Source organism: Pogona vitticeps, chromosome 1 (assembly GCF_051106095.1).
Source record: "Pogona vitticeps strain Pit_001003342236 chromosome 1, PviZW2.1, whole genome shotgun sequence".
Lineage (NCBI taxonomy): Eukaryota > Metazoa > Chordata > Lepidosauria > Squamata > Agamidae > Pogona > Pogona vitticeps.
This window is the reverse complement of record NC_135783.1, coordinates 93,849,636-93,918,946: the sequence shown is the minus strand read 5'-3', so window position 1 is coordinate 93,918,946 and position 69,311 is coordinate 93,849,636. Positions and strand designations below refer to the sequence as shown.

Here is a 69,311-nt window from a genome sequence, read left to right as displayed (position 1 = left end):
TAAGTAAGTAAGTAAGTAAGTAAGTAAGTAAGTAAGTAAGTAAGTAAATAAATAAATAAATAAATAAATAAATAAATAAATAAATAAATAAATAAATAAATAAATAAATAAATAAATAAAAGAATGACAATCCAAAATGGCCTTTTGCTATATTTTCTGATGTTTCATTGAATGAGGGCATACATGGCTCATGACCAAGGGAGGTCACTTGTAATCTGGCCCAATTAGCACCAAAAATTCAGGGTGGGTAGCCTGCTTTTCTAGTCCACATGCTGCCTCCAGCTGTGGATGAGAAGGGATGCAGACTGGCTCCACAGAGTGAGTTTGGCTCTCATTCCGCTCTAGCATTTTCTCTTCACCCTTTAAAGAGGCTGTGCTCTTAGTCCAACTACACCACACTGATGTTGTAGTCATAGACAATCCTAGGGCCACCATATCAGCAATTAATGGCCTCAGATAGGAGAATGTCAATATGTCAAGTTATAAGAAAGATGAATCTGTATTTGTGTACCTGGATGAGTTGTAGTCAAAATTGACTGGAAAATCTCTGCAAATGGCAGTACCTGTTTCAATACATCACAATTCTATCAAATGGACACCAGCTTCTTCCTTCCATCCCCAGAACACTCACTTTCCTCCAAAATTTCTTAAGCAGGCAACACTTTTAACAGTCAAACTCGCACATGCATGTTAAATTAGGGCACAATGCTTAAAACAATACCTGCCATCCCCAGCATACTTTTTTCTTCTTCCCCATGGTACCTGGGCACACTTCAAATGGAAGCGCTGCATCCCCATTGCCCCCTTTTATTTATTTATTTATTTATTTATTTATTTATTTATTTATTTATTTATTTATTTATTTATTTATTTATTTATTTATTTATTTATTTATTTATTTTGCATTAGGCCTGTGTGATACATAAAGATATTCAGGGAAATAAGGATGGCACTAGGGCTAACATGTTAATTCCATTCTTCCAGTGGATTCTTCCACTGGCTATGAAATCTCCCAGTGACAGAGGGACCCTCCCCTCCAAAAACAGATACTGGATCCAACCCACTACATTTGAACTTGAGTAGAGAATGCATTTGAACAAGCTTTTTTCCCTGACAAATGCAGTGAACCCTTATACCACACTGGGTCAACCATTTTACGGGTATGATTTGTTATCATATCAATTATGATGATTTATAGTGGTATGAGCAGAGGTAATACATCCGACTTCTAACTTTGCTTAAGTAATAATGAGAGCAAGCCAGGGTTTATCCAAGGTTGAGGCTACTGGTGCAGTGATGTTAACTGCAATTCACATTAAAGACATTATTTCTTCTAGGATCTCAAATCAACTTCATACCGTGGTTAAGGTGAGGTCTCTCATTCATCATCATCATCATCTTAGAATTGTAGAGCTAGAAGTGATCCTATGGATCATCAAATCCAGACCCTGTCAAAGAACGGTGAGGAATGAAATTCCTGGTCTCTAATGTTAACCATGATTGAGGCTAGTGCAAATGTAATCATTAAACATGGTCAACTCTGCTAGGAAGAAGAAATTGGTGTTTAAAAATATTAACAGTTAGTTAGCTTGTCTCTGCTGCTGGTTACACATGCATCTCGTTATGAAGTGATTACATACATATGTGTATGTGTGTGCATGTGCGTAATATCTATATCTATATCATCTAGATAACTATATATCTAGATATCTATAGCTATAGATATCTAGATGTATATAGATTAGATATATACATCTAGATATCTATATCTATAGATATCTAGATATACATATAGTTATCTAGATGATATAGATATAGATATTACGCACATGCACACATTATATATATCTTCTGAAGATTTATATGAAGAATTTAAAATGTATTTTGCTTCATAAAATTGGCAATTGGAAGTGCCTTCTAGAAGTCATAGCGCTGGGTAACTAACTTACTGTTACAGCAGCCAATACGCTGAGAAGTGCTGCACCCACATATTAAGCTGGTCTTCAAAAGAAGTCAGGGCTTAAAGACAAACTTGAATGGCTTGAGCTCTGGGAATCTGAAAAATTCTGAAAACCTCAAAAACCTTCTGTTGCTTTAGCTTGTTACACATTTCCCAGCCCCTAATTTAATTCAGGCTATGTCCCCGGCTATGCATACATGATAGCAGTGAGTTGTGACCAGGGCTAGAAGCATCTCCACCCCCCAAATATAGAGGGGGAGAGGTACCTCTCTCTCCCTCCTGGTCCACAGGATGTCCACACTTTGTAGTGTGATGCGCTGAAAACTCCCAACCTCTCTCAGATTTTTTCCCATTATCTGGGAGTAAGAGCAAAATATTCAGTACAAAATGTTGTAATAATCTTGTTGCTGGGTGATAACAGAAATGCTTCCCATGATGAAAAAGGTGTAGTTCTCTTTGGGGGGGGGGGTGTTGGTTGGTTTATTTGCTAATGTTGCCAAAAATATTGGGGTGGTGGTAATGGTGGTTTCTCTGAAAGATTTGTAATGTGTACACGGTTATTTGAACACTGTTACTACACATGTCCTGAACCTGTCAATTTGGATTTTAAAACTAGGTTAATACTTCTATATTGCACTTGCAAATTTTGTTCTTATTGGTTTTATTTACCGTGGCCTGTGGTAATATACACAGCAAAATAAACAGGCCAATATAAACGAAAACACACAGATATCTAATGTGAATTGTATATCTGCTTGTCCCCTTCTGGCAAGCTGTCCTGCATGCAATTGGTTGTGTAACTACCACATACCCAATTTAATAACCATTGGATGACAGAAAGCCTGCCAGAGAGAATGCCTTTCAGCAATCATACAGAGGAACAGGACTCTGGTCATATTATTTACTTCCATCTGAATGCAACACATTGGATTGTCCTTATATCAATTATTTGTTGGTGTCTGGGTAAAAACGTTTCTAGTAATTGGGTTATTCTTTTTTTTGTTAGTAATGTATAGGGCAGAAAAGCCACAGAAATGTGGAGAGATCAGGCCAGTCTCAACAAACTCTCCTTGGGTGGACAAAAACCAGCTATTTCTGAAGTAGAAGCATTTTGAAGTAGAAAAAGTATCATTATGCACAGTTACCATCATGTAGCTATAATCAGAAAGGAGGAGGGTAAATCGGAGTGTCCAGATCTGGAGAAAAACCCCACGCCTTCTTTTCAGAGGATTGTCAAAAGGGAAGGGCAATCCACAAGACAGTAGCATTACGTGTAAAACAGCAGGATGACGCTTGTCCCCAAATGGCAGCAGTGAGAATACCTTTTATCCATCAAATTACTAGCAAAGAATAATTGTTGTTGTTTAGTCGTTAAGTCATGTTTGACTCTTTGTGACCCCATGGACCAGAGCACCCCAGGCCCTCCTGTCTTCCACTGCATCCCAGAGCTGGGTCAAATTCATGTTGGTAGCTTCGATGACACTGTCCAACCATCTCATCCTCTGTCGTCCTCTTCTCCTCTTGCCTTCACACTTCCCAACATCAGGGGGTTTTCCAGGGAGTCTTCTCTTCTCATCAGATGACCAAAATATTGGAGCCTCAGCTTCAGGATCTGTCCTTCCAGTGAGCACTCAGGGTTGATTTCCTTCAGAATGCGTAGGTTTATTCTCCTTGCGGTCCAGGGGACTCTCAAGTGTCTCCTCCAGCACCACAGTTCAAAAGCATCAATTCTTTGGTGGTCAGTTTTCTTTATGGTCCAGCTCTCACTTCCATACATTGCTATTAGAAAAACCATAGCTTTGACCATGCGGACCTTTGTCGATAAGGTGATATCTCTGCTTTCTAAGATGCTGTCTAGGTTTGTCATCGCTTTCCTCCCAAGAAGCAGGTGTCTTTTAATTTCATGGCTGCTGTCACCATCTGCAGTGATAATGAAGCCCAAGAAAGTAAAATCTGTCACTGCCTCCATATCTGCCCCTTCTATTTGGCAGGAGGTGATGGGACAAGTGGCCATGATCTTAGTGTTTTTGATGTTGAGCTTCAGACCATTTTTGCACTCTCTTTCACCTTCATTACGAGGTTTTTAAATTCCTCCTCCTTTCTGCCATCAGAGTGGTATCATCTGCATATCTGAGGCTGTTGATATTTCTTCCGCCAATCTTAATTTTGGCTTGGGATTCCTCCAGTCAAGCCTTTTGCATGATGTATTCTGCATATAAGTTAAATAAGCCGGGGGACAATATACAGCCTTGTCGTACTCCTTTCCCAATTTTGAACCCATCAGTTGTTCCATATCCAGTTCTAACTGTTGCTTCCTGTCCCACATATACGGTAGATTTCTCAGGAGCTAGATAAGAACAATTACATTAGGCTATAAAACCCCTCCCACTGATATCCAGCATTACTGCATGCAAGTCTGTTATTTTTGGCTTCTTTACTCAGCAACAACTACAGTAACAAAACAACGCAATAGCTTGGCCTTGGTATATAGACCATTATTAACACCATGCAAGTGCATTCTGTGTGATACAATGGGTGCTGCTTTAGACCACTGGTTCTTAAACTTGGGTTACTCAGGAGTTTTGGACTGCAACTCCCAGAAGCCTTCACCACCAGCTGTTCTGACTGGGGTTTCTGGGAGTTGCAGTTCAAAAGCATCTGAGTAACAAAGGTTAAGAACCACTGCTTTAGACCACTGGTTCTTAACCTTGGGTTACTCAGGAATTTTGGACTGCAACTCCCAGAAGCCTTCACCACCAGCTGTCCTGACTGAGGTTTCTGGGAGTTGCAGTTCAAAAGCATCCGAGTAACAAAGGTTAAGAACCACTGCTTTAGACTACAACTTTGGAGATCCAAATTCTAGTCTTAACTGAGCCATGAAACTCACTTTAGGCCACTTCCTGTCTCTCATATGGGGAAGAGGAGGAGAACTGTCTATGCCACTTTCAGGTCTTTAGAGAAGAGGGAGCCTAGAAGTGTAAAGAACAACAACACTAAAAATATCCCCAGAATACTTGTGCGATATATTACCTTAATATTCCCAATCTGGAACAAATTTGAGTGAATAGGTGCAAGGAAGATGAGTTTTGATATCGTAGTTTATAAAACAGATGAGCTAAAATAATAGAAAATACTATCAGAGGTAAAAATCTGGTTTATCCACTAGATGATTACTTGACCTTTACAAAGGTAAAATGGAGGAACTAGTGAGAATGAATAGTAACATTTCAAAACTGTGGTTCATATTCAACAATAAAAGCAGAATTCTCTGCTGGAAATGTTTGGTTGGAATTCATACCCCCATCCTCTCTTTGATTGGGTTCAGCATTCCTACGGATAAGGAGCAAGATGGGATAGACAGATTCGAGTACCCCATGTTGGAATGGCTTATAAATTATCCTTAAATTAACTTCCTTCCTGCTTCTTCCTTTCCCACTAGCTCTTTCCTCTCCCACCTTTCTTCCCCATTTCCTTTCCAGATTTACCAAGTAGTGGCAGGGAGAATAGACAAAGGATTTCTCTCTTTGTTCTCTTTTGACATAGATTGGGAAGATGTGACCAGGAATGTGAACAGAAGAATTCTTCTCAAATTTGGATTCTAAATCAAGAGAATTACAAAGGCTCATCTCATCTTAGCCTGACAAACTCTGTTGTTCACTTCTTTGCAGTCAAACCAATTTGCAAATTGGCCCGTAGTTTGACCCTTCCCAAATGCACTTTTCAATCACAAAAGATTGATTCTGCAATCACAGTTGCTTTGGGTTGTTTCTTTGCTATTGTCAACTTGAGTTCAATTGCCTGACCTATGGCCAAGAAGCAGCAGAAATCAGAGCAGCTTTCTTTACTCAACAACAACAACAGTAAAGACACCATGCAACAGCTTGCCTTGCTGTGTAGGCCAACTAACGACTTCCATCTAAATTATGGATAAAGTCACATCTACTCAAGGCAATCACAGCCTAGACTGATCTCTTAAGGTCAAACTCTGCTTTTTACTGATAGCACATCTTTATAATCCGAAATCATGTTGGTGTTTCTGGCAGACCTGATATCTAAACAATTATATTTGCCAATAAAGCCTGTGTTTCCCTGCCAAGGACTGATCACATAACAAATTCAGCTAACTGACAAACTACATAAAGTGTGAAAAAGCTCCTGATGTGATAAGCAGATGTCTTCCAGAACTTTTGAGAAATTTTCAGTTCCAGTGATTCACTATCTGTAAGGATGGGACCCAGACTGAACTGGGCCCTGTCTCCTTCAGCCTGGCTCGGCATCCTCTGGCATGGTAGCTCCCGTGTGGGTGCACAGCAGGGAGCCTGGGAACAGGCTGCTTCACCAGGAAGGCACTGGCAAATCCTGATTGGCCAGCACAATTGGGGGGCAGTGAAGACTGCTGGCTGCCAGACTTGAGGGGTGGAGTTTTCACTCAGGTCTGCCCGTACAGCATAAAAGCAGGAGGGATGTCAGCTGGGGTGTCAGTCTGTGCTTGGGAAGTGTTTCTTTCCTTCCAACTATGTATGTGGTATGTTATTATGGGACCGGGCCTGCTTAGCAGTAGGCCAATAATGTATAATTTGACCCTGAACTACATTGATCATACGTACTATTGTTTCTGGGCCAGCAGGATTTAGGGTGGTCAGACGAAAAGATGGCAACTTTCCCACAGCATTTATGGTTGTGCAGAATTCCCATTGCTCAGTTGTGTGAGGTGTGGCACAATGGTTACTTGAACACAATCAGCAGCAAAAAAAGAAAAAAAAAGACTAAAGAAAATAGTGAATTGATTTAGATCTGAACTGCCAGTGCAGAAGAAACCCTAGGTGATAGCCAGCCAGGAACAACAACTAAAGGAATGAAGGCAGAGTCCATCTACCTATGGTAATAGCTCAAACAACATCAGGGAGAGAAAAAGCAAAAGGTTGGGGGGTGGGGAGAAAAGAAACACAAACAGATTCAACTCTGCTAAAACTTAACTAAGCACTCAAAAAGGCTGCACAAGAACACACACATTCAATATGTGTAATTATACACAAATGTGCACACACACCACACACACATTCCCCTGTGCGCACACATGCATGTGCACACACATGCACACAAGAATGCAGACACATATGAATTCAGTGAATTCTAAAAGTTATTAGAAAAAAGATAGTATCATCTGCAGCATCTACCCCATTTTAGCCAAGCAGCTATACTGAATGCAGGAAAACGCAGTGGCACAGAACCTCTGCAAACTCTTAACACACAGAGGCCAGAAACCCTTTTACCTTCCGTGCTACTCCCAAATGTGCAATTTAATAAATAATAAGCTACCTTTTTGCCTGATTTCAAAGAATGCCATAATATGACGATGCAAAATCATCATTCCTGTTTTATAGCCACCGGCTCAGCACTGGGCCACTGCTCTTGGCCAATATAAATACCAAATAATTCTAGGATACCTTGCAGAACTGTTTCCCCCCCCCCCCCCAGTGTTTTCATATGGTCTGAGATAACCTTTTAAGTATGGCTGTGATGAAGATGACCTCAGAGGAAGGCTGAAGAGGACAGTCAGTGAATAGAGATTAGGAAGGTGGAGATCAGTGCAGTTTAAGGATAGATGTAACATGAACAGCTATATGCAACTATTCAGATGTAAATCCATTGAATTTGGTGAGGCTTACTCTTGGATAAGTGGGTATACTATGGCATCCTTGATCTCTTTTTGTCCTCTTTACATCACTTTGTAATCCTCATTGTTTTAGGCTTGTGCCTTCTTAAGATAAAAACTTCCTTGTCCTTTGAATTTCATTCAGATTATTGTCCATCATGAGTGACTAACTCAAAACCAAATAATACACAATGATAAGTCTTGGGGAGCTCTTTATCCTCTAGTTGAGAAGCCTAATCTTCTTTTTAAGCATTTCTTACATTATAGACTCTAAGATCAGGGGAAGTAAATGATGCTTCATTCACGTACCAATAATTCTTTTTTTCAAAAATAAATTTGGATTATGAACCTATAATTAGATGAAATCACTATTTCTAGCAAATAAATAATTCTCTTAGGCTCATTTGTATTTCAAGAATCCTGAGGGATATCATATTTAAACTGCCTTAGAGTCCTGCCTCAGGACTCTGTCCAAGCCCATGCAATATTTGCTAAAATAAAAAGAGTTTAAGCTATTTTCCCCCTTCGTCTTCGCTGACAATTAACAGGATTAAGAGCATTGCAACCTGCTAGGCAATGAATTATAATTAACAGTTCAATTCTGGTTATATAAGCAGTCCAAGCTGTGCGTTTCACAATGAGACACTTTTCTCTCCTAAACTGTGTCAGTTAACCATCTATAAAAGAGGCAAGGAAACTTATTGCCCTTCGCTGTCACCATCCCCACCACAGGGTGCAGTTATGGAAGAATGAGAGTTAATGTACGAGATGTAAAGTTCTTCTTCTTCTTTTTTTTTTTTGGACTATAGCATCCAGAAGCCCACAGCCCCTATCTACCCGTACAGGTTTACCTCACATCAGAGGTCTACTTATGCAAGCAGTTAGAGGAGGGACTTACACAGGAAGCAACCATTTTGTTCTGTAGGTAAACATTTATGAATAATTCTCCCCTCCCTTTCCAACATGGAAGCTGAGTTCTCTCCTCCAAAGGGCCATCACTCATTGAACTACACAGGCAGTTACATTTGCAAGCACACTAACCAAAATAAGTTATAAAATAAGTCCTAGTCGAGGGATGGGAAACCTGTGAAAATGATGGTGTTTTGAGGATAGATATGACTGGTGGGTGGTTTTGCTTGGCATGGATGAATCCCAAGCTGATAAGAGACAATGGAAAGGCAGCTTGTGGCATTTTGTGAGTGTGCCATTGCTACCTCTGTGACCAGAATCCTTTTGAGCTTCTGCTAAGAGGAAAGTCCATCAGTACAGTAACATGGGGTGACTGCACAAGTATGTATTGCTTGTGCAGAAGTTACCACTGTGGAAGTAGAAGGCGGGTATTCTTTATGGAAATGTCCATTTGTTCAACCTAACAGGGTGAGGCCATAGGACTACACTGGCAGGACTTTCTGTTCAGCACAGCTCAATAAGCTGCTGGGATTGTGTGCGTTTCTCCCTCTCCCACCATCAGGCTTAGGCATTCCCCATCCAAATAAGAGCAGTGAAAACTAGTGATGGCCAAGCTAATTGTATTTTTTTTCCCAAAAATTGTGTAAGTATGTGTAACCTTCCCTTCTGTCTTGTTTCAGCAAGGCAGTCTTGAGGAGTTCCATTTTCTCCACTGGCTGGGAGAGGCATACAGTTTCATAGGAGAGCCCCTGGCCATTTCCAGGGGAAGAACTAGGCTACATATGTTGAGTTTGGGTGGGTGGAGGGGGGAAGATCCAAGAATAAAAAAGGGGTTCCATAATAGGTTAGAGTCCCTGGTCTCAGTTTCAGAGGTCTGCAAAGATTTGTGACAAGAGCAGAGATTAGTGTGACTTGCTGTGCTGAGCTAATAGCTATGTCTGGCTCTGAGTTAGCAGAAAATTTCTATAGAACGATTAATATCTAGTGTTAAGCCTACTTACTGTACTAGGAAACATTTGATGTAACGTTTCAATTACGATTCATCTTTGTGTATATTTTATACACGTATTGTAAGATACCAAATTACACTAGTAAAGTACTCTTGGGCACAATTTAAGTTATAAATTACTTTAGCCAGTAAATCAGAGATGATAAAAGTACACACCTCACATTTCCCACGAGACTGAAAGTGTCTTCAGCAACTGATTAGGTTTGCTTCTAGACACTGAATATCAATTTTCTTTGCTGTTCAGTCTTTTTTGTGCTAAAATATCCAGTCTGGCTGAAATCTGGGGTTGGGGGAATACAGGCAGCTGCCTCGACCATTGTAAATTGAACTCTTCCAAGCCTGTTCTTTTGGCATGGAAGAGTACATCCCTAATGATACACACAGGCTGTGTGAGATATGCAATTGGCCATATCCAGATCTAGATCTTTCTGTTCATATAAATGGGCAAAGCTATAGCCAATTATGTGTCACACATAGTCTGAACATATGAGTAGGGATGTGCATGTTGGATTGTATGGACCACCAATCCCATAATCCCACTTGCAAAACTGAGATCTTATAGACCTGTGGTCCTTTAGAGCAGTGGTCCTCAACCTTGGGCCTCCAGATGTTCTTGGACTACAACTCCCAGAAGCCTTCACCACCACCACTGCTGGCCAGGATTTCTGGGAGTTGAAGTCCAAAAACATCTGGAGGCCCAAGGTTGAGGACCACTGCTTTAGAGAACATGCTCAGCTGGCAAGCTGGCAATTATGGGGGCAGCTTCCTTTTCAAGCAGGAAGTTACCCCTATCCAAGGCACTACGTGTCTATAAGGTCTTGGTCCTGCAGATGGGACGCCCAGAACTGAGAATTATGGAATCTGTAATCCAAAACTCCAAAATAAACATCCCTACATAGGAGGCAGTCCCTGCACAATCTCACTACTACCTGGGTAGCCATCCAATGAGAACCTCTGCAGAGAGCGCCCCCTCTATGCCAAAGAAAGAGGAGGGGTGTGTGTAACTTCCTAAAGCCTTTGAGATGCCCTTCCGGGGACTACTAAATTACAGCCTTCATGTATAATATATAATTGTAAATCCTTGGTTTTAGAATGCCATCTCACTTAATTTTAAATATTTGTAATTTTAAACGCTTCAAATAAAAGCAGTAAGACAAGGTCAAACTAAGATCAGAATATATTCAGCTTCGTGATTTTACTATTTTTAAAAGTCTTATTTTTTGTTTTTACAACACTTTATTGTAGTTTCAAAAAAATTAGTGCTTCTTGAAAGATCTGCAGTTCTACCAGCTTCTATAGGCTGCAAGAGTAAATGGCTTTATATGGTGTGTTTTTTTTTAAATTCAAGCCAAAGTATGTGAAATAACAGCCTATCAATGCCATAGACAACAAAACATAGTAAGTCAATCCACATGAATGTTTGATTTTGCTCCATTTCAAATTTTAATCGGGCACGCCCATCTATCTGATTTCAAAAAACATAGAATCAAATTAGCCTTCTTCCATTTACCCCCTCCTTACTTACACATGATTCTTGCTAAACATTTATACCAAAAATATTTGGGGAACACCCTTGCTTCTGAAATTCAATATTCTTTTCATCTGCAGAACTAAACCAGAAATAGGTCACAGCCTTCAGACAAATCCATAGTCTTTCAAAGCAGAGTGGAAGTAGTCGTAATCAAAGTGGATCATATGATTTGTAAGTAAACTGAACCATGATTTCATAACAAACAGAAAGACATGATATTTTTAAATGCCTTCTCACTACAGAAAGTGTCACTATCAAAATCTGATTTCAAAACAACACTCTACATCTAACTACACTAAGGCAACAAATATGAAGAAATGAGCACATTTTGTTAGATTATATAAAGCCAATAATAATAATTGTGTGCAGTCAAATCAATTCTGACTTAAGTTGACCCTTTCCATTCAGAACTGGTTTACCATTCCCTTCTTCTGGGGGCATCCTGAGACTGTGTAGTTTGCTCAAAACCACAGAGGCTGGCTCTTCTGGGATACACAGTGGGAAATCAAATTCCCAGCCTCTGGCTCAACAGCCTGATACATAATTCACTGAGTTATCAAACTGAAGTAATATTCTTCCAGATTTAACTGGCCAAAATGAATCAGCAGAGGCATTTGCAGTGTGAAGATGGCAACATGGTACTGCCTTCTATAGGCTTCTTAAATATAAGTAACTTCTCAGGGGGAAAAAAAGGAGAGACATGAGCCCAAACTCAGTACCATAAATATTGCTGAAATATAAGGGGAATCAAACCCAGGTTTTGAAGAATTCAGGACTTAAAACATCCTCAGTCTTGATGGCTCAATCTGCCAGTTTACATCTGCTGGAGAGGAGGCCGAGGAGCCATATTTATGACCACAGTTTTGTGTATTGGGTTGTTTGGTATGCTGGCAGGGTGGCATGGGGCATGCTTCTGGGTTTCGGAGCATGGGCCTTGTTGGAATGGAAGAGAAAATGGGGCATGCCTTGGGACATGTGGCAGTGACCTGGGCCAGAGAAAAGGCAAGCCATTGCTTTTATAAGTGATTTGCAGGCTATGAAGATGAGATGGCCTGGGCTCTATCAGTATAGTTTGCTCAAGTCTTATTCCTAGGATTGGAGTGGGGTGTGGTGGAGGCTGACCCACAGATACATACATTGGGCAGACTGTGAGTTTAAAAGAGAATAAAGCCATGTTGGCAGGCTTGGGTTCAGTAGTTCAACTGAAACTATATCATGGTAATGGGGCACATTTGCCTGGATTAGGGTCTGGCATTTTTCTACAGGCCTTGAAGTGGAGTCTACAGCCTGAGATTTACACTGCCTTCTGGGAGTCTTCAAATAAACAAGAGTAGAACCACTGCTGAGTGATGTCCCATGTCTTATATCATTTTTTGAAATGGAAATATCCTTCTCTGTACTCTACCATTAATGAGGTCTGGTTTAGCAGAATATTTTGGTCTGGCTAAGCGGCTCTGTGGCTTCAGCAGACTATAGATGTGTCTCAAAACCAAACCAAGATAATGTGGAGGAATATATTAGACAAAACCATTACTATTGGCTCCAGCACAGCAGAGTGGGTAGATTATAATCTAATAGGGCACATGATCATGCTGATTGTAGCACTGGTATGATTATTCCAATTATAATGCCTTGGCCTTAAAGGTGGAGCTGCCAGGTGGATATGTAATATTATTTAGCTGGTGCCTCTACATGATCCTGTTGGGTTGTAAACTCACCAGGAGCTTTGGATGCTTTCACAGATGATCACACAGGAGCCAATGGCCATCAAGAGCTATGCATGGTGTGTGAGGGGTGGGGAGGGGAGCACATACCAAATTGATGACTTTATAAATGCTTCAATCCCTCTGACTACATGATAAAAAGGACACTAATTCCCCCTTTCTTACACACTCTTTAAGTCTTAGGGAGAGCAGTGGAGTTTAATTGCACATAACCAGGCACAAAGGTACAGCCCATCTATCTCTGGTATATGTGTCAGTTGGTTTAGTGTCAAAGGCCATACTTACCTACTTTATTATTACTGGCTGAATAAATTGTTGGTTTTAACTACACTTTATTTGGGTGTAAATATTTCCAAGCTCACAGCCTAAACATGTCTGCACGTGGTACTGAGAAGAAACATTATACTTAATGAGAGAAGGAATGCGGTTGTCCCCCCCCCCCTCACCACCAACAATTTCCTTTAATCTAGGAAATGAAAGGGACATTGATGGTGGGACTTTACGACTCTTCCCAAATGGCTTTGAAGAAACTATTAACTGTGGTTCCAGGTCCAGAAATGTGATTATTGCTTCATAAAGGATTGCTTTTCCACAAGGGAGTTGTAGAACTGTTAAAGCATGAAAGATGACACCAAATAAATAGCATTACTGGTATTTGCTCTCTGTCTTCTGGAACATTATTATTTATTTGGTTTACCCTGCAGATACATTGGAAGGAGTGCCAGCCTACTGCTAAAATTTAACAGTTCAACATTCAGCAACTTTTTACAGCCTTCTACACATGTCCTGCATAATGCCAGAACACAACCATTTTTTTTTTAAAAAAAGCTTTTAGAACAACAATGCTTTGGTTGATCACATCAGTGCACTGTTTACCCTCTAGTGAATGCAGTTCCATTTATCCATCAGAAACCTTACTGTAGGCATCCTTCAGTCTCGAGAGACTGTGGTAACGTGGTAACGTGCTCTGAATAGAGGTCTTGGAACAGCATCTAGTGTGGCTGAGAAGGCCAATTTGAGAGTGACAATCTCTTCCATACTGAGGACAAATACAATCTGTCCCCTGTCCAGCTCCCTGATTTTGATGGTTTTGGGACTGCCTCTTTGCCTCAGCCTTCTAAACAAGTGTCTCTTCAAATTGGGAGAGGCCATGCTGTACCGTCTGCCTCCAGGCTGAATGCTCAGATGTCAAGGTTTCCCGTCTGTTGAGGTCCATTCCTAAGGCCTTCAGATTCCGCTTGCAGATATCCTTGTATCACAGCTGTGGTCTCCCTCTGGGGTGCTTTTCCTGCACTAATTCTCCATACAGGAGATCTTTTGGAATCCGACCATCAGCCATTCTCACCACATGCCCAAGCCAACGTAGATGTTGCTGTCTCAGTAATGAATACATGCTAACAATTCCAGCTCATTCTAGGGCTACTTTATTTGGAACTTTATTCTGCCTGGTGATACAAAAAATGTGTCAGAGACAATGCATATGGAATGTGTTCAGCTTCCTCTCCTGGCGTGCACAAAGGGTCCAGGACTCACTGCAGTACAGGAGTGTGCTCAGGACACAGGCTCTATAGACCTGGATCTTGGTGTATGCCGTTAGCTTCTTATTAAGCCATATTCTCTTTGTGAGTCTAGAGAACATGATAGCTGCTTTGCCAATGCGTTTATCAAACTTGACATCTAGGGAGAGAGAGTCAGAGATCATTGAGCCAAAGTACATGAAATCAGAAACATTATGTCAGCAATATAACTGATTTATACAATATTTAGGAAAATTAAATGTTGTTGTGTTGTAACAACTGCACCAGAATATGCTATTTATGGGAGTAACATATTAGATTATGAAATCTCAGCCTCCCTTTTACCACCCTTTCATCATCTTTTTTACCATCTTCATAGCCATCTGTTTTAATTTATCCCACTAGTTATTGTATTCATTTGAATGTATGTATTATATTATTTTTATCATGTTTTGATATTGTGTTGTTTATCTTGTTGTTAGCCGCCCAGAGTGGCCTGGTTGCCAGATGGTGCAATGTATAAATAAATAAATAAATAAATAAATAAATAAATAAATAAATAACTAACTAACTAACTAACTAACTAACTAACTAACTAACTAACTAACTAACTAACTAACTAACTAACTAACTAACTAACTAACTAACTAACTAACAGAGGAGACAAAATATTTTTCATAGGTAATAAGCTTGCCCTACTTTAGAGGTATGGAGGGGAAACTGTGCATCACACCAGAAGAGCCATTCAATCCTAACCTAATCACAGGTATCTGTGAAACAAGAGCTTCCAAGATCCCTACAGTCTTCCTAAGCCCATGCCAGCAGGACAGAAGAGAGAGAGAAAAAGCATGTGTCCCACTTCTTTTCGGTTATTAAAAATCACTTTAATTCCTGTTGCAAGAAATATGAGAGCAATTATCAATTTCAGCTTCAGGACTGGTGTTCATCCCCACTCCCAACATGCTGGTGGCATTGTTGGGGCCCGGGAGGGTTCTGTGAATCCAAAGCCTATCCTGATCTGACTGAGTGGTTGCCTCTTTCATTCTCTTGCAATGTGAAATCTCTACTACCAGAAATGTAAGTGGTGCAGAACATTTCGCATTTACTGTGAGGAGGGTGTGTGTGTCAGAACCCTTCTTTAGAGGTAAAATTGTTTCATTGGAGGTAGTTTTTGTCTAAAGCATGGAAGATTTCCCTCTAGAGAGATTTCAGGTTAATGCAATCATCCGAATACAGATTTTATCAATTCTAATGAAGTTTGTTCTGAATTTGATTCTGTCTTCCAGGCAGCAGGGCAAGGAAATATGAAATATTTCCCATTTTACTTTTGGGGTAGGTTTTTTGTTTTGTTTGTTATAGTATTTGTTATTTGTTTTTATTTTATTTTATTTTATTTTGTTTAGAGCTGGGATGAAGGTGGAGGGAGTCCTTGGCAATACTGCTCATAAACTTTGGAAATAGCTGATATAGATGTTCAAATGAAGATTAGCCATTTACTGGTAATTGTTTGGAGGCTACCTTTGGGAAGAGGGGATGTATTTCCATATTAGAAATATTTCCAGTCATTGATTTGTAACAGAGGGAATTTAGATTGGAAGGTAACTTGGGCAGGAATGGTTAAATCTTCCTCCCTGAGACCCACTGATCTGATAGGAATCAGAGTCCTTGTACAGGGTTTGGAAAGATCAGACTATCTGGCTCTCTGCGTCCCCCAACGTAACTATGCCTTAGTCCTTATGACACCATGGTTTCATGATTTCTCAAATTCTGTTTTTGTTTGTTCGTTTGTTTCCTGTTCTAAAAGTATGAAATGTCTCACCCATGTCTCACTTACTGGCTGCTAGAGTTTTGCGCTAAAACCAAGTAGTCTTTTTGGTCCCATTGTTTGTGTCTTGAGTTTCTTCAGCAGAAGGAAAGTGGGCTATAAATAAAATGAATGCAGCCCATGAGGCCTCCTCTGAAACAAAATCTGACCCAAGGGCAGAAGAAGTTCCAGTGCCAGTTCAAATCATCTGTCTAAGCCCTGAGTTGGTCACACCCTTGGCATCGTAACTAGTTGCATTTATTTATTTATTTGATTTTTATATTGCCCATCTGGCTACCAAGACCACTCTGGGTGGTTTACAAATACAGTGGTGCCTCGCTTAATGGTGATAATCCGTTCCAGGAAAATCGCCGTTAAGCGAAAACATTGTAAAGCGAAAATAAAAAGCCCATTGAAATGCATTAAAAACCTTTCAGTGCGTTCCAATGGGCTTAAAACTCACCGCCCAGTGAAGATTATCCATACGGCGGCCATTTTCGCTGCCTGTATAGCGAGGAATCCATCCCTAAACACAGCGGGGAGCCATTTTATTTACCTGGTGGCCATTTTGAAACTGCCGATTAGCTGTTGAAAAATCATTGTTTTGCGAAGAATCGGTTCCCAAAGCAGGGAACTGATCATTGCAAAGCGAAATTCCCCCATTCAGACCATCCTTTTGGTCTGATCATCGTAAAGTGGATTCGTCGTAATGCAGGGCAATCATAAAGCGAGGCACCACTGTACCACCATTATAAAAACAACAACACAAGAATAACCAAATAACAAAGTGCAACAATAACAAAAATAAAATATTTAAAATAATAAAATAATAAAGGCACAGCAAATGGTTGAGTGTATAGTTATTAAAAGCACCTCTGTATTAAAATGTTCTAGAGTCTAGGAAGGTCTGTCTAAACAGCCATGTTTTTAGTAATCTTTTGAAGGTTCCCAGTGAAGGAGTCAGGCAAATTTCAGGTGGGAGACTATTCCAAAGTTGTAAAGTGACCACCAAGAAGGCTCGATTTCTGGTTGTTGTTTTACAGGCCTCTCTCGGGGTCAAAACTCTCAACCGCCTAGCCTGAGAAGATCTTACAGGACTGGCAGAGCTAGTCAAAAGGAGGCACTCTGCCAGATAGCGAGGTTCTAAACCATTTAGAGCCATATAGGTTAACACCATCACCTTGAAGCTGGCATGGAAACAAACAGGTAACCAGTGCAGGGTGGCCAGGGTGGGGAAAATATGTTGGTGTCTCCTTACCCGACTCAATAATCTAGCCACCGAGTTCTGTCTCCGTAACAGGTCCAAGGACAGCCCCACACAGAGAGCATTACAACAGTATGATATCAAGACTACCAGTGCATGAGCCAGCGTGGTGAGGGACCCAGTGTCAAGGTAGGGATGCAACTGGGCAATCTGCCTTAGAAGGAAATAGGCAGAGCAGACCACAGACCCTATCTGAGATTCCATGTATTGTGCTGGGTCCAGCAATATACCCAAACTGTGCACCTCATCCTTCACTGAAGGATCCTTCTCAAATGTAACCTCCCAGACTGAAAACACTAGGGGTACCCAGCCAGAGGATTTCTGTCTTCTCTGGGTTCAGCCTCAGTCTATTATCCCTCATCCATGCCAGCACAGTGTACAGGCAGCGCTCAAGGAATGGGACAACATCCACTGCAGAAGAATGGAAGAAGAGAGAGAGCTTGGTGTCATCTGCTTATTGGTGACAGGAAGTTCCAAAACTCCTTATGACCTCCCTAGTGGTCATAAGGAGATAATTGACCTCTATGGGACTCCACAATTGAGAGTCAATGGAGCAGACAGCATCTCCTCAAGCTGTACTCTCTGAGAAGGGTCCTCTAGGAAGGACTGGATCCTGGCCAAGGCCAGGCCTCTGATCCTCAACCAAGAGAGCCTCCCTGCGAGGATACTGCTGTCAACGTTATCAAAGGCTGCTGACAGGTTGGGAAGCACCAACAAGGACGTTTTGCTCTTATCAGCCTCCTTCAACAGGTCATCTTGCAGGGTGACCAATGCTGTTTCTGTGCCATGATGTGGCCTGAACCTGGACTCAAATGGATCAAAGACATTGGTTTCCTCCAGAAGTGCCTGAATATGGTTGGCCACCACTCTTTCCACTAACTTGCTAATAAAAGGGACATTGGCAATGGGTCTATAGTTGTTAATATTGTCCACTGCCAAGTTGGCCTTTTAATGAATTGACCTAATGAGGGCAAGGTGGACCCTGCCCTCCAGGAGAGACGTATTAATAATAGCAATAGCCCACTCTGTTGTTGGGGGTCTAGCAGCTTTCAAGAGCCAGGCTGGACAAGGGTCCAGGGAAGATGTGAGATTAAGAAATGAAATATTGATGATTTAATAACAACAATAACATTAGAACTGGAGAGTGAAAAGCACCCTATGGATCAGTGAGTCCAGCCCCTGTCAAGAAGGCCCAGTAGGGAATTGAACTCCCAACCTATAACTCTGCAGCCAGAAACGTAAACCACCGTGCTATCTAGTAGTACCTACTGTGCATTCTGGCTATAGTCAATTACAGTGTGCCTATATCTATCATTATCATTAATAGTTCTGTGGATGTCACAGCAAATGTTGATCTGGCAAGGTTCAGAATGGTTGTAATCCTATGGGCATGCTAGTACCTCCAATAGAAAGATAAACAGGATTAAATCCCAGAATTTACTTTGAGAACCCATGGGAGAATTATTTTGAGTTGCTTAAAACAATGATTAGCATGCGCATTCAGACGTGAACCAAGACTGAAAACCTAGTGTTTGTTTGTTTGTTTAATACACAAGATCAGTACTGGTTAGTCTAGTCAGAGTGAACCTATTCAGCGCAAAGTCTCAGTACCAAACGAGCTCTCTGAACCAGAAATCACACCAGCACCGGAGCACTAAGTTTGATGTCACCCAGAATCCAGTCTCAGCAGTCTCTGCTTTTCAAGATAGGCATGGTGGACTAACAGTCTGCGGTTCTGAGCCAAGAAATGCAGAGCTCATGTTTTCTATAAATGTGAAAAACAGCCCTTCTAATAAAACTATTGGCTAAGCTTTTAATTGGTACCCCAATTGATCACAAACTGGAGTGGGATGGAGATCCTGCACAGATTCCTCTGACTGGCCTCTGCTCTTCTTTTCTGACTAAAACAATTTGTATCCTGCCATGCCTTATCACCCAACCAAAGTAGAGGCCACAAGGGTGAACTCCTGTTTCAGTGCTATTATTGTGACCATCATTCATCAAGCTGAAAGAGTTTTCGACATTCACAGAGGCTAGATTATCTCCCGTTCCCAAAGCGTTGTTTTTCAGAAAATTATATTCTTCTATTTCTTAATGCTCTCTCTGTGTGTCCAAGAGTAATAACTCATTAACTTGATGACTCTGGGTACAGTTTCCTAAATCAATACTACCACTTTAGGCAAAATGCAGAATGAGACAATTGCATAATGATGCTGTCTGTCTTTATTTACACAATATATTTTTGTACTCACTAGGCCAGAAAGAACAGCTCTGCGTAGCAGCTGTCATTGTATTTTTTTTCTCTTATCTGTGTCCTGTCTGCCAGTGTTATAATTCACCAGCTGACACCCGCCTTGGCAAAGACGAAATGGAGTTCTTTAGTGCCAAAGCAACAACAGCACTCTGAACTATGACACAATTCTTCTAAGTTCTAGTTAACAACAGCGGTTTCTATTTGGTGTCTTCAGTGCACTGTTGATACACTTCACTGCCATGGGGTGCCATACAAATTAGTGCTGAGAAACAGTCATGGCTCTGTTACACAGCATGAATAAAGGGCATAAGGACAGAGTACGGGACCAGCTAACAATAGTGGAAGCCAGGAGCAAGGGGCTGGGCAGCCCTGGAAAATAAACGAAAGCTTTCAAAAAAGTATCAGATTAGAAGACTGGCAACATTGAATGGGAGACCAAAACATATTGGGCTAAATCCAATTGTTGGCTCCAAATAAAATAGGTCCCCCCGAATCAATAGGACTTTGGTAAGTCAACACTTCTGTAAATCCCCTTGATTCTGTGGTTCTACTCTGGATGAGACTAACAACTGGAATTAGTTTGTTATTTTCTACAGAATGCACACAGTGCTTTCATGCTACAGATCTAGTATTTATACACCGGCTGAAATCCAGTTGCACAGTGCCATGGGAGGAACAGTGATAGTGTCAGCAGCTGCAGCAAATTTCCACTAATGAAAACCTTCCTTTGGCAATTCCAGCATGTGACATGGTTGCATTGCATACAAGTGGTGCATATCTCAATATCAGTGGTGACTTACTGCTAATGGTGATGTCAACTTGATTGCACACAATGAATTGTACAACAGGATTCAAGCCATCGTCATTACACTTTTTCAACTTTTTTATCCTCAGTAAAAACATCAGCACATGGATTGACTGGGTCCACTTGGTAATTTTTCCCCATGGTTGAGACATTGCCTTCATAGTTCCCCAGGACCCCTAAGTGGTAAGCAAGTTGACAAATGATGCAGCTTTATCAGACTTTAGAAAAGTTACGTATTAGGAATATAACCCACCCACCCAAGGGGCCAGTGGCCATGCTCTGGGGAAATATGGAGACTTCTACTTTGAGTAATTTTGTACTTGTTTCAGTTCAATATGACTTATGCTCTGAAACTGAACATTTGATTATTTTATATGCAATATTTTACTTCAGTGCTTATGGAAAGTGACCATTAAACCAATGACACACCTCTAGAAAGTTTTCTATAAGGAAATGTGGCCCTCAAGCTCAAGACGGTTCCTCACCCCATCATATCAGCAGTACTATTCATTCATTCATTCATTCGTTCGTTCGTTCGTTCGTTCGTTCGTTCGTTCGTTCGTTCGTTCGTTCGTTCGTTCCTTTGTTCCTTTGTTTGTTTGTTTGTTTGTTTGTTATTTGCTGCCTTTTTCCCAATAAGAGGATTCAATGAGGCCTACAGTATTACAAAAAATAAAAATAAAAGCATAGTAAGTTATACATTAAAAACAATTAAACTACAAAATTGATCTAAATACAAAATACATTGAATGATTAAAAACATATTAAAAACATAACTAAAAATGGCATTTAGGGACTCAGTCATGATTGTTAAAAGCCTCCCTGAAAAGGCAGGTCTTCAGCTGTTGGCAGAAGGATAAAGCAGGGGGTGCAGCCTGAACTCCTGAGGGAGAGCATCCCATAACCTAGGAGCTGCCACAGAGAAGGCCCTTCCTTGTGTCCCTATCAGCTATGCCTGTGCTGGTGATGGGATCACCTCTGAAGATCTTAAGCACTGAGAAGGATCATAAAGGGAGATACAGTTGTTCAGGTAGCCTGGAGTTAAGCTTTAATTATGACATTAGTCACAGGTTAAAGGTGGAGAGACAACAATTTGCTATCTATATGTTTTAGGATCAATCAGTATATTTCCTTAAATAAACTGCCCATGTCTGAAGCAGGTCCAAACATTTTAGCTAAACATTTTAACTATACATAGAGATGGTCATGAATCTGAAAAATTGTGGTTTGTGATGGTTCATGGATCATGGTTGGCCACAAACCACAAACCACCACAAACCAATCAGAAAACCAGTTTGGTTTGGGATTCATGCCTGGAGGAGATGGCTTATCTTCTCCTGTCGTGCCACCACAACAGCTGACGGTGTGGCTGTTCAAGGAGCCCAGGACAGTGATGACAATAGTCGATAAGGAGGACCAGGTGGCAGGACCACATAGGGAGGCAACAGGGGGCAGCAGGAATGGGGTGGGTGGGTTGTGAATCTGTTTTGCCAAAGCAAAACAAATTCTTGAGCAGAAAAATGTTTGGTGCTTTGTTTTATTTCAACAAACTGGGTTGCACAAACTGACCCAGTTCAGTTCGTGTCCATCTCGATTCATACATTATTACTGGTACTATTTTAAATGCAATGTATTGTTAGTTTTCCCTTTGTATGTCTGTTTATGATTTTTCACCATTTTGCCTGTTATTTCAATACATTTTGTATTGTTTGATTTGGGTCTGGCATTTCTCCCTTCCCTGAGAGGAAGGTGAGATATTAATGAAGTAAATAAATAAAAATAAAATAAATAACTACTTAATCAATTTCAAACCAGTGAAATATATCAAGCCAGCCCCATGGAGAAAGGACTCTTGCTCTACTTTGCTGTTTTCAGAATAATAATAGATTTTTGTGCTGGAAGTCCTGTGCAAGTGGAGATCAAATTGTCCATAAGTATGCTGAGTGCATGAACAGCAGGAGACATGATTTCTAATGTACAGCACCAATTATCAACAAAACATTGCATCCTTCCGACTAGAAAAGTTGAACATAGGGCTTTGTGCATTCAGAACGCATGCTCTGCTATCCAGCTACAGGGCCTCCCTAACTGTATTATCCATGGAACAAAAAGGAGATGGATTTGAGTACAAGATGCTACTCAATTTTTAAAATCCATTGCTCTAAAAAGCTATTGTTTTTTAAAAGCCTCATCACTGAGTTAAAACCAAGAAACATTGTGAGTCCCAGTTTCTCGTTTAGGAGACTCCCTGAAGAATATGAGGACTGGAAGCGTATCCAGACATGCCCTGGGCAATGACAGCACCCTGTCATCTGATCCTTCCTCTCTGGAAGCACCATTAGATTGTTTCTGAGAGGAACAAAGAAGACTTATGCTCCAAGGGAGGTCTTTTTTTTTTTTAGTTTTTATGCCCAATCTGAACATTTTTTATCCAGGTTTGATTCACTGACTTTTGTTAGCAAGAAGGACGAGAGCCAGACTTACCTATGTGAGGGTTCAGTGGTTACCTCAGGCATACCAGACACAAACACCGGAGTTGCGTGTTCTTGAAAAACAGAACTAGGGGTTATTGGAACATCAAACAGTGAGGTATCAACATTAAACTTGTCAGTGTTCTTTTCTCTTGCCACCAATGGGTCAAGCGAGGGTGTCCATGCTTCTTGTAAAATGGGGTTGAAACTAGGATCGTACCAAGGTCCTTTGGCAAACGGGTTAACATCACCCTGCCCCTTTGCTTCAATGTCCACCTCAATCAAGAATAAGGTCTCCTCGTCTCCCCTCTCCAGGTCGAAGGGGTCAGCTCCCTCAGAGTAGGGGTCCCAGGGTCCAGTGAATATCTCCTCCGGCGAGCTTCCTCCAGACGCCATGCTCTCCTTTCCCTCTCTTCTCTCTCTACTTTCTCTTTTTCCTCCCTCAAACTCCTCCTCCACTCTCTAGCCTCTGTTTCACCCCAGTATGATGGTCTGGGGAGCAAACCACTTCATCCTCGATAGTCTGCCTCCTCCCAAGGCACCCTAACCTTTTCACATCTCCCTGTCCAGGGGTCCTCTACCCAGATTAATTCCCAACCCCCGGGTATCTTATCTTTCTCCTCCCCCAACTCTCCATGCCCCGCCTCCACTAACGGTCGCTCATCCACCCAGGTTCCCACCTTTTTTTGTCCTGGTCTGGGTAGCTACAGACATCTTCTTTATAACCTGTTCCAAATCCCCTGTGTCTACCCCCTGGTATCTGAACGCGACGCGGGATGTCGTAGGCGCTGTCTGTGTCTCTTTTTCTCTCTTAACTGAGGACGACACTCTGGCGAGGACTTCTATAGTCTCGCCTCGGGTCTCACAACCTGCAGTTCCACGTTGAGGCTGGAGTGGCAGCTGGGTCTCTTCTGTGGCAGCCGGGATTTAAGATGGCAGCCACTGTGCTGCAGTGTGGGAAGGGGACTATAGGGAAGCCTGTGCTCAGCCTGATGGTGCTGGCTGGCCTGGATTGGCTGGCATGAGGGGGGGGAGCCTCCTGCCAGCGGACCTGAGGGGCAGGGTTTCTCTTATCTGCCAGCACAGGTCAAAAAGGCCGAGCTGAGGCCAGGAGCTCAATTTCGCCGAGGCATTTTTACCCAATCCTCGTGCCCTAGGTGGTGTCACTAACTTCCTGGAGTGTGAAGGATGCTATGGAATCATTGTTTTCGTTTGTATTTTCCAACTGTCATAACTTGGTGGGTGTTTTCAGGCATTGGGATGGATCCAACCAGTTGTTGGGCAGCAGGTGGAGACCTGGGTGTCCTGGGGGAGGGATCCCTGCATGGGAACCAGGAGCAGGGACCTTGGCCTGCCCCAGCTCAGGGAGGAGGGGAGGAAAGAGATTTGCCCCTGCCCCCGGAGTGGCATATGTCCACATGGTCTCCAGAGAGAACTGCCACCTCAAGTGGTTTCTCAGGGCGACAGTGGTCTGCATTGGGGTGCACTCAGGTCTTCCAATAATCTGGATCCAACCCAATGCTTGGCCATGATTAACTGCTGCTTACTAAGTTATGCCCCTTTTATCCCAATTGTGGTGTGTGCCAGTTATTCATAGGCACAGCCGGCTTAGCAATATGCCATCAACAGCTTGCAACATTTCAACTCCTTTCTGCTCTGCTCTGTTGAAATTCATTCATTCATTCATTCATTCATTCATTCATTCATTCATTCATTCATTCATTCATTTATGCCCAAGTCCAGTCTGGGCGGCTAACAATAAAAAATGGCATAAAAGTGATATAATAAAATAGAGAACAACAACAGCAATATCATTCAAGATGGGGAAAAGATAAAAATAATCAAGTGATGACAGGAGGGAAAGCCTGCCCAAAGAGCCAGGTCTTAAGTTATTAGTGTGTTATTACTCTTTGTACCGTGCATTACAGCAGAGCCAAGCTTTTCTTTATTTAGTTAATTCATTCAGTCAGTCAGCACCGTCATTGATTCCAATATTCTGCAGAGTTTAATAAGAAAAAAGAAAAAAAGAGAGAGGGAATGAAAACAAAGAAAAAATTGTTATCTAAATTTACTAGAGGAAAGACAAAACAAGAACAGTAAGGAAACACAGACACCAAAGGACATTTGTGAGTAAATCCACATAGATCTAACTAAACTGTGATCAGAATAAACTTTACACTGGTGCAGTTTTATGAATTCCTTTTTAAGGGTGTGTCTACACACTGAGATTCCCCGTGTGGTGCAGTGGATAGAGTGACAGACTAGGACTCTGGAGAATGCAGTTCAAATCCCTGTTCAGCTATGGAAACTCACTGGGGAAATGGAACTGGTGAAGCCACTCCTTTAATATCTCATTTACCTTGAAAGCCCTTTTAGGGTCACTTTAAGTCAGTTCTACCTTGATGGCACAGAACACACACTCTACACACTGATGAAAATGTGGTCTCATCAAAACTGGGTTTCCCTGGGTGAAATCACTGTAGCTGTTCAGGCCAGTTTGCAGGAGTCAGGAAGACAGAGCTTCAACAGCAGATGTTGCCTTAAAGTGCTAACAAGTGCTAATTAGCAATTCCCAACTTTCTCTCTCTTTGTTCTCCTAGCAATAGTGTACAGTGGTGCCTCGCTAGACAGTTACCCCGCATGACAGTTTTTTCGCTAGACATTGTCTTTTTGTGATCGCTATAGCGATTGCAAAACAGTGATTCCTATGGGGGAATTTCGCTGGACAATGTTTGGTCCCTGCTTTGCAAACCAATTTTCGCTAGACAACGATTTTGACAGCTCCCTCCATGCTCGCCAGACGGGTGTTTTCAGGGCCTAAGCTTCGCAAGACAGCTATTTGAACAGCTGATCAGCGGTTCACAAAGTGGCTTCCCTATAGCTGATCTTCGCTAGACAACGACGATTCTTACCCATTGGAATGCATTAAACAGGTTTCAATGCATTCCAATGGGGAAATGCTTTTCGCTAGACAATGATTTCGCTAAACAGCGATTTCAGTGGAACGGATTATCATCGTCTAGCGAGGCACCACTCTATTCCAGTACTGCTGAATCCCCACCCCCGCTGCCATTAAAGAAACATTATGGAAACAAGGGGTGTCTATCTGAGTGGAACTGACAGTTCTGCAGTGCCCCTTTGCTTTGGATCAGGCAATCACAATGGGCAGAAAATGGACAAAAGCAGTGTCAAACAAAAAAAGGCAATTCCCCACTCAGAAAAGACAATTCCACAATGGGCTTCCCCACTTTGAGCTTTATGCCATGTAGTAACAGGGTTTTAACTTGAATTCCTCTGTGCCCATTTTGATCTAAATTGTGCTGTAAATAGCCAACATAGTGCCCCCCATATGTGTGAATTGGACGAACACTGTCACTCTCTTGAATATGCAGAAATTCTGTCATACAGTTCTGTGAATACAGTGTTCCAATGCCGATAGACTGGCTGTGTGTGTCTCTGTGTGTGCATGTGCACACATGTGTGATTGTAATTTCCCCCCAGAATTGGAAGGTGCATAGAAGACATATTTGTCTGCTTCCAAAAGGACTGCCCTCTCACATTCCCTTGACGTAGAGTTGCCTTCGGCAGATTTGGACTGCCAGCCATCCAGTTGCCTCTCTGCAGTGTTTCATCTCTTGGCTGGAGTGGAGTAACTATGCAAAGGCTGAATCTCTTTCTGTCAGTTAGCAGAGGATTACCAGCTCAATGCCTCCGATATAGGTATGCATATGACTCTACCAAAATTGGACAAGACGAGGCAGCAATCCTAGACCCATTTTCCTAGGAGTAAACCTGACTGAACTCTGTGGAATTTGTGGGGAATATACATGAACCAATTGTAAGTTCTATGCATGCCTTAGGTACCTTCCGTAACATGGAACATTGCCCTTCACTCTTTTGAAGGAACACAAAGAGAGCCCTAAAGGCTGTGCACATCTTTTGGAATAAATTTGAACTACATCAGAATATGACAAATCATTTCCCCCTAGAAGCAAATGTTACTGCAAGGCAAAAGCTTAAAAAAGAGAGAGAGAGAAAGAGAGAACTAGTTTAACAAAGCCTTTAAATTCTCTGCCGCTAATGAAGCAGCTTGCAGTCCACAAAAGCTTAGGCTAAATAAAACGTGTCATCCTGTAAGGTGCCCCGAAAAGCTTTGTTGCTTACGTTCCAAATCCCTCAAAGCTTGAGTTTCAATGTGCAACTCCTTCCTACATTTCACCTCAGGACTTGCTGCTTTATAAAAAATTAATATTTTCTCTGCTAACTTTTTAAAAAGCAACCACCTGTTTCACAAAACAGTTCCTCATTCATTGCATTTTAAAGGCATACCCAAAAGAAACAAATAAACAAACAGCAAAACAATCTGAGGGAAATGATGGGGTGTTCAGTTTGTGAGAATCAAAACATGACACATTTGGTTATGCACTGCCAGCTGGTTGTGTGAAGAATTACACAGATTCACAGAGCAATGTGAATATGTGGTAGGTAATAAATCTGTCAAAGATTAGGGTGGTTTATATATTTTAACATACTGTGATTTGACCTTAATCTCCATAAGTCTAAAGAGAAAGAACTTCTGCCTCTTTATACAAGCGCCACTATCTCCTTGTAGATAATTCTGTTTGCTCTGTGTGCATTTTTTAACAAGCAGAACCATATATTTTGTACGTGATAAATATTGCATATTGTCTCAGAAGTCATTCCTTTAAAAAAACAAAGCTGGAAATCATATTTGAGAATAATGAATGCATGAGCGTAGAAAGTGCAATTTACAAAATTACAAGCACATGAAAATATTGGGAAAGCCAATCCTGTTTGTTTGGATTGTTTCCTAAGGGAATTCAGATGTAGAATATCTCTGGTAGTCCAGGTTCCAGACATAAAAGTAAATAAGTACTGCAATGTGACAATGAATAATGGAAACCTGATTCCCCAGCATTTTTGTGAAATAATATACAACTTTGAAAAGCACACTGCAGCTGACAGCAAAACTTCAAAAACAGAGTGAAATTCACAGTGTGGTTCTGGAAGGCAAGGAAACAGCAGCAAAATAAAACCTTCTTTATGCATCCCAATCCAGTTAAGGTCCATATGTCTGTTAAATTAGGTTCCAGAATGCATATCTGCAGGCAAATAAGTGCTTCCCAAATCTAGTTTACGGGGTATGAATAGTCTCAGTTGGAATGGTGTGTGCCAGATCACCCTGGAAAAGGTTGGTTTGCTGGCGCTATCTCCCTTAAAATGACCCTTCTGTCTGTCAAGGAATTGTTTTAGACCAGTCCCAAAAGGTAGTAGCCCTGTAACTGGTCCAGCTTGGGCATGGAGCACAATTCCCCACATATTGTGTGATCACTGGAAGATAAATCACACCAGACCACTCTACAAATGGTCCAAAATGCAATCACACACTGATTTTACTAGGCCATGTTTCCTGTAAAACAACCAAGCACCACCAGTAGTATAGTTGTCATGGTGTAATACAATTACCCTCATATTGCCCTGATTTTCTTGCTTCCAAGTTCTGGAAAAAGATTGACACCAATGTGATTGTTGGTTCCTGAGTGGAGCAAGTAAAGAGCATAGTCCCCACATTTGGGGATGAGTCGCTCCTGTTGCTTGGACCACAAGTATTCTCCAAGAGGATGGGCAGCTCAACCTTGTTTATGGAAGTCCATAGGATTTATTTGCATGCATGCTTGGATCTCAATTTTCCTTTCCCTGACCTTCCTCTCTCCTTTTTTCTGTCTACCAAATATCTGGTCTTGAGGTCTGGGTATGTGCCATGGATGGCTACAGTAGAAATGGGAAATCACCAAAGATCAATATGCTTTCTGATCCTCTAGGAACACATTTGGGTTCAAGTCATGTTTGGTGTTTGCTTGTAAAAACAATGACCCTTGCCTCCTCCTCCTCCTCCTCCTCCTCCCAACTACTGCTACAACATTTTTGGACCGCATCTGCATTTTTTCTTGCAAACTTTTGAATTTCTGATAACATTCTGGTAAAATTCCAGTGAATATTCAGAGACTTACAAGGGTGAATAGCTGTAATAAGTTTCCCGGAGTCCACCCTTTAACTGGCATTCAAAGTCTAAATAATTCACTTTGAGACATTTGTAGGGTTTTTTTTTTAAACAACAACAACAACACCAACAACACCCACATTTCTTTACTTAGAGTTTCTTGAAATTACAGACCTGTGTATTCTGCTTTCTTTACTCCTTACATGGCAATCAACCAAACTGATCAAGAGCAAACAAACAACTGCCTCCAACAGACCAAAGAGAAGGAAAGAGACACTCAGCAGAGAGGTGGGGCTCTCATTGAATTCAAAGGCTGGAAGAACCAATTGGTTAGTGCTGAATAAATAATCACCTCAGCCCAGAAAAGTCACAAAAGCTACAGACAACATGTGAAGTTGCTAATAAAACTCCAACAATTTCGGTGTCATTTTGCATTTCTCAGTACTTTGTGAACATCAAAGTCAAGTCTACAGCAGGTCTAGAAGTGATGACCTGCATATCTTCCCTGTCAAGATTTCTTACAGAATCTGAAAGATATGGGAAGATAATGCCTACCTCCCATTGTATCATGTGTTGAGGACCTTATAATTCTATCAACATTTCTGTGGCATACAGACAACTAACACATATGGACATCTTTTCAGAAGTTTGGATGTCTTCTACTGAAAATTCAGTATAGATTTTTCTTTACTATTGCATTTCTATCTTTTTTTATTCCTTGAGGGTTTTTTGTATGGTAAAATAAAAGAAAAATCAAAATAAGCAAAGAGAAGCAGAACTCAAAAATGCTACTTTTTTGGGCTGCTGCTCCCCAAATCTCCCAAGTTCTGAGAAAGACATTATTTACTGTCGAACCCCTTTTGATGTTTTCACCAGTCCGGAACTTAGATTTGAGTGATGACAAATGCTTTAGTATTTGTGTCATCAAATAAATATTGAAAGTACAAATCTTAAGTTTTTACCATGAAGATTCAAAGGTAGAAATTAAGTATGTGAAATTATTTCTAGCATCTAATACAGAGTGGCCTCTGTTGTGTGTATCAATCAGAAGCGCAGGAGTGCTTCAGACATATGGCAGATAAATGTGAGCTTTGAATGTGTTCACCAAAATTAATACAGATACAATTTGAAAGATGAATCATTGATCTATATATTGCTGACAGGATATCCCAGAAGTGCTCTCATCCTATGTAGCACAATAGCAGTTAAGTGAAACACACCAGAACAATGATGTGATGCATGTGCATGACAAAAACCATCCCACATCCCGCTCCCTGAGATGTGCTGAGAGCAGATCAAAACTAAAAAAACAAATTAATAATACCCCCCAGGCAATTTTACAATATATTCATACAAAACTATTTGGCCATGTTATGTGGTAGCTATACACTAAGTACAGGACGAACACGTATATTGTTTTGGTTTCTGGTGTATGGGTTAGAGGTTCACGCTTATGCACAAGTTTGCTTTTTCAAAGTCATGAAGTATTTGAGTTCAGATGTGGTTTTTGAGGTCATCTGTAGTATTCCACATGGAAGTTGCGTAAGGGAGGCGTAACAAGATAGAGGTACTTACAAACCTATATAATGGAAGTTAAAACATACATGATGCTCAGAAACACATAGTTTTCTCCTGGTGTTTTCTCTAAAAAACATACAGCTGCCAGACTCCCCCGTCTAAACAAACAAACAAACCCCAAAAAACAAAACATCCTGCTAAGAAAAAGTCCCTTGAACTTTTAGGTATACCATATACTGATTTCCACTTGGAAGAATCACCGTAGAATGACAGTGAACCCCCGTGAATGGTCACTTTCCCATTCTTTAAAGTTAGTCCGTTTCTTTTTCAAGGAAGCTGAATGAACAAGACAGCAACAGAAACAAGAGCGGATCCCATTTCAAATTACAATTAGTTCAAAGAGGGTGGCGCTCAACCTGAGAAGTATTCGGATTTTTTAAACGGGGTGCAGTTTGCATTTCAAGTCTCTGCTCTGAAGTCCAATGGTCCTTAATAACAGATCTTGTTGTTAGGGTTGACATGATCAAGACTACAGCCAAGGATTGAGTGGACAAATTTACAATTTGAAAATAATTTTGAATAAGGTGAACCATAGCGTAGGCTAAGGTCTTCATAACTTAAATCACAGCATTGTGACTATCTGAATTATATGTGCATGGTGGTGGTAGCATAATACAGCCTGCCATGTTTTTGACAGAAAGGTCACAAGAATGTAAGAGGAATCATGCTGAATCAGACTAAAAGACCTATCCAGTAACAGTATGGTCAGGATTAGAACTCAGGGCAATCTCACAAGCTCGGCCTTTCCCAGGCATTTCCTTTTCTGTTAACAAGAATTTCTATTCACACAGAATGTGACCTGTTTAACAGTTGTACATCTTTGGACAGTAAGACGGGCATGAGACCTTTTGCTACTTAGGAATATCATGGTTACAATATGTCAGGCAATCTTCGAATAATATTTGCTCTTTTCCGTTATTGATTTGAGGCTTGCTTTTCTGTTTAAAATGCATCTACATCACCACTGCTTGCTGCCATGGAGGCCTGACTTCTTCCCCTCTTTTCTCCAGTCTTATTCAGCTGTAGATAATCCCTGTAGCCATGATACGGTGGGAAAGTATATAGAATTATGGCCAGTGATCATTCTGTTTGTTTGTCTGGCTTTGTATAATGGGCAAGGTTCATGTTTCATTTGCCTCAGACCTGGTGAATGTGTCTCTTTTCATACTCCCTTCCCAGTCCTTAATTGTTGCTGTTGTGTTTCCAGACAAAACCCATGTTGATTCGTATGGGGGGGCAGCCAGATTAAAATGTACAAGTCCCCCTAAACACAGTTTATCTTCTCCAGCTTTTCTATCATATTTGCTTGCTTTCAACAGCAAAACAGTTAAAGGGCAAAATCAGAACCCATGGACAGATTGACAAATATTTGTGGTGTTATTACAAAAGATGCACAGGTAAGCTATTTTCTTCATTTAAGCCTTAGCCTCTATCTTGCTCTAGCCATGATGGCAGCTGTAAAGGGGGGGGGGAACCATAGTACTTTGGTTGTCTATCTGGCAAGCCTCTTTACAATTATTCTTAATGTTTTGATTTTAGTAGGACACGTTCAGGACTTAATAGCATTCTAGATGCTTATTTCATTTTGTTAACAACCAGAAGTCTGTCTTTCCTTTGTTTTGCCCCAGTATAAAGGCAAGCTTATAGTGTGTGAAAAGCACATCTAAACATATCAAACCAAACAACCCATTAAAATGAGAGCAAAGGACCAAAATTATAAACTAACAGTGAGAGCCTCCTTGTGCTGTAATGAAGTGAAATTAGGTGCTCCGAAAAACTGGAAATGAATTAGATTTCTACCCAGCCAACAATGAGGGGACACAAAATAATGCTTCAAGGGCATAAGGCCATTCTCAATGTAGAATGAAAAGCATTTTGTCTAATTTTATCAAAATAATGTTTCTTTTTCCTGTTTCAGATTATACTGCTAACCCCTTAGACAGCTAAAATTGAGGAAAGATGTTCTGCACACATTTCAGACTCTAAATATTACACCAGAAGAGGCTAGGCTAAACTTATGGAAAACAGAAACAACACACCTTGCCAAATGGATGAATGCTTAAGAGTGTCTTCCACCAGGACAAGATTCTGGCTGGACCATTTGGAGGTCAGTCAATAGACTTTGGAGCAAAGTAGAAAGATCAAAGGATAATCAAGTAAAACAGGGTTGCTTGGATACATGACAAATTTTTGTGGCTGTGTAGAAATTCAATCAATCCAGCACTTACATGCATTCAGTTTATCCCCTACCATGTCTACAAAAGTAGATCTAGCAAATGGCCAAGATAATGCTATTGAAGTAGCCTGTTTCAGGTCAAAAATATAATTAACACTATTGTAATTTGCTTTTAATTTACCTATACTTCATATACATCCATAATTTAAAATTGTTCTTCTGATATGAAGAAAGAAATAATTTACTACTCCTCCGGCCACTTCATTTAATATTTACACATTTTGTGTTTATGATATTTATAATTTTTTAATGTGAGGCATCTGCTGGTACAGAAAATTCACACAGTGTTCCTTTACTAAGAATAAGAACATTCCATGTCTGGAATCCAGCTTGTTGAGGTTATAATGGTCCCTACAATTCCATCCTGACTTAATGGCCCAAATCCTGTTGCTTAGCATAGTAAATAAAAGACTAGAGTAGGTCCATTGGATCAATGAACAGTTGGTGAGTCATAAGTTCTATTGATTCAAATAGGCCTACTGTAACAGTGATATACCAGTAAATTACAAGTAGAGTAGGCCTATTAGAATCAATAGAGCATACAGAGGAGTTGACTCACTAATTCCCTATGGATTCAATAGACCTATTGCAGTGTGATTTCCTAGGCTAAGCAACAGGATTTTGGCCAGTGGTTGGATGTCTGGGCTGGGAGAGACATAACAAAAGAGAAAGTGTGTGAGCGTGTTGTGGGGGAAGGAGTGTGTGTGTGAGATGCCACTGAAATCAGTTTGTTTTTTATGTTTTAGATGCCATCTCTGCTTGGTTCCAAAGCAAGTTAGGGACTGACTAAACAGGAGTTTAGCTTGTTATTTGATCCACTGCAAAGATGGACTGGTTCACTCCTAAAGACAGCAATCCAGCGTCTTTGCTGGAGTGAATTTTCTTGCCCAGAGAGCAGTCCTACCTGCATCTTCCTGACCTTGGTTAGAGGCTTCTACTTTTTTTAGTGTGAGTAGAATCACCCAATTTCAGTCCATTTCCAGTGCTTATGATCCAAAATGAGCCTTCCACTTTAACTTTAGGATTTAACAGGGCAAGACAACTGTAATAACCTTAGAATGGCTACTCAGAATTAGAGCATGACTAATAAAACATATTCTTCATTGAGAAGCTAAATAAATTACATCAGTAGCTTTTCACACATATGACAGGAATATAAGATCAGGAAGATCTTTCTAGCAGATCTTCCTGAAAAATGGAGACAAGGGTGTAAATATGTCAATTTTCAGCACTCTTGCTGTATCTCGAGGAACGTTAGTATTTGCTGTACCTCTGGCACATTTGTAGGTCTCATCAAGAAGACTCTGGATACTAAATTTCAGGCTCCACAGATGTCATTTTTATAATCAATTATAGGCTGTTTGTATAATTGAGACATAACATGGCAGAAACCTTCTTGTGTGGTTTACCTCAGCTGAAGATCTGCTCTTGCCCTTTTAACATGTACTGACATTCAATCCTTAGAAAAAACCCTCTGGCTTATGAATGTGGGATATTGCTTCTATGTTTGTGATTCAGAACACCAGGAAATTGTCTGAGAGTGCCTTGCAATAGAGAGCTCGTATTGCAATCAGGAGGAAGGATGTCAGGGTTTACCTAGCAAAGGCTACCAATGTCAGCAGTCAAGATCCTCCAGGATCCTCATTAACATCCACAAACAGATGCAAAGCAAGGGAAAAAACCCAGACCCTAGCTCCTTTTTTCATCAGTTAACCATATCTCCCACAAACACAAAGTAATTGTGCCAGCTGTTTTTCTAGCACAAATGCACTTTACTCAGTGTTGAAAATATGCACCAAGATGTGTAAGTTTAACATATGTAAAAATAGTTTCTACATCAGGAAAACTGCATATTCAAAAATGTACAACTGTCTTTGGTAAAAGAAGAAAAAATCTCACAACGTGATACTAAACAGGGACGAAAAATAAATGTAAGTGGGATTAAAAGAAGCACAACTAAATCAAGATGGATATATTTTCACATCCATTTTAGATAGAAGTGAGAAAGACTTGCTATGTGGCATTGGACATAACTTAAATTCCTGTGTCATGTGTTAAAAAGAATGCAATTGTTTTGGCATATTTATTTATTTTGTAGAAATGTGTGAAGCCTTAAAAAAGAAATGTAAATGCAAACAAATGTCAAGGCAAAAAATAAATAACAGCTTGTTAGGGTTTCTTCATCTTCCACTCCTGAAGTTAAGTTGTTGTCTTGAAATGTAACTGGGAACATTTATGTAGTGTCATGAAATGCTAAGAAGATATTCATCAACGATAGCAGTATCAGAGGAAGTACACTAATCAAGGATATATATCATTCATGGAGGATTTATCCTAAAGGTCTGGTGTAACTAACTACACACTACACACACATTCTAGGAGGATTTTTCCCCATAGTTTGACAAAGTCCTGGGCCCAGTTTATGACTAAAGTGAAATATTTCAGCCAATACCTCTATGACTATCTTCCAAAATTAAATTTCTTTCCTAATCTACATCATGTATTGAGACCCAATCAGTCCTGTAAAATAGACTGCAGTACAAGCCATGAGAGAGCTACTTCCTGCTGGGCCTGTGCTGGTGAGGTTAAAGTGGGCAGTGGCTTCCCTTCTTTTCTTGAAATAGTTCCAGAGGTCACACAGCTATCCTCCCTGCTGGGGAAAATAGGAAGGCTTTGAGTTCTGTTCAGGTTATATATCTTTATTTAAGATTTTTATCAATTCTCTGTTGTCTTGGGAGGTTGCTTTGGATATTTCCAATGACATCTTATCTATTCCCTTGCTATAAGTTATTAATTAATAAGGCCTCTTTATGCACTTATCCAAAGTCATAGGATTAAAAAATTATCATATATAACTTTAGGAGTTAAGCAAATTTTTAGATATTTTTGTAGCAGTTAAATTTGCTGCAAAAATTAATAATATACTTGAACAATATGATTTTTTGTTCAAAAATCCTTGCTATTATTCACAATGACATATGTGCTCAATATTACCAGGATTTGGTGTCCTTAAATTACCTTCATTCCAGATATCACATGCTGTTTTATTATCTGCTTTCTTTTCATGCTAAATAAATTTACTAATCATTTATGTCTGTTTTCTAGGGTTTTAATCACAACTAACCACAGTACATCCAGGAAAAAAAAAATCATGATGACGACTACAATGATGATGACAGATGTTGGCTGTCCCTTGTCTAAGCATCAGTGAATATATAATCAAGATCTTGCAAAGTATTTAAAATATGTTTTAACAGAAAATCACATTTTAACTGAGACCAGCATTTATATTGATCATATTTTATCTTTTTTCAAAAATATTTCAGTGTTTCTGATTTAAAAGGCACTGTTAAAACAGAAAGCAAAAATGTTAGATAAGCTCCAGTAATGGAGCATGTTCACAAGGCAACACTAGACTATCGTAGAAGGGCCTTTGTGGTAGAAGGAAAGTAAGATGTTCCTAGATTGCAACTTCATAGAATAGACTTTTTCAAATGCCAGCAACAGCGACACGAGCATCTTGCCTAATGAACTCCACAGGGGGAAAAAAAATGAAAGATGGCAGCTGGGTAACCTGAACATGTCCAGCAAGGGATTTGGTCCTAAATGCTTTTTCGGTTGGAAGAAGGAATCAGAGCCAATTACCGCTGCCCTGCATAGATGTGATAAAAAAAAAACCCTTCAGGATGACCAAGCTAGTTTCCATTGGGACAAAAGTCAGATTTCTAACAAATCGATTAGCTTTATATTGCAGCAAGCCCAACTACCTGGGGTAGAAAAAAGGCAGCTCTATGGTGGCTGAATCAAGAGACAAATAATGGGTGCGAAGTATTTTGGCTTTATTCTTTCTTCTAGCTTTTTATATAGAAATGAACTTAGGGAGGCCTTTATCAGTTCTTTTAAAGGAACCCCAGGCATTCCAGCCTATCACTGTCTGTCACACATTATCTTTCATGTTTCTTTATAAGAAGAACTCACAGATTAATGACTAATAACCATTTTTGGAGTGTAATTCACACCGTCAATCACGTGCAAAACTACAATGCAATTAAATCTGTGTCATTATCAAAAGTTATTTTCCTCAAAAGAAAGTGCAGCCACACAGAGAAGAGGCCAAACAAGTGAATAAAGCAAGAGAACAGAGTTGAGGCACTGACTCGAGCCTGCTTCTGTTAGAAAATAAGGTTGGCATTTTCTTATCTCTCTAAGAGCAAGGACCACCCTAGGTGTGAACAGGTGAGTAAAGGTTTGTCCAGATTTACTTCAAGATGCAGAAGGCACCTCCAGTTGCTCCTTCAACTAAAGGTTTGTTAACACAATCAGCTGCACAGACAACTTGCTCTAACAGTCACAGAGGCCTCACTGTTATTTTGAAACAGCTCCCCATGTTCATATTGGCAGGGAAGCACAGTGTATTTTCACAAGTGTAATGGCGACTGAGTCGGGTATTATCCTGCTACAGTGGCTGCAAGAACATCAGACAGTTCAACATAACACCGTAAGGCAAGAATGATTACTAATTGGTGAAAGCAAAGCAAGTCTCCCCTTCTGGGCCTAACAAGAGCTCTGGCCTCAAAGTGTACAATATGTTGCCATGTTTATATAACATTTATAAATTGGTATGTGGAGAAGACTTCAATATGCTGAGGATTATCTACATGCAGACAAAAGCAAAGACATGCTTCTTGATTCATTGTAGGTATACTCAAAGGGGTAATAATCTCTGCATGCTTGAAACAACTGATGTCCTGTGGTTTTTATAACAAGTTTATATGACCAGAAATCAGAGGTGAAGAAGACATAGCCACAAATGAGCTGCACATACGCTTTCAAGCAAAAAGCTGTTAGCAGAAGGATCCTTGAAAAATTATTTTCCTATGACTTCTTGATACCATAAAGAACTAATATAAAAGGAAGAGTGTTTTATTTTGATTTTTGCTACCTCAAAGATGCTGGTTCTTTCTTTCTTTCTTTCTTTCTTTCTTTCTTTCTTTCTTTCTTTCTTTCTTTCTTTCTTTCTTTCTTTCTTTCTTTCTTTCTTTCTTTCTTTCTTTCTTCCTTCCTTCCTTCCTTCCTTCCTTCCTTCCTTCCTTCCTTCCTTCCTTCCTTCCTTCCTTCCTTCCTTCCTTCCTTCCTTCCTTCCTTCCTTCCTTCCTTCCTTCCTTCCTTCCTTCCTTCCTTCCTTCCTTTCTTTCTTTCTTTCTTTCTTTCTTTCTTTCTTTCTTTCTTTCTTTCTTTAACAATATCCAGTTACAACAGAATGGAATGACCCTGGCTGCCAGAGCTCTGAGGTTAATACACAGGCTGGGGGGGGGGGGGAGTTAAACAGTCTTAATTACAACAAGTGGTCAAGACTGGGATTTAGTTTGAGTGATAACACTAACACCAACAATGAATAACACCTCCTAATCATAAGTGGACTACTCTGGGTACTCTAGTGTTATTGTATGTGCCAAAGTCATTCTAGACAACCATATATTGACTCCAAAAAGAGTTCAGTAACACATTCTCCCAAATGTTCTGTTTTGGAAAAACAATATTGATTTAGCACAAGCAATAGCAAGGGGAAAACAAAATGTTTGAATTTATTTGCAACATTTGTCCATGAAGTATTTATTTTCATATTTCATTTTCATAGGAAAGTGAATATTCAAAGTGATTGATCACTTTCAGTTGATGTTTCCAGCTGATTTTTGTGTCATGTAATAGTTCTGAAGATTCAGAATTTATGGAATGCAATTTTGTGGGACATAAGATAGTTATGCAAGTCAGTAAAGCCGCATATTGTGTAGGTTACTCTGGTGATTTCCTCTGAAGCCCCTATTCCCCCTAGGCTTTCACAAGGTTCTCGCTCTTCTTCTTTCTTCACTGCCACCAGGTAATGCTGCTTTAATACCATTTAATCATGGAGACATGTTTGCTTTTAAAACTTAAGTCATTTATTAAATCAGGGAAGTTAATATAAGATTAATATTCAATAGGTAAATCACAGGTTAATAATCATTAGTATTTGAATCAAAACTGTTATAACTTTGAACGTCTTTTAACTCTCTATTCTTTTGTTTTCACAGATCTCTAACTCACTCTTAAGTTTCACACTGTCTCTCACTACCTGAATCTCTCTCAGACTCCATACGCCAGCCTTTATATCCTGCCTCCCTCCCCCCTTGGCTCCGCTTTCTGTCCTCTCATTGGCTCCTTCTTCACTGTTCAGCTGCGACGGACAGGTGAGGGCAGGGCTGTTCGGTACAGTTACATTTTCTTTTAAAAAAAGGACATGTCCCAGAAAATAAAGATGTGAAAAATGACATATCCAAGTGCCTTAAATACCATGCTACTCCAGAAATGCTGTGTGACATTTACCTGCTTGTTTCACCAAACAAAGGGCTCACACTATGTCTTCCCACCAGCAGATAACAATTGGGACATTCCCCCTTTTTCTCACTGCCACCAGTGAATTTCCTTTATCCACAGGAACTTTATTCAGACACTTGTCAGGTTGCTGCCAACAGAACTGATTTATTGAAAGGTATTAACTTGAATTATAATCACAGATGTTCTTTATTTAATGCATACAATATAATCATTCAAATATCATATATCTTGCCACCTTCACCACCTCCTCTATCTGTTTATGTTGACCAGCTTATCTTTATTATTATCTCTTCTCTCTATCTCCCTGACTATCTATCTCTCTGCAACTTCTCTTTTTCTGCTTCCCCCTGCCTTCTCTTCTGACAACCTTCTTATATCTGCTGACTCCGCCCCTCCACTTCTCTCATAGGCTCATGCAAATAAGAACCAGACTGTGAGTGACAGGAGTGACGTGGGGCAATCATCACATGGTGTCTATAGAGTGCTTCTCTTTCAAAAGTGCACATATGGTTAGCTATATTGTTGCACTAACTGTTATAAAAATTCTTAAAACTGAAGCCTTTCACAATTACAGCAGCCGCAAAGAGGTAGGAGATATATAAGGCATGTACGCATAACACCTAGTAGACTCTAGCCAGCAGTTCTCAAACTTAGGTCCACAGATGCTCTTGGAGTATAACTCCATGAAATCCTGGCCAGCACAACTAGTGGTGAAGGCTTTTGGGAATTTTAGTCTAAGAGCATTTGGGGACCCAATGTTGGGAACCACTGCTCTAGCCCAAGAACAAGGTAGGTGCAATGAAAATGGCTGAGGCCTATATTCAAAGGACAGAAGAAACAAGAAGCTTGAGTTACTCTTGTTCCCTCCTTCTTACCTTTGTGGTAAGATTTATAAGTTTTTCCCCACAGTAAGTCTGGCGGCTGTTTCATTGTGAAATTTCAAGGACTGTGGGTAGACTGGGAAAGTAGTTGTTAGAGCCAAAACCCAGTTGAAGTCCATGGAACATAAGTGATAATTGAAAAGATGCTTAGGGCTTTGTTGCCCCATTATTCTAGGGTTGGTCACATGGGAATGGCATATGCTGGGAGAGGATGAAGAAGTAGGGAGGCATGCCTGGGTCTGAGTGTATGACAGCCATATTGCTTCTATGCTGAGCCCACCTGTTTTATGTTTCCTTCTGTCCGGGGACAAACATTTCAAGACAGGATACCTGCCTTTTCCAGCATCAGTTTTTGTGCCCTGTTCATTTTGGTGTCCTGTTCATTCAGGTCAAAGTCTCTGCCAGTTCACCCAAGTTATGGCTCTTGGTGTGCTCTAGTTATAAACAACTCCTTGTTCATAACAACACATAGTCCTGGGCAGAGCTTGGAAAAGCTATTTTCTGGCCTATAAAATCTCTTTGGCTTTGATTGACCTGCAGGTTGACTGTACAGACCATGTTTCAGGTTCACATGGATGTGAGGGTGCATATGAGCAGAATCCAATTAATATCCCATTTTCAGTTTGCAAGAGCACATAAAGAAATTACTGGCAATGCATTTCATTCGTTAAGTGTGGAATTCTAAGTTGATATCAATTGGAGAAGAGTTTGCAATTGTCTTCAGTGGGTTTTGACATGTAGGCTTTGCAAGTTTCCAGGACAAATGTTTCAGGAGGTCACTAAGTTGACAAAGCTATATTTGTATCTGGGAAATAGGCAACTCTATGGTGAAAAAAGCAGGAAAATGGGATTAAGCTGAGGATGAAAGAAAGAGAAAAAAGGCATGCAACACCAGATGGCCTTAGCCATTCCAAAAATGCCTTCTGTTCTTTTCTCTCAATGTTTGTCTTCACTTTTAAAAGCATGTAAATATATTAACAATGGCGAGGAGGTGAAACAAAATTGAATGTATCCTACAATAGGGCAGAGTTTGCAAATTATGTTTTTTTTCCAAACAATTTTAATGGCTTCCTTTTGACAGAACAGTATTTTTTTTTAAATGTTCAAGCTTAGCAGTTCCATTTAAACGCTTCCCTACAGTCATCAGAGCAAAACAAAACAAATGACTGAACTGAACTGTGCTGTGGAAGTACTCGTCAACTTTTGAATACTTTAAAATCCAAATCATCCTTATTTTTCAGAGACCAAGAGATAGATGTATGTTGTTTCCCTGTGCTTACATTTCTGTCATAAAAGAAATAAGTGTCTTTGTCTAGAATGATTTCTTATACTGTACATGGATTTATAAAATGCAGGGAGCTACAGTAAATTACTGAAGCTGATGCCAATAGTAGGATTGTGATGAGCACATTACCTGTACCGAGGTTTCTGTTAGGGATAGATCCTATTTTTAAGGATTTAATGAGTTTGTTCCACTCAATCCTTTAAAAAAGCTGAGTCAGTTCAATGGAGATTTTTGCAATGCAGCTCCTTTTCTTTAAAATAATGATAAACATATGCCAAGTCAATTCTGACTTGCGGCAACCGTTTTCAGGGTTTTCCAGGTAGAGAGTACCCAGAAGTAGTTTACTATTCCCTTCTTCTAGGAGCACGCTGGGACTGTGCAACTTGCCCAAGGCTACACAGGCTGGCTGTACTCAGAGGAGACAGAGTGGGGAATCAAACTCCCAATTGCTGACTCAGCAGCTAGATATCTAAACTACTGAGCTATCCAGACAGCTTATTTAAAGAAGTGTACAAAAATCTGCGCTGCAGGGTAACTGTGCAGAAAATGTGTTTATTTTGGAAACATGCATGAAACTGTACTTCAGCAGTGTAAAGAATTTGGGGATGTGCACAAAAATGTGTATTTCAGGAACAACCCAAGAAGATCTTTGCAAAATGCTATGCTGATTTATTTTTCTAAAACTGCAAGCTTATGTGGAAATGGAGTAGAACAAGCCTGATCTTAAAAGTTAAAAAATCTCAGCATGGCCAAGCTTGTCAGGTCTATCTGTCCTTGATACTACCAACCCTCATTGATGCATTGCTAACTGGCTGCTGGTAGCCATTGTTGTGTGGTAGTTAGAGTGCTGGACAGGAACCTGGGGGGATCAAGACCCATGGGAGGAGTCCTGTAGCAAGATTGTGGGGAAAGGCCTGAAACGAAGACACCTCTGTACCCCCTGGGGACTCTGAAGAGTCTCTGAAGCTCCTGATGAGGAATGTCTGATGCCCTACTCAGATGAGGATGTTGGTTCTCCTGCCCCCTATCAGAGTGGAGCAGAATGAAGATTCCGATGAGATACTTCAGACAGAGTGCTAGGCCCAAAAGGAGACCTCTTAATATGTAGAGGATTTCCTATGAGTAAGTGGTCTCCATGAAACTAAACCTATACTTAGAGAGAGACCCACACCAGAACCTTAGGTGGTACGACCCCAAGACTGATTTTGTCTTTCCCCTTTCCTTGTTGGGCTCTACCTTTATGTCTGATGACCACTGGATTTGTCCACTCCTGGTCTGAAGCTGATGCCAGACTGAGTCATGGGAACCCCCCTAACTGAAAAGAGAAAGCTAGTCCCTATTGAAGCCTGCAGTTGCTTGATCTTGGACCATACACTTTCTCTCAGCCTGACTTACTTCACTGAGCTGTTGTGAAAATATGCTGAGAAGTAGAGTCATGGATATTGCCTTTATCTATTTGGATCTAAGGTGTGATAGAGATCTACTAAATAAGTAAATGAACCATTATAAACCAATGATTGCATGGGCATTTAGCCTGCTGTTTGGTGCACTGCAGGGATATGCTGGTTTGCTCTTGAAGAAGGCATTCAAATGACAGCTTTACTGGAGCAAACCAGCTTATCCCCAGAGTGGCCCTATTTGTGCTTTTCTGGCTCCTGTCAGAGGCTTCTACTTGTTGATGCCTTTAGGATTACTCTCTTTTGGTCTGTTTCCATATCACTGGGAATGACCAAGAGCCCTCCTACACTTCTTAACTCATCTTAAGAAGCTAGCCTGGCCCAAATAACAGCCATGAAACTTCGGGACTCTAAGATATAATTTTCAAAACTAGTCACAAGATCAGTGGTGCACAGCCTGAAGAAGATGAATTATCATTGAAAGCTTGCTGTCTTTTACTTTTTAAAAAAGTGGCCTAATACAGGTATTGTCTGCTCTTGGATTTTTATTGTTTTGGGGACCACACAGACCTTCTTTGAGCTATACTAAGACCTATCAACAGAAATTTAGTGTCCAGGTCAAGGAAGGAAATAATATGACTCTATTTTACTTTCATCAGACCTCACCTAGTACAGAGTGTCTAGAGTTTAAGAGGGGTGTCAGTAAGCTAGAATGTGTCCAGAGGAGGGCAACTAGAATGGTAAGAGATGGAGTGGAAACCAGCCACTATGAAGAAAGATTGGGAAACTTGGCAAGTTTAACCTGGAGCAGAGAAGGTTGGGAGGCAGTATGATAGTCATATTCAAGTATTTGAAGGTCTGTCCTGTGGAAGATGTTTTGTTTTCTGCTGCTCAAGACGATAGGACCAGAAGTAATGGATTCAAGTTAGAGGAAAGGAGATTTTGAACTGGGGCTCTTCCAGTTCTACAATTTTATGATTCTATGATTCTTCATCAGTGAATCTCATCCAGCTTTCTGGGTTTGTTCAACCTATAGGTAGAAGAGATAGGGAGATATAATACGTCTTTGATTGAAACCTTAGTGTATTAAAAACCATTATGTTTCTCCACCTTAAGTCCTACATGCTGCCTACTTATTTATTTTAGAACAATTCATAGCTTTTCAGGACCCATGAAGTCTAAGGCTTTGTTGTACGTAATCTATGAAGCACAACTGTTTTTGTCCCTCAAATTTCTTTGATACAATCTAGCAACCATCATGTATTTGCAATATGATTTCTATTGCCTCTTCCTTGGCTTGATCATATGGCATTTCTTGCTCCATGTATCTTGCTCCCTGTATGGTAGAAGTCTTTTTGTAAAATCCTGAATGTCACTTTGCTTGCATGGGAAATTAATGTAATAGACCACTGGTTCTTAACCTTGGGTTACTCAGGAATTTTGGACTGCAACTCCCAGAAGCCTTCACCACCAGCTGTCCTGACTGGGGTTTCTGGAAGTTGCAGTTCAAAAGCATCTGAGTAACAAAGGTTAAGAACCACTGTAATAGACCTTGTGATGATCAGCTCTTCCTAAAGAGATGTTGATCATGTGTCAGGGAGTCACTGTGGGTGCAAAACTACCACCTTTATTGCCTGAGGTAGGTCCTTTAGCCTCAAAAGTGCATAGTACAAGCCCCATGAATGAGTCTGATCCTAAAAAAAAAAACTTTGTTTACTTCCAAAGCAATAAACCATTGATTATGTGCTTGCCAGGTAGGACCTCTCAATTCCCAGTAGCAACTTAGTGACTTTCTCAAATCCTCACACCGGATTTAGATGTAAATCCTGCTGTTTCAAGAGACCAGTCCTCTGTTGAATAATTATATTTGTTTTATTAAGAAAATAAAGCAGTTTCATTAGCATACAGTTGTAGCTTTAAGGCATAAGTATTTACATATCCATCTATTACAATGATTAAATAAACCTACTATTCCTAAGTAAAATAAGAATATCTAAGTCTATGCTAAGTAATCATCTTTACTTTGACTCCATGTTTGCACCTAGTAACTGGTCTATTTCTCCCCCCTCTTCTTCTTGAAAAAGCAAACATCTCTTCTCTCACATTTCACAACATCCCCCCATAAACAAACAAACTCTTCACATACATGAACAACAATTTTTCTACATGCTTTTGAACCATTATCCTTATGACACTTCCAAGGTGTAAACCAATTAAGTCCAAGTGGGTGTAACACAGTTCACCACCCCGATTTCACATGAGAAGATTCTAAACCAGGTGGTTTATCTTTTTCCCAATTAAAGCGGTATGCTGTTGCGTCTTCCCCTGGGCCTCTTTGTCTTTGCTCCTTATCTTTGTGTACCAGGCAAAGCAACTCTGCACAACAGTCGCATAACATTCTATTGCTTTTAAGTTCATCTTATACAGAACCTAACAAACTCCATCTTTGTATGACTACAATTCCCAGTTTCCTTCAATTTCCTCACAGCCCTTTGGTTACTACCTTCTTTGGCATTTGCTTTCTTTGGAACTGGAAAGGATGTTGGAAAAATGTGAAGGCAAGAGGAGAACGGGATGACAGAGGATGAGATGGTTGGACAGTGTCACTGAAGCTACCAACATGAATTTGACCAAATTCCGGGAGGCAGTGGAAGACAGGAGGGTCTGGCGTGCTCTGGTCCATGGGGTCACGAAGAATCAGACATGACTTAACGACTAAACAACAATGACAACAAAAGTCTGTGGGCAGTTGTTTTGGATCTCCAGTATGTAGGTAGTTGTTTTGTTAGAATATTTTTTCCAGGATTTAATAGACTCAGTGTCTGCAGTTTGAATAATGGGTATCCTATTATTCCTTGTGATTTATTTATTTCCATTGCTTTGAGAGCAGCTTTTATTTCATTTTCTAAAATTGTAGGTTCTTCATCAAAAGGTTGACTGATTCAAAGTGCTGTAGTTGTAAGGTTGTTCATACCATGGTTTCATTGCCTATATATGTATATATAGCACTAGAGACAAGCATCAGCCCCTCTCACTTGGTCTTCCTCTGTATTGGAAAATACAACTATGCCATATGGTCTCTCTTTTATCCTCTAAAATATTTTGCTGCTATCAAGTACAATGGAGGACATTGTCCAACCATGAATGGTGAAGTAACATTTAGCTGCCTATGAGGTTCACATTCTTTAGTGCAGGCTTGTCCAACCTGCGGCCCGTGGGCTGCATCAGGCCCAGGTCAGCTCGTAATGCGGCCCAGTGCAATTTTTTATTTTAAAAGAATTTCCAAAGTTTCAAGTTACACTGCCGGCGCTTGCAGCCAGAATGCGGCCGGGGCATGTGACAACGGTAGGGGGGAGAGAGGGGGAAGGAAGGAGCGGGAGGGGAGGGGAGAGGGGGGCTGCGTGACTGCATTGCACCATCCCCATCAATAGGTGGACCCCCTCCTGACCCATAAAGCCGCCGTAGTCGAAGCTGGCAGCCTCTGCTGTCTGAGATCACAGCTGCCGGTTAGCGCACTTGGAGCGGGGCTGTGGAGAACGGCTAGGGCTGCCCCCCCATGCGGCCCAGACCAAATTTATGTGCGGCCCAAACCAAATTTTCATCTTCCAATGTGGCCCAGGGAAGGTGAAAGGTTGGACACCCCTGCTTTAGTGCAATGTGGAGGGCAGTGGCATCTTCTTCCTTTGCTTCTGGCAGAAAAACCTCTTGGAGCAGGTTAAGGTCTGTGTACATCAAATGCATTACCATTTGTCTCTCCTCTTTCATTTGGGACAAGTTTTCCTCCTCGAGAAATAAGAGGAAGGTCTGGATGAGGATGAAGGGTGTGTGCTCAGACCTACAGGTCTGCCCAACAACTCTTCAATACAACCCACATTGGCACTTGAGCTTTAAAAACTTATTTGTGTGGACTACAACCCCATGTGGGCAAGGAGGTTCCAGCACCTGTCTTGCAGAAAGGAAATTTTCACTGTCAGAGTGAAAACTAGGGATGCATTGTCACTAAACGAATTTTCCACATAGAGGAATGGTGCACATAGTAGACTGAAGTATGCTTATTTTCTTAACAGCAATAAAAAAAAATTCAGCACCATCACTTATCTACAACCCCAAGTAATAGTTTTTTTTTTACAGTCTGGAAATATTTCAGAAGTATGAAAACCAAGACCCTTTCAAAACAAGTTAATTCATTCAATATTCCAAGCTCTTTCAAAAAGCTAGAGGAAGTGTTAGAAAATATATACCACAGGTGAGATGAAATCAAGAAATTCCTCACCACCAAAATATCATACAGACATGGACCTAATTGACACAGGTTGCAAAGACAAACAGGGTTTTTTTGTTTTGTTTTGTTGAAAAGGGGTAAGGTTACCATCTGGAACCATGTTCTGGCTTGAATGTAGCCGAGATAAATGAAAACATGCTCTTAAATGGCTCCTCAAATCTGTTTGACCCTATTCTGCCTCATCAAGAAGGTTAAATAGCTAACAGAGGTGCTTTCTTGTTTTGAAATACTATTAAATTGGCTTCTAACAGGGATAATTCTTTCCTGGTTCATACAAGTTATGGACGCTAGAAGGAAGATGTACAACAGAGCTGTATTTACATAGCTGTGATGGATTGTTTGTTGTTAAGAACATCAGAGAAATAGAAAAGAACACAGAAAAATTAGGTGCCGTTTTTAAAATCTCTTATTTCTTGGACCTGCCATGAATGCTGTACATGCTATGATTTCTATCTGTGGTTTTAAGCTGCAAGAACTTGCCCTCCTAATTATAACCAGCCTACTTATATATTTTTAATCATTCACATGTAAGAATACATGATTAAAGTGCTTACACATCCTCTTTACCTGTGTGTGCTACTTCCCCAATGACAATTTCCTCCAAATTTATATTTGTGAACTAGGACCCTTTCTCATGTATCTCTGTCATCAACCTTGCTGCTTAAAAACTGCCATGCCTAAGGGGATTGGATGTGGGGAAAAGGAAATTGGTGCCATAACAGTGCAGCAGAACATTTAAATACACTGTTCTTAGTGAACATGGCTATGTAGCTTACTTTAGAGAAAACAGTCTTCACTCTGTATTCCCGAAGGCTTTCACGGCAGGGATCTAATGGTTGTTGTGGGTTTTTCGAGTTCTTTGGCCATGTTCTGAAGGTTGTTCTTCCTGACATTTCACCAGTCTCTGTGGCCGGCATCTTCAGAGGACTGGAGTAGGAACTCTGCCCATGCTCTGCTGCTGTTTGTTGGATAGTTGAGTATTTATAGCTGTGGGAACCTTGTATGAGCCTACTTTAAGATCTTCCGGGGAGGCCTCTCTTTCAGATTTACCACCTTCCCAAGCTTGCTTGGTGAGGATACAAGAGAGGACCTTCTTGGAATGCACTGCCCTAAGAAGCCAGATTAGCCTTTTCCTTCTTTTCTCTCTGTCACCAGGCAAATACCTTCCTTTTCAGGCAGGCTTTTAAGCAGTAAGTGGAGTTTAGGTGTCAAGATTTGAATGTGTGTATGCCTGTCCATCCATTTTGGGATTGTAGAGCTGAAAGGGACCCTATAGATCATCAAGTCCAGGCTCTGTCAGGGAAGCAAAGTGGGGAATTGAATTCCCAACATCTGGTTCTGCAGCCAAATGCCTAAACCACTGAACTACTCAGCAGTTTGTAAAAGTGTTAAGAAATTGTAGAAAAAGTAGTCTTTGAAAATGAAAGTTCATTCAAGATATGGCTAGGAAATCGTTTAGTATAGTCAATGCAAAACATTTAACCAAAATCCATGCAACTCATCTGGGCCGGGTGCATTCCAATTTTTCACTGCCTTTACACGCCTCTTAATCATTTCAGTTGTTGTTACAATATCATCCATATGTTTTCCTTGAGTTTCTTTACAAATGTATTTAATCCGTGAGGCTTTTTGTTATGTCTGGTTGGGCTTCCCCAAATTTATTTCCAAAAATTTAGAACATCATCTTTATATGGACCTAATTTCTTTTGCTCTGCATTTTCTCCTAGTAATTTATAGAATAACCACTGGTTATTTCAAAATTGCATGTTTTCTCTATATTGTTTCAAGCATCCATCATATTGTTCAATTTTCTATGCTGTAGCTGTTATCTGCTGTTTTAATTCTTTCACAGTTTCAACAACTGTTTTCTTTTCTAGGTCATATATTTTGCATAGTCAGGTTTTTACTTTTTCATTTTTAAGTTTTGAGTATTTCAAGTTTTTAAAGTTGCTAATGTCTGCACATAAGTTGTTTGTTTATTTGTTGTCCAGCTGAATATTCCATTTTGGAGTGCTAAGAGTTTTCTAGGTTTTTTTTGCTGCTTGTAACCAAGTTCCATGATTATTATGGTAGCTATGCTATAAATGAGCTGAACTGTTTACATTAGCATGTTGGTTGGGATTACTCTAATGACTATATTTGCATTTGTCAGTAGATATTTTAATGATTAATTTGGTAATTGGCACAAAATGGGAACCTTTTGTCTTTCTGTGTTTTGGCTAATATGAGTAATTGTTTTTTCCCTCAGTGATGTCTGCTGTTCTGTTATTTCATAACTTCTGGGTTGTTCCATAACTTGTTCCTCTACTGATACATTTTATTCCACTATTGTGTCTACCTCTACCCTGCATTTGTTTTCCATACTATGATCATTGCTTTGTGTTGATTTTTCTTTTGCCACCTTTTCTAGTTCTTGAAATTCCAGTTCTGAGAACACTTTACTTCTAATGATAAATCTGGTGCATTAATCATTGTTTAGTTATGTCATTATTTGGGTGTTCCCTTTTCCAAATTTCCACCGTTTTTTACAAAACCACAAGGTTTGCCTCGTAATAATATTTCCCAATTTCTCAATTTTTGGTCGGAGTCCAAGTTTTGTGTTTATGTTGTTCCAGTAGCTTTGCAGCAGCCTGCCCTGGTTCCTCAACAGGGTCTGCTGAACCCTGTAGCCCACTTGTCACCAGATGTCCAGGGGCTATAGCATCTGATGTGGTCCTTGTTGACCCTGTGACAAACCCAGACCTACTGGAGGATGCCACAGTTTCACTAAGCTGCCACCAACCATTCCCTGTAAGAAGTCACACAGACCAGGGATGGATTTTTAACAAATAAAAGAATAAGGTTTATTTAAACAACACACAGGGAAAATAAAATAATCAAGTGAATAAGATACAGTAACGTGGCTTAGTCTCAATCATACATACACCAGTTTGGTTCCCACAGAACACCTTTAAATCAAGCACAGACCCTGAACCTATCAGTTCTGGCTACCCATACAGACACCTGAACCTATCAGGTTGGTACTGACTGACACACAGTAGTACCCTGTCTGACACACAGACTCCCACTCAAGCTTCTTCTCTCAGCTCTCCTCCAGCTTCTTCTTACCTCTCCACACAGGATCCCCATATATATATAGTACAGCCCCTCCTCCTGATGTCCCGCCTTCCACTCCCCATAGGATGGAACTTTCCCTCCAAACCCATGACAGACAGGTAACATCAGTGCTGTATGTAACACCTCCCCTCTTTATAAGTTGTTTTGTAGGGGGAAAGCTAAAGTGCTTTTCTCCAAAAAACAACCTGGATCCAAAACATACAAAAACAGTTATACAATAACATACAATACCATACTTACTTATACTTACACTCTAGGTTCCACATCTCAATTAGGCATTTAAACATGAACATTTACAATACATCAAGTTACCTTTATTCATACAAACCAAGTTCAAAAAACAGGTACATTTAACCTTTAGTCATCAAAATATCTACATAGTCCATGTTTCTTCGCCGTCTTCATTCTTCAGGTCTTCTTGACAAGGCGTCAGCAACACAGTTCACTGACCCTCTGACCACCTTCACTTCAAAGTCATAGTCTTGCAGGTTTAAAGCCCACCTCATAAGTTTGCTATTGTGGGATTTCATTGTCTTTAACCATTGCAGTGGTGAATGGTCAGTGCACAGAATAAAATGTCTTCCCCAGATGTAAGGCTTGGCCTTCTGGATCGCGTAGACTATGGCCAGGCACTCCTTCTCCACGGTTGCCAAATGTCTCTCACCTTTCTGGAGTTTCCTACTCAGGTAGGACACTGGATGCTGGTCACCATTTTCATCCTCTTGGCAAAGAACTGCTCCTACCCCGCTGTTAGACGCATCGGTGTAGATGATGAACTCCCGGTCGAAGTCTGGAGCACGCAGCACTGGATAGTTGATGAGGGCCTCCTTCAGCCTCTGGAACGCCTCCTCACAGTCGCTGGTCCACGGGATGCGGTCATCAGTCTTCTTCCGCGTCAGATCGGTCAGCGGCGTCACTATCTCGCTAAACCTCGGGATGAACTTTCTGTAGTAGCCCACCAACCCAAGAAATGATTTGACTTTTTTCTTGGTGTTGGGTCTGGGCCAATCACGAACTGCTTCTATCTTGGCCTCTAGGGGTTTTATCACTCCTCCCCCTACTATGTGACCCAAGTATTTTATTTCTGGGCTACCCAGCTGCAGTTTGTTCTCTTTGCAGGGCCTAGGCCAAAGCACTTTCTCCCCTGGGTTAAAGTGCCTCTCCCTGGCTTTCTGGTCATCCCAAGCTTTCTTTCTGACCTTTTGAGCTTGCAGGGTCTCTGCTGCTAGCTCTAGGTTTCTCTTTAGGTCATTCCTTAAAGAGTCTATATATGTCACAACGTCTTGTGGGTCATCCTGGGTGATCTGCTCCCAATTTTGTTTGATCAAATCAAGGGGCCCTTTCACCCTTCTCCCAAATAAAAGTTCAAACGGACTGAACCCGGTACTGGCTTGTGGCACTGATCGATAAGCAAACAAAAGGGATTGCAGCTTCTGGTCCCAATTGTTTGGATTCTCTGCCAAGTAAGCCCTAATCATGCGCATCAGAGTCCCATTGAACTTCTCCGTTAACCCATTACTTTCAGGGTGATAGGCAGTGGTTTCCTTGTGTTTAATTCCACAGATTTGCCATAACCATTTCATGAGCTTCGATGTAAACGATGCGCCCAAATCTGTGATTATTTCTGAGGCAAATCCCATCCTGGACATATACCCCACCAAGGCATCGGCTGTCGCAAACACGGGTTCGAAAACACACGTGTTTGTTTGGACAGAGAGCAATCAGGAGTTTGCACATGCTAAAATGGGCTGAAGAGTCCAAATTCAGCCAGCCATGCTACAACACTCCTTCTCGCAGGTCTGCCCACATAAGAACACCCTGGTACTCTCAGATATTATTATGAAAAGGTCAAGTGGGCTTTGTAGTCCTTAGACTTAACTTGCACCACTGACAGGACTCTAAGTAAGCTAGGCCGAGGCAGCACTCTCAGATGACCCTATGACAAGTGTACTGTTCAGGAAACCAAATGAGTTTTATAATCTTTATTTTATTAAAGAAAAAGCATGTTACTAGATATTCAAAGCCAAATTAAACCCAAACAAATAAACTAGCATTGTGCTGTTTAGTTACACAGATGTAGTGAGGCAAAGAAAACATGAAAAATATAAAAGAGTTCAAAAACCTTATTAAAAATACAAAAAGACATTAAAAAGAATCAAAACAGTTCCAGTCCAGGAAATCATTAGTAAAAAACAAGTTAATCCAAGTTGGTTATAAAAAGGCTATAGTCCTCAGTGATCCTATAGAATAAAAACCCCTAAACAAAAGTAAAAATCCATTATATGTCCCATAGTCCTTACAAAATTACAAGAGCATAGTCCATATGGAGTATTCCAAGAAAAGAAGTCCATAAAGAATATTCCATAGAACAGTCCATAGAAAATAGTCCATGCACAGTCCTTAGGTAAAATCCCATAAGTCCAAAAGTAATCCAGCAAATCATAGAAACCAGTCCATGTAGGTAGGTCACCAAACTCTCTCTAAAGACATCAGGGTAAGTCCCAAATGGCTGAAGTGTAGGTCACGAATCACTGAAAGGTCGGTCTTGGAAAGACAATGTCCATAGGTAAAAAGTTCCTTTTTCAAGAGTAACTGGCAAGGGCCTAATGCACCTTCCCACGATGTCATCCAATCAGAGTTCGTTACTAGGCAAACAGTCCTGTTACATCACATGAATTCTTTCTCATACACAGCAGATGTTATTTGGGTTACGGTGGTTTATCAAAGAGTCACAACAATTCCCATCTATCTAATCACACAGTCCTTTCTCAGGCCTTCAGAATAACATTCTCTCTGCTCGCCTAGAAAACAACTTGTCAGCATAGCACAGATACTATATACAAAGAAACAAAATGGAACCTCTCTGGCTTATTTCTTAATTACAAAACCCATATGCCTTAAAAGATTTTAACTTAAAAACCCATCTCATCACATCGGCCACTGTGTTAGTTTCAATGTTAGTCAAGGGAATGGCTTCAGGGTACCTCGTGGCATGGTCCACAATGGTGAGAATGAACCTGTTCCCCCTCTTTGTGGCCTTGGGCAAAGGTCCCACAATATCCACCCCTATGCATTTGAACGGAGTGTCAATCACAGGCAAAGGGCACAACTTTGCTTTGGTCCTGTCCCGGTTATTCCCCTGCCTTTGACACACATCACATTGTTTACAGAACTCTTTGATCTGCTTCCCTATTTCAGGCCAGTAAAAATTCTGTGTGATTCTCTGCTGGGTTTTGTTCACCCCTAAGTGTGCAGCAAACATGTCAGAGTGCTCCCTTTGTAAGATCATGGGGCGATACTTTTCAGGTACCACTAACTGACTTCTGATCCCATCTCCCCCTTTTGAGATATTCCTCAGGGTCTCCCTATATAAAATTCCCTTTTTCTCTAGAAATCTTACTGGGGTTTCAGGTGTTAGCTGGGCGTCTGTCACCTGTTCAAAACACTTTTGGAGAGTGGCGTCTGCCTTTTGCTCTTGGCCAAATCGGCTGTCTGTGGTTAAGGTTTCCACCACAGCTTCGGAACTCCCTTCACCTGCTTCCGTCTCGGGCTCATCAGTACCCCCCTGAACTGTTCCCGTGGTAGCTTGTGAGCGTGTAACCACTAGCACCCGTTTCACATGTTCAGCCAGGTCATTTCCCACGAGCACGGCTGCTGGCAGAGTCGATGAAATCGCTAGCCGCCAAACTCCCCTCCAGCCTTGAAAGTTCACAGGTACCTCAGCTACTGGCAGCGAGATCACCTGTCCCTCAATCCCTGCCACCTTTATGCTCTCATTTGGGATTACATACTCCCTAGGAATAATATCTGGATGGCACAGGGTCACCTGGGAACAAGTATCCCTCAGCCCCCTATACTGATGGTCAAGTATTCCTACGTCCACCCCTGCGGTTTCAAACAACTGCGAATCTGTTCTCACAAGTAAGCAGCGCTTGACCTCCACAAGAGGACCATTTTCCTCAGCCTGATCAGCAGATGTAACTGTTCCAGATTGAGTAGCCATGGCAACAGGCTCCCTCAGTGACAAGGAGCTTTGCTCTTTCTGGACACAGAACACAGCTTTTGGCTTGGTTCCACTCAAATCATGAGGCACATTTCCCTTGAGCTGCTTTAATTTCTCACACTCTGAGATTAGATGGCCCTTTCCTTGACAGAAATAACACTTTCTGCTGTATTTGGAGTCTTTCTCATCTGGTTTTGGCTTTCCCTCCAAAATCTGAGGTCTTGGTTTCATGTCTGAGGGCTTCCCTTCACCATGGGTCCCTCCCCCTTGCTGGTTTCTTCCTGGTCCCTGAGAGTACTTGCTCATAGATTTCCCCTCACCTAAGGGCTTCCTTATTTGGGAAATAAAATCTGCAATCTCGGCCGCCTCCGCCACAGATTTCGGTTTCCTTTCCCTCACCTGGAACTTCAGTTCCCCATGCAGGACTGAATAGAACTGTTCCAGCGCTATCAAGTCTTTGAGCTGCTGGAAGGTCTCTGTTCCCTCCTGAGATAGCCATTTCTCTAGCAGCCTCACCAGTTGGGCCCCCACTTGGGTAAAAGTCTGCTCTGGTTTCTTGGTGAGTGACCTGAATCTTTGCCTCAGCTGTTCCGCATTTATCCCATGTCTGGCAAACACCAGTTTTTTAAACTCTGCGAAATCTTTTAGCAGTTCCTCTGGCATCTCTGCATAGACTTCTGCCAGGCTGCCACTGATTAAAGATCGCATGATGGTCATCTTCTCAGTTTCCCTTACTGAGAAGTCCACAAACGCTCTTTCCACTAGGGAAAAGAACACCTCAGGGCAATCTCCCTTGTGGTATACAGGGAATTTCTTCAGGTCAGTTTTAGACAATTGGCCTCCCTCAGAATCTCTATTGTTATTATTGTTCTGATTCATCAGTTCCAATTTTCGTAACTCAAACGCCATCCTTTCTTTTTCCAGAGCAATTTTCTCTCTCTCCCTCTCCATTTCCATTCTCTGTCTCTCTAATCTTTCTTCTTTTTCCATTCTCTCTATTTCAAATTGCCTTTGTTTCTCTCTTTCCCTTTCCTCCATTTTTTCTCTCTCTAATCTTTCCTCCATTTCAAATTGCCTCATCCTCAGTTCATGCTGTTGGGCTATGAGCATTTTTTTGAGTTCTGGGTTCTGTTCTCCCGTGCTCTCATCCTGCACTGAGCCAAATTCCTCCTCAGAACCTTGGTCCACCTGTGGGTCTTTCACTTCACCCATTTCTGCCATTTGGCTTCGAGTCAAGGGCATAATCCCCCCCCAGAACAGGCTGCTTTCGAAAGTCAAGCCTCAGAATAAAGCGACCACTTTTTTTTCTCTTTTGCCTCAGAACCAGCCTTCTATAGATTGCTGCTGTTCTTCAGCACTAACTTGCAACTGTTGCCAGCCGGAGTCCACCCCCCTCTGCTAGGCCTCTCAGCAGACAAGCTAGATCACTGTTATTTCACTCAGGTTTGTCTCAGCCTTTTCCCGCCAAAACAGGTTGCCTCAGAGCTCCCTAATCTAGTCTCCCCAGTTGGCACGTTCTTCCACTAGCGCACCTCCCCGTGAGGTACGCCTAGAAGATTACCTACGCACCCTCAGATTGTCCCTGACTAGACCCCCCTTGCTCTGGGCACACTTGCCAAGGCTTTGCTGGACCACTGGACAACTGGACCAGTCGTATCCCACACGCTGGACACCAATCAATGTGACAAACCCAGACCTACTGGAGGATGCCACAGTTTCACTAAGCTGCCACCAACCATTCCCTGTAAGAAGTCACACAGACCAGGGATGGATTTTTAACAAATAAAAGAATAAGGTTTATTTAAACAACACACAGGGAAAATAAAATAATCAAGTGAATAAGATACAGTAACGTGGCTTAGTCTCAATCATACATACACCAGTTTGGTTCCCACAGAACACCTTTAAATCAAGCACAGACCCTGAACCTATCAGTTCTGGCTACCCATACAGACACCTGAACCTATCAGGTTGGTACTGACTGACACACAGTAGTACCCTGTCTGACACACAGACTCCCACTCAAGCTTCTTCTCTCAGCTCTCCTCCAGCTTCTTCTTACCTCTCCACACAGGATCCCCATATATATATAGTACAGCCCCTCCTCCTGATGTCCCGCCTTCCACTCCCCATAGGATGGAACTTTCCCTCCAAACCCATGACAGACAGGTAACATCAGTGCTGTATGTAACAGACCCAGGTGATGACCAACCCAGTATGGATTCCTGTTTATTCCCTCTCATCATAATTCATGATTGGTGGACACAGTTGGTCTGGCTTGGGAGGCCCTTCAAGTAGCAACACTACAGTCAGCATAGCTCTCAACATCACTGAAGCACACAAGCCCCTCTGCCTCAACAAGTCCTGTATCAATGGAGGACGGGTGATGGGGGTTTCCTCTTCTTCTTCTTCTTCATCATGTTTCTGAAGTTCATAAGTACATCTAAACAGATTAACATATGAGCTGTGAAGTTTTTGTTTAAGCCAACTCTAAGGTAAGACTTCAGTAATCTTTAGATGCACATTATTCCCTGAAAGGAAAAAAACATGGTAAAAATTACAAGCAGAAAACACTGATCAGACAGCAATCCTAAAACACACAAAAGTATTGGTGGCCATACAGACAATCTTGCATAAATGGGCTGATCAAACATATGTTGTGAAATAAAAACACCTTGTGATTGTTCAAACTAGAGAGAAAGAACTGAACCTCTTTACGTGCTCTTGTTCAGCTGTTCAAGGATTGTTCAAGGGTGGCTACTCTGAGATTAGACACAGACTGAAGCAATTGCCACCTTCTTCTTCTTCTTCTTCTTCTTCTTCTTCTTCTTCTTCTTCTTCAGTATCGATGGCTGAGATACTATGACTTTTCTACAGTCATTGAGTCAGTGAGTGGCCTTTCTCTCTTTGGGCCACACTGTACATTACAGATAACTCTTCCTTAGAACTGAAGTCCTTCAGCGTTTCAAAAATCAAATTCCAGTAAATCATCAAGTTCCTACAATCATGTTTGGAATCAAAACTTGTACCTTTCTGTTATTGACCAATTATAAATAAAAATAGCCGCCTAGAGTGGTCAAAATGACTAGATAGGCGGGGTATAAATACAATAAATAATAATAATAATAATAATAATAATAATAATAATAATAATAATAATAATAATAATAATAATATAAATAAATAAATAAATAAATAAATAAATAAATAAATAAATAAATAAATAAAAACAAAGCAAAATACTTTGCAACCTACAAGAGATGTGAGAGGCTCCTGCTGTGATAATCTAATGTTTTCAGCACTTAAGGAATCCCCTTTTTTGTTTACTTGCTCTTGTAACATACAGTTTGGCCCTTAGCAGCTGCTTTATATCATATACTGAGGTTTTTTTTTAAAAAAAATTCATCTCACTGTTTACAGATTGTACTGTGTCTCAGGCAGCAATCCAAGATCTGTACTAGTTCCGCTTATCTGGGAGCAAGTTCCATCGAAATCAATGGGACTTTTTACTGGGTTGAAATGTACTGTGGCTTTAAAAATCTTGGCAGTTTTTTCACATTTACATCTTCACATTGTAACAACACCTGAAGGCCTGGTTTAGAGTACATATGGATCACAGAGAAATGGGACAATATATTTCTCTCTGTGTCTTATGCACAAACCAGATACATGCATATATATTTGGCTGTAATTTAATGCTTTTTTGAAAAAAATATTCAGGCAGTTTGTGTAAACTTCCTTGATTCCTGGCAGACCAACAAGTCAGCTGCAATCTCCCAGCATAATAAATGCCTTGGTTCAGATTCTTCTCTCTGCTCTGTGTAGGGTTTGTCTGCAGCTCATTAAAATGCTAAAGGCTCTATCCTGAGTCCAGATGTGTTTTTTAAATGTAGCTCAGCAAGTAATGACTGGATGTAGTGAAGGATCTTTCCTGTCTTTTGCAGTTCCCGTTTCACAATTTAAGTGCATTACAATGAAATCACTGCGGCCATCAGCGATGGTTTTCTGAAGTAAGTTATAACCACCAACTAAAGTGTGTGACATTTCATTAAAAACCCACCACGCGGCATTCAGCAATTTGAAAAAAATTAACAGCCTGTAAAAGTACACCTTGAGCCCAGCATTACCTATGTGAATGCTCTAATTTCAGCAAACATTACAATCAATCCTTCTGCTTGGATTTCATATCTACCTCTGCACTCAACAGCTGCAGGAAGTCAGAATGAAGGAGCATTTGCAGGGAAGAAGTAATAGGCAGGACGAATGTGCTTAACTCTTGCCCCTCCCTCTCCTGTTCTTCTCTTTTCCCCACTTTTCCTTCATGACAGATGAAACCCCATCTGGGAAAAGTGGAAGCACCACCAGCCAATGAAATTGATTCAACCTCTATCCCGGGCTTGGTGAAATTTCTTCCATTGCTTTGATTGAGTCTGTCATAGTGACTCTATGTCAAATTGGGAGAATCGGCAAGTATGTGCCAGCCTGTCATTCCCACAGATTGCATAAGACCTTCTTCCTAAAACTCTTTGCTATTTCAATGAAATTAAACCCTCTCCACCCCTTGAACTTTGGCTAGCTTTCATTTGCGTCCGTTCTCTGGGAAATGCAACACAATAATCCACTGAAATGATGTTTTTCCCCATTTTTAAAAAACAGTGGTCTTTATACACAGCATTGCAAATGGAAGAGAAGCTTTTAGTGAAATGCAATCCCTATAAAGATTGCAGTCCTATTACAGCAGGAAAAGTCGAACAAATTGCACCATAACTATTTCTTCAAAAAGCAAAATTATGACTCCACTTTAGGTGTGCAATATTCAGTGTGCAGTGTAAAGGCAGTCTAGCATGTTTGAAATTAGTGCATCATAAACTTAGTGTGTTTGCCAAGCCTCTCTATAATTTATGGTCTGAGGACAAAAGTGGACAAATACTGTGACCTTCTTTCAAATCTCAGTTTGCACACATTGAGAATATTATTCCAGGCTAAATAACACAGCCTCACACCCCATGTGCTGCAGACAAGGTGGGCATAGGACTCAGCTTCCTCATCACCCCTTCTACATCATTGCCAAAGGCAATAAAGTGCCCTAACAGTCAAGTCCAAAGTGAAAGAGGAAAGCATTCATTTGTTGCTTAGCCCTATGTTAATCATCCATGTTTGCAGGGGAATGTGTTGGAATATTACAATCTTGCATGCTTCTCCTTTAACACTTTATGCCAATAGACAGCATGCTCTCCCTGCTCTTTCCATACCTCATAATCCATGAGATCGCACTTTCCTTCTTGCTGCTTTTCCTCCCTCTTCAACTTCTCCAAGGACAGATGTATTGAGATCTAGCTCCACATTATATAAAAGAACAAAACCATGCAATGTGAGGTTTGTTGTTTTTTTTTAAAAAAATCTTTCCTTTTCCAAGGGAGTGAGTGAGACTGAGCAGATCCCGCCAGTATTTTTTCTGTACCAAACAGGGGAAAACAAAATTCCAAATCCATCTAACAAAAAATAGGGAAATAAATTTAATAGGGTAAGAAAATTGGATTTGACAAAATTTTGTCCCCAGAGCACAGTCAGTTGGCTCACTGATACTGTTGGTTTCCCCTGACACTGTCAGAAGGCTTTCAACAGAGACAGATGTACAGCAATATCTTAAGGCAACTAAAAAGGACCAGGGAATGCAGGAAAGTGATGTTTCCACATACTTTTCAATTGAGGTATGTTCTAAAAATCGTATCAAATTGCTTGTCATGCTAAACATGACCTTGACTGTAGAAAATGATATTGTTACTAAGTTTTGCTCAAAAAAAGGGGGGGGGGGCTCTGCAAGTTTTCATCTAAATAACCGGCTCTCTTCTTTCAAAAGGAAGGAGCTCAGAAATCCCAGGTTTCCATTCCTACTTTTTAAAAAATTCAGCTAGCTCTAAAGGTGAAACGTTCTAGGATCGCATTCACTACATATATAGAGAGTACTTTTGTCACAGCATATCATTTACTCAGTACACTATAAGGATTCTCCCTAAATGCATCATCACATGTCTCCATCACTGGGGCCATCTTGTGGTAGTGTTTGGGGCAAAGAGTATGATATATCACCTCTGTTTCACCTTCATTTATCTTTCCAGCACTGTTAACCTGAATGGTTAAGGTCTGTTCCAGCTTGACCAAATATATCAGAACCCTTGGTGACTCGTGTGACAAGATAACAAAGTATTTTGAAGATAAAATTGCTTATATCTCCTGCAATTGACATCAGAGTTGCAGCAGTGCTTATGGAGGCATCCAGAGCTCTATCTAGTACAGTTCTATGGGGTCCATTTCAATCATGAAGGCCAAAGGATATAACTGCAGTGTTAGGAAGAACTGGGCTCACTACCTGTGTATTCCACCGTGTATTCCGCCCTTGCTCATCTTGGCTAATCACATTTAAGAAGTGGTAGATTCTTTGGGTCCAAAGGATGATTTATGACTCTATGTGAAATAGACTGGACCCATACACCTTGCAAGAATCAGTTACATGGCATCTCCTTAAGAAAATGTCTTTGAATTTAGAACACTGTAATCCTTATTACCTAGTTGGAAATATCTCAGTTCGGGGCAGGGTGTGTAAACAAGTGGCATCACTTCACCTCCAGATCCTCATGGATGAAAAATATTAAAGGTAAAGGTAAAGGTTCCCCTTGACAATTTTTGTCCAGTCGTGTCCGACTCTAGGGGGCGGCGCTCATCCCGCTCTTCAAGCCATAGAGCCAGCGTTTTGTCTGAAGACAATCTTTCCGTGGTCACATGGCCAGTGTGATTTAGACACGGAACGCTGTTTACCTTCCCACTGAGGTGGTACCTATTTATCTACTCGCATTTGCATGCTTTGGAACTGCTAGGTTGGCGGGAGCTGGGACAGGCGACGGGCGCTCACTCCGTCGCGTGGATTCGAACTTATGACTGCTGGTCTTCTGACCCTGCAGCACAGGCTTCTGCGGTTTAGCCCACAGCGCCACCACGTCCCACTGCTGAAAAATATTATTTTGACTCATTTCAGTCTGGTTTCAGGTCAGTTTCTGTCACCAAAACAGTCTTGGCTGTACTGAGATGACCTATCTTGGGTTGAATACAGGGAAAATGTGATCCCGACATGTTGACGATGATTTTCTACTTTACTAACTTTTTGAGGTGGGAGTAGGAACTATGGTGTTAGAGTGACTCAGATCCTACTTTCAGAATCTGTCCTAGGCAGTAATACTGGGAAATTGCTGCTTTCTCATAGTAGTGGTGCTATAGAGTTCTACAGGCTCAATCTTGTTCCCTGTTTAAACTTCTATATGAACTTGCTGGGATATATCAGCACACTGGCACTGATCGTCTCAATGAGGTGAAGATACGAAGATGCTGAATTTACTAATATATAGCAAGGTTAGGCTAATAAACGGTGTGTGTGACTAGACAGCTGAATTACCCCAGCCTGGTTCAGTCTAGATTATGTTAAACAGGGTTACTCTGGGGAATTGTATGCTATTTTGGTGTTAATCACATCACACTACAAGAGTATACTGATAGCATGATCAAGGCGTCTTTTCCTTTAAAGGGAAAGCATCCCGTTTCTCAAGATTGTTATGCAACCTAAACAAACTACACAAGATGGAACCTGTTAACAATCTTGAGACATGGGAAGTTTTCCCTTTAAGTCTTCCTTGCTGCTCACCCTTGGAGGGGACAAGAGGGGAAATTTTGCATTTCTTTTTAATTGTTGCAAACTAATGCAGTACAACAGTGATGCTTTGAGAGGACTTTTTAAAAAGACATTGCAAGGCACTGCTGATGCAGCAGCAACAATTAAAAAGAAATGAAAACTTCCTCTCTCTTATTTGGCTTCTGCAAAGGGACAATCAACCAGGTTCAATCCCATGGATCACACACACTGGGACTGAGCCAAAATGGAGTGATTCTTCTTGCACATAAAAAAAGAGTAGCCCTTGACAGGGAGCCAGAAAGATACAAATGGAAATACTCTAAAGATGAGAATGGCTGGTGGTCGGATTCCAAAAGATCTCCTGTATGGAGAATTAGTGCAAGGAAAGAACCTCAGAGGGAGACCACAGCTGCAATACAAGGATATCTCCATCGGGATCTGAAAGCTTTAGGAATGGACCTCAACAGATGGGAAACCTTGACATCTGAGCATTCAGCCTGGAGGCAGACGGTACAGCATGGCCTCTCCCAATTTGAAGAGACACTTGTTGAGCAGGGTGAGGCAAAGAGGAAGTCACAAAAGCAGCAAAATCAGGGAGCTGGACAGGGGAGAGATTGTATTTATCTTCAGTGTGGAAGGGATGGTCACTTTCGAATTGGCCTTCTCAGCCACACTAGATGCTGTTCCAAGACCTCTATTCAGAGCATGTTAACACAGTCTCTTGAGACTGAAGGATGCCTACCAAGGACGGGCTGGTTTGCGTTGGCACTGATGTTATCTGGTTGCCAGCAAGAGGAGCAAACCTAGGCTGTCCTCCATGCAGACCAAACAGTGGGACAAGTTCCTGTGTAGTCACAGCCTGAAGCTGAAGTCTTACAAATTGGAAGCATTATGAACAGTTTCTACATCCAGAAAAATCAGTGTCTGCCCTATTCTGGATGGAATTTTAAAAGCAGGTGTCAAATTTGGAAGGGTTCCTAGCTTTGTCACTAAAAGAACTCTAGTATCTTTAGCTGTTCTGTAAGTTCTAGCTTTGTCTGGCCATGTTGATTCATTCTCTGGTAACCTCCAGGATTGTTGCAGTACAGAAACCTCAGCCAATATAGAAGGCAGCCACCCGAATACTGACTGTTTTATTCAATTTGTGTATGTATCTCTGTTTTTAAAAGCCAGTAGCTGCTTCTTCACTTTCATCTGTTGGTATTTAATTGTTAAAACCTTCAGATCCCAGTTTCTGAAAGAGCACTTTCCCCCATATCGACCTGATTGCTTCTTGAGATGCTTATCTGAAGCCCTCCTTCATGTGCCTCTTTCATCTGAAGCATAATGCACCATAAGAGAAATATTTTTTTCCAGTGGGGTTGTCTGTCTCTTAAACATCCTCCCTAGAGACTTCTAAAATTACAATCAGGGATGTGCCATTCAAGAATTCCTAACACCGAGACACACACACACAGATGCCTACATTTCACTTACCTATATTTTAGACTGTCTTAGGCCTACCTACTGTACATTAAAATGAAAATGCCACCATGTTTGCTGCATGTTAGGCTTTATAGAAAGCACTCCCAAAGGGTGCCTGCCATGAAGACAGTGTGTTCTTTGGGTGTATAATTCCCGCAAAGACATAGGCTTCCCAGGAAGCACTGGGGCATTTTCCATTTTTGTACACGAAAGAAGTCTCAGAAAGTCTAGAAGATAAGCCCTGTTCCAAGTAAGTGATATGTAGGTGTCTGAGGGGGTGTGTCTATGGGGCAGAAACCCTAGAATTCTCCCTGGGGAATTACTGGATAATTTTGGGACTTGGGAGTCCAAACGACAACAATAACAAGAATGGCACATCCCTAATTACAATTATTTTCGTAGCAGCCATTCTTTGAGCAGAACAGGGTTCAGAGTAATCAAAATATTTTGTTCTGCTTGTTTCACAGTGTGAGAAGTTGAGTCAAGATCTGAAAAGACATCAGTCCACACAACATGTGAGCCAAACATAAATGCCTGCATATGCAAACCCACAAGTAGGCGCCGCCTTTCTGAACATCTGCTAAATGTACAGGTTGGAAGTGAGGTATGCATTCTGTCTAGTACCTTAAGAGTACAAATGGGAAAAGCATCTAAATAGCAATGCTGGAAAAGGAACCAGTGATGTAGTAATGTGCAGGAACTCACCGTTTCCATTCCCATAGCCTTGCCACCACTTGAGACTACAGAAAAGCAGGCAGCTGTGTGGATCCATAACAACAAGACACTTGTAGCTGTTTTCTCAAATCTGCGAGGAGTAGGTCTTTTTGTACAACTACTGGGTGTTAATTGACCACTCTAGACTTTGCCCCCCTCCGAAATCCTCTGGAATCAAATTAGTGCAACACTGTTGCTGGGAAGATCTGTTTCCCACAGCTACAGTGGGGTCTGCAACCAAGTGCTTGGGAGGGGAACAGATGATATCAACATGTGTGATAAAAGAACAGATGTGTTCACCCTATGACTTCTGGTTCCCCTCCACCGATGCATACAGGTCTCCTCAGACTCCCTCCTATGTGGAAGAAAGTCTCACTAAATAAAATGGTTCCTGCTTCCAAGCAAGCATACACAGAATTGGCCTGCAGTAAGTCCTTTGCCCACACTTTTAGGTAGGGTGTGGGAGTGATTCTGTCCCATGTCCTAGGCCTGCCAGTTATTTTGTCTGAAGTCAATGTCAAAGAACATCAGATTTTTCTCACTGTGTTCAAAGGTTTTAATCCTAGGATTAGAAATAAGGTTGCAGTTTTTTTAGAGTCTTGACTCTCAGACTCGTTTGCTTAGAAACAATGGAAGTCTTCACATGTTTACTAGTTCCAGAGGTTTTCACATTTGGGTGCCCTCTGGCAGTGTGACTGAAATCTCCTCAGCTCTCTTTTAACTGGAACAACACTTGATTACTTCACTCTGATTAATGGAATAAAAGTCCTCGTCTGGCCAACTGATTATTCCTACAATTTGTTCTTGGGGAAGGTATTGATTCATATTGTGTACAGTTTCATTTGTGAATTATCTAGAATCTTTCTCATAAAAAGTCATTTGAGATATGGAAGCAGCAACAACATGAACTAGCTCCAGGGATTTGATGAATTTGCATATGACGGGTTATAAAACCAGAAAATGAGATATTTATGCCCAAAACCCTACATTATAGAAATCTTGCTTCAGGGAAGACATTCAGGAATGGATTGTGTATCAACATCCAAAATAGTGCTTTGAAGTAATAGGATGATCTACAAATAAAATAAAATATATAGAGAACCATTTCAGAAATTGTACGGATTCATTAAACACAGAAATTCAAGCAAGAGTTTTAAGAGACCAGCTCCTCTGTCTCTATATGAGTAGTTATAATAAAGTTCTGTTAGTACTTTAGTGCAATATTCATTTTTATTCAGCTTTTACCCCAAGGAAAGTAGGTATAGGTTTGCAGCCTCAGTTAGTTTGTACTCTATCCTCCCAGAAATTGGTTTTATTTCTTAAAGTCACTTCATTATTACATCTATTTATTTCACTGTATGGTATTTTCCCCATGAACTTATTTACCATTACAGTTATTAAATTAGTTTTTTTAAAACTTTTTGGTGTCTTTTTCTGAAAATTTTGGGGGAGGGGAGCACTCTCAAAATGAACGTCATTTTGTCCCCCATAGAAACCAGAAAAAATAATTAATAATCAAAAAGTATAATATCACCACTAATTGCATAGTTTCTGAAAGGAATGCTTTATTGCATCCTTGTTATGCAACAGAGTAGTGCCTTATAAGTAACATTATTACTTGTAATTTATTCCACCTTCTGTCAAAAGTTTTAGTTATTCCAGATCTCTCTCTCTCTCTTGTTCTATTCTAAGTCTGTATACATGCAAGTATGCGTGTACCAATATTACTAGGCACGTTTAGAGCATGAGGTGCTACTCTAACCATTGACCCTTGACTAACTGGACCTTTTCAGTTTAGATGTGATGGCTTCACAATCCCTGCCATTCTCAAAATGAATTCCTCCATGACTCCTTTTAAGCTAATGTCTCCTAGAATCCTTGTTTAGAGATCTAACTGGCTTTGTAATAGATCAGGATGTCAGCTTCTCTAGATCCCATAAAGCTAAGATGCCCATGATTGAATTAGGAGCTTAAGTGTACTTTACTCATAGACCATGAAACATCAGTCTGTTTTTAAAGCACACTCAGTGCCAAATGACCTTGCCAATTTTGATCTGAACTTCTACCAGAAAAATACATTATTTTTTAATCTTGGCATTGTAAATGGATTTATTATTTCTAAGTGTTAAGATTATTTTAAGTACTGTTATCTTTATCAGTCTTTTGAGCAGAAAACTAATAAATGGGAGCAGGAACAGGAAAACGTCCTGTCCCAAATCCTGTTTGTTTTTCCTCCACAAGAACCAGCCGATGTGTGTATGTGGCTGACTTTTTTCACCAATTGCATAAGAAGATATTTACTATTGTAATTTACTATTGTAAACACAGTGATTTCCAGTTTATGTAACTGCATGCTGAAGATTGTTGGAACAGTTATATTATGCAGTTGCTAACAGAATTCTATCCTTGGTAAATTGACATGTGTCTATGCTCAGGCCCTTTTGGATGAAACCAACACCCTGGAACCATTTCAGTCTGGCTTCAGGCCATGCCACAGTACAGAAATGGCACTGGCCGCACTGTTTGAGGACCTGCTGAGGGAGGCAGACAGAGGAAAAGGGTCTCTGTTGGTCCTTCTCAATATCTCAGCCACCTTCCATACCGTTGACCACAGTATTCTCCTGGGGAGGCTTTCTGAGCTGGGAATCGGTGGTCTGGCGCTAGCCTGACTCCGATGCTTCTTGAGAACCTTCCCCAGAGAGTAGAGCTTCGTCTCTGTGGAATCTTAATTGTGGGGTACCACAGGGCTTGATTATCTCCCCAATACTGTTTAATATCTACATGAGGTCACTGGATCAGGTCATCAGGGGGTGTGGGGCTTCATGTCATCAGTACACTGCTGCCACCCAGCTCTACATCTCCTTTTCTCCATCAACAGTGGATGCCGTTTCGTCCCTTCAGCGCTGTCTGGAGGCCATACTGAGGTGGATGCAGGTGAATGGTCTGAGGCTGAACCAGGACAAGACGGAGGTCCTGAAGGTGGGTGGCTCTGATACCAGTGGTTTGGGGAAATCCCTCTCTTTTGGGGGGGCAGCTCTCACCACAAAGAATTTGTTCACAGTCTGGGGGTCCATCTTGACCCAGCGCTCACCATGGAGACCCAGGTAGCGTCAGTGGTCTGTACTGCCAATTTCCATCTTCGGCGGATTGCCCGGCTGTGTCCCTATCTTGATATGGGGGCCCTCACCACTCTGGACCATGTGTTTCTAGTCTCAAGATTAGACTACTGTAACACGCTTTACGTGGGGCTGTCTTTGAGATTGATGCAGAAGCTCCAAATGGTGCAGAATGCGGCGGCCAGACTTTTTACTGGGTGAGAAAACATCAACATATCTCCCCTACTCTGGCTGCCCTGCATTGGCTGTCCTTTTGTTTCTGCACTGATTTCAAAGTACTAATGATGACATATAAAGCCCTAAACAGTCTAGGACCTCAATATTTGGCAGAACGCCTCCTCCCACCTAGATCTACCCAAATAACATGCCATCAATCCCCAGCAGTTCAGAACCCATCACAAGACTAGCAGCTGCAAGAAGTTATTTTCAGACATCCTGGTTGGGAGATTTTGGGAGGTGTAGTGCAGAAAAGTAACTTTTCTAAGCTTTTCATTAGAAGACCTTGTAGATTCCTCACATCTCCTTATTTTTCTAAAAGGAGCAGTTCCAGCATCAACATTCAGTATGACTGGGCATCTGATGAGAATTAGGCACCTGTGTGGGGTCTTCTGCTGACTGGAGCCTACAAAATGGCAGATACCCAATGATGCCAAGTAGAACTATACAAGAAGTGTTTCCTGGTGTTTGGATGCTAGTGCGAGGAGACAGCAGTATTTTCTGGAGTGGCTGAAGGAGAAAATGAGCAGATAGATAGTCATGGCCTTTAACTGAGATGGCTAAGCAAATGAAAACAAGTGCAGTTCTTTTAGTTTAAAGGTCCCATGTTTGAAATACCATGCACCAATTAGCAAGCTAGGGGATCCAGTTGGATTCTCTCCAAGTGTAACCTGGTGAAGAACACATTGCAGTTGTCAAGATAATCAGTGTCATCAAGGAATACTGAAGAGTTACAGGATCACCACCTTCTTAACCACCTTAGCCAGAAGCGGTAAATTTGAGAACTTTTACATCAGAACTTTTAGGTCATCAGTTTTGTGACAGGTTCCTTAGGAAGAGATAGACCCTTCCTGTGAGGAAGCATTTACAGTCTCCCTTAATCATGGCATCAGAGTCACCTTTGTACTTTTGAGTAGGCAAGAGGAGCAAGGATAAAGTGCGCAGGTGGTAATGCTCACAACTCCAGGCACCCTGTCTACACCCTTGAGATTTACAAATTGAAAAGAATTCCAGTTATAAAGACAAGCAGCTGACAAAATTACATCAGCTTGACTTGCCTCAATATCAGAGTCCAAGCCTAGCTGAATCCAACAGACTTTATCTGCAAAGGTCACTGGGCTAGTCGGACAAATATAAATTTATACAAATACCCTGAAATGTTTGGATACAAATTGAATTGGATAGGCTACACATCGTCTTGAAGCAAATGAGTTGTGATTTGTAAGACAAATAATTCAAAGCTAATGTAATTTATCCCTAGAATTTAACCAAATTTACAATATTCTATATATTTCAGACATAAATATTTTGGGGTTGAGTGGGTATCCCACCATGTGTACTATTCAGCCATGTGAGGAGTATTTTTGCAGACTCCTCCCCACCCCCCACCCCCGAGAAACACACATTTTAAACTCCTATATGCAGACAGACATGAATCTTCTTCATGCTGCCTGGAAGTACAGATCCTGAAACTGAGGCTCCAATACTTTGGCCATCTCATGAGAAGAGAAGACTCCCTGGAAAAGCCCCTGATGTTGGGAAAGTGTGAAGGCAAGAGGAGAAGGTGATGACAGAGATGGTTGGACAGTGTCACTGAAGCAACCAACATGAATTTGACCAAACTCCGGGAGACAGTGGAAGACAGGAGGGCCTGGCATGCTCTGGTCCATGGGGTCAGGAAGAGTCAGACACGACTTAATGACTAAACAACAAAAGCATTCTTTCCCTCTAAGAAAGCAACACACAAACTCACAGACCAAGTGCAGGAAAACAACTTATCCTACGCTTCTACAAATCCCAGCAGAACTTTTGACTAATTATACTAGATTGATTTATGCAAATTACACATAGTATGCAATTTGTACAGGATATGCAACCTGCATAAAAATTGTCCAGTTAACATCTGCATAAATCTTTTATCCTTTCCCTTAATACAGAAAGCACAAACACACAGTAAGAACTAACCTATGATTTAAAAGGTGTAAACAATCGTTCCAAAGCTTTTGCTTCTCAAAAATCCACATGAGGTAGCAGCAGTGC

At 40.9% G+C, this 69,311-nt stretch overlaps 1 long non-coding RNA gene across 1 annotated transcript; it reads left to right on the top strand.

Annotated features, from left to right (window-relative positions):
• Nucleotides 1-24,523: 24,523 nt before the first annotated feature.
• On the top strand, nucleotides 24,524-44,812 carry LOC140707356 (uncharacterized). Its single transcript, XR_012087356.2, has 3 exons — nucleotides 24,524-31,901; nucleotides 32,423-32,611; nucleotides 35,846-44,812. It is a non-coding gene; the product is annotated as an uncharacterized LOC140707356 (long non-coding RNA).
• Nucleotides 44,813-69,311: the final 24,499 nt, after the last annotated feature.